General features: G+C 37.1%; 7 protein-coding genes across 13 annotated transcripts in view; 5 read left to right on the top strand and 2 right to left on the bottom strand.

The window, feature by feature from the left end:
* The first annotated feature begins 4,069 nt into the window (after window positions 1-4,069).
* LOC130472239 (uncharacterized) lies at window positions 4,070-5,827 on the top strand. Its single transcript, XM_056842756.1, has 3 exons — window positions 4,070-4,602; window positions 4,754-4,901; window positions 5,204-5,827. The coding sequence occupies exons 1-3, from the start codon at window positions 4,070-4,072 to the stop codon at window positions 5,825-5,827; spliced, it is 1,305 nt and encodes a 434-aa protein (XP_056698734.1).
* An 18,330-nt stretch (window positions 5,828-24,157) lies between these two features.
* On the top strand, window positions 24,158-28,423 carry LOC110781832 (IAA-amino acid hydrolase ILR1-like 4). Its single transcript, XM_021985876.2, has 5 exons — window positions 24,158-24,725; window positions 25,119-25,244; window positions 25,930-26,244; window positions 26,761-26,889; window positions 27,870-28,423. The coding sequence occupies exons 1-5, from the start codon at window positions 24,366-24,368 to the stop codon at window positions 28,272-28,274; spliced, it is 1,335 nt and encodes a 444-aa protein (XP_021841568.1). The 5' UTR covers window positions 24,158-24,365; the 3' UTR covers window positions 28,275-28,423.
* Window positions 28,400-31,245, bottom strand: LOC110781833 (glycosyltransferase BC10). The gene is made up of 2 exons (XM_021985877.2): window positions 30,006-31,245; window positions 28,400-29,308 (listed from the first exon to the last, which is right to left on the bottom strand). Exons 1-2 carry the CDS (start codon window positions 30,522-30,524, stop codon window positions 28,670-28,672), a joined length of 1,158 nt encoding a protein of 385 aa, XP_021841569.1. The 5' UTR covers window positions 30,525-31,245; the 3' UTR covers window positions 28,400-28,669.
* Window positions 31,246-35,616: 4,371 nt separating this feature from the next.
* Window positions 35,617-48,665, top strand: LOC110781834 (uncharacterized). 2 transcript variants are annotated; one of them, XR_008932536.1, is made up of 12 exons: window positions 35,617-36,089; window positions 41,415-41,657; window positions 42,093-42,254; window positions 42,546-42,655; window positions 43,055-43,163; window positions 46,441-46,596; window positions 46,716-46,831; window positions 46,906-47,072; window positions 47,735-47,865; window positions 47,955-48,095; window positions 48,202-48,380; window positions 48,528-48,665. XR_008932536.1 is itself a non-coding variant. In XM_021985878.2 (11 exons), exons 1-10 carry the CDS (start codon window positions 35,685-35,687, stop codon window positions 48,063-48,065), a joined length of 1,710 nt encoding a protein of 569 aa, XP_021841570.1. In that variant the 5' UTR covers window positions 35,617-35,684; the 3' UTR covers window positions 48,066-48,095; window positions 48,202-48,665. The 2 variants fall into 2 exon arrangements, 1 of the variants encoding a protein (XP_021841570.1); XM_021985878.2 differs by having other exon boundaries at window positions 48,202-48,665.
* Window positions 48,666-55,758: 7,093 nt separating this feature from the next.
* Window positions 55,759-59,199, top strand: LOC110781835 (putative F-box/LRR-repeat protein At4g15060). The gene is made up of 4 exons (XM_021985879.2): window positions 55,759-56,029; window positions 56,149-57,381; window positions 57,506-57,703; window positions 58,736-59,199. Exons 2-4 carry the CDS (start codon window positions 56,161-56,163, stop codon window positions 58,964-58,966), a joined length of 1,650 nt encoding a protein of 549 aa, XP_021841571.1. The 5' UTR covers window positions 55,759-56,029; window positions 56,149-56,160; the 3' UTR covers window positions 58,967-59,199.
* Window positions 59,200-60,805: 1,606 nt separating this feature from the next.
* Window positions 60,806-65,110, top strand: LOC110781837 (putative F-box protein At1g49610). Of its 3 annotated transcripts, none has more exons than XR_008932535.1 (5): window positions 60,806-61,034; window positions 61,246-62,505; window positions 62,671-62,868; window positions 64,333-64,476; window positions 64,627-64,763. XR_008932535.1 is itself a non-coding variant. In XM_056843125.1 (5 exons), exons 2-5 carry the CDS (start codon window positions 61,252-61,254, stop codon window positions 64,837-64,839), a joined length of 1,542 nt encoding a protein of 513 aa, XP_056699103.1. In that variant the 5' UTR covers window positions 60,821-61,034; window positions 61,246-61,251; the 3' UTR covers window positions 64,840-65,110. The 3 variants fall into 3 exon arrangements, 2 of the variants coding, with proteins under 2 accessions (XP_056699103.1, XP_021841574.1); XM_056843125.1 differs by lacking the exon at window positions 64,333-64,476 and having other exon boundaries at window positions 60,821-61,034; window positions 61,246-62,053; window positions 62,177-62,505; window positions 64,627-65,110; XM_021985882.2 differs by lacking the exon at window positions 64,333-64,476 and having other exon boundaries at window positions 60,825-61,034; window positions 64,627-65,110.
* A 1,052-nt stretch (window positions 65,111-66,162) lies between these two features.
* Window positions 66,163-69,992, bottom strand: part of LOC110781838 (protein CLP1 homolog) — a 15,608-nt gene continuing 11,778 nt past the window's right edge. For 3 of the 4 annotated variants that reach the window (XM_056843126.1, XM_056843128.1, XM_056843127.1), the window contains 7 exons: window positions 68,931-69,172; window positions 68,680-68,818; window positions 68,512-68,586; window positions 68,092-68,226; window positions 66,977-67,212; window positions 66,706-66,750; window positions 66,163-66,624 (listed from right to left, as the gene is read on the bottom strand). In XM_056843126.1, coding sequence (XP_056699104.1) covers window positions 66,537-66,624; window positions 66,706-66,750; window positions 66,977-67,212; window positions 68,092-68,226; window positions 68,512-68,586; window positions 68,680-68,818; window positions 68,931-69,172 — 960 coding nt within the window. In that variant the 3' untranslated portion in view covers window positions 66,163-66,536. The remainder of the gene's footprint in view (window positions 66,625-66,705; window positions 66,751-66,976; window positions 67,213-68,091; window positions 68,227-68,511; window positions 68,587-68,679; window positions 68,819-68,930; window positions 69,173-69,992) is intronic. The other variant, XM_021985884.2, reaches the window with a different exon arrangement.

Genomic DNA, 69,992 nt, shown 5'->3' with positions numbered 1-69,992 from the left:
ATGTCCAAGGGTCAGACATCCAATACAAGGGAGCAATCAAATACAACCCTGCCACCAAAGGCTAAAGATGCTCCAGCCTCTTCGTCAGCACTGGATGCGGGTCAGACATCCGATATAGAGGAGCAATTAAATTCAACCCTGCCACCAAAGGCCAAAAATGCTTCAGCCTCCACGTCAACTCTGGATGTTAGTGGAGAGTATGGTGACGAAACTGAGTCAGATGAGGACTGGCCTATTCATATGGCAGTGGGAAATAGGACGAGGGTTGATCCTACACAAAAGAAGTTTTCCGATATTATTCATGAGAGGATGAAATTTGGTGACCAAATTCTTTTCATAAAAGAACCGGTGTATCTTAGTCGGGATATGCTTTACAACTCATTCAAGATAAAAGGAGAGGTTTCAATGGAGGTAACAAAATTCATTTTCAATTTTTTTTGGGTGAAGTGCAAATAAATACATCTCTAACTTGCCTCCGTCCTTTCTATTAGGTGATGACTGCTTGGTGTGGTTGTTTGAACAACGACCTCCTTGAATTGTCGTTGAACGTTCATGTTCTCCCACCGGAAGTCATAGTGAGCATTCATTTTTTGATTTTCCACGGTTTTGGCTAAAATTTCCACTAGTATTTGTTCACTAATATATTTTTTCATATTAGTCCGAAATATCAAGGGATGATATTTTCATAGAACAAGAGACGGTCTACATTGAAAAGATAGCCACCTATTTCAATACTGAAATAGAGAAGGGTGTTGAATTTGGTAAAATGAAACAGGTGATTATTTATTGTATTTGAATGTGTCATTTACACCTATGGTATTAAAGCTTTAAGCATCATTATTTCCCTATTATATTTGCAGCTATTCATACCAATTTATCGAGAGGGTCGTTGGATTCAGGGCCGTCTTAAACATTGAGGAGGCCCTGTTCTAATCTTGTACTAATCTTAAAAATGGGGCCCTAATACAAACGAATGTACGATAATCAAACTATGGAGTATTACTTCACGAGCATTACGATTTTGTTCCTACAAATTGAAGCATAGAATCTCAACAATTTATTAAATTTCAAATAACATCCCAATAAAAACTCAAGCAATGCTTCAATTAGCCTCAATCAAAAATAATATGCTACAATTAGCCAGTTGAATTAGTTAAAAAAGGTAATTAATTAATTAAAAAAATCAAAACGTGTGACAATTCTTTCCATTGATTGCTATTAGTTCAATTTTAAATAAGTAAACAAAAGAGGGCGACTCAAATACACAAATTGGACGAAATAAGATTTTGATCTGTAAATCTCATTCTCCATAAACATTATTCAACTTCTAAAACAAAAAAAAGAGGGAAAAAAATACACGAAGATTAGTATATATAATTACGTTGATCAAGCCAATAAACGCAACCTTCATCACACCAATTCAATCACCATACCCAAACACAAAGCACTGACTGAAGCATTCAATTTTGAGTACATCATCATCTGATTCATCAAGATCATCCTCTACATTATGAGCGGCATCGTCAAAGACAAAATTGCATCACTAATTAAACCCAAAACGATTCAGAAATTACATCACTAATTTCATCATAAGTCAGACCTCCAGTCATACTAATCGACTAACAAGTCTGCTTCAACCAAATCCAAAAGTTGTACTTCAAAATTACAACAATAAAATTCCAACATTACATCATTAATTCAATCAAAAAACGAAAATAAGAACAAAAATTGTAATCCATGAATGCAAAATTACCTCATCGAGTTTGTTGATTGATTTTTCTTCAACACATCCCCAAATTTCACTCCTTCTCAATTCCCACAAAATAGAGCATACCAATTAAAAATTAGAAATAGTTTTGAATTGAAGAGAGAAAATCCTCAATCTGATTTTCTTTCTTGAAATGAATTTGATGAATTAGTAGAGAAGAAGGGAAAAATATGTACTGGGTAATCTATTTGGTAGAAGAATAGATGATTGGTTGAGAAAAAATCGGAGAAATTCTTCACAAAAAGTGCCATTGTTATAATTGATGAAAATTGAAGAGTTTTGAAAAGGTTTGATTAGAAATTTAGAATAGGGAATGAACGAAGATTGTGGGAATTGAGATAAATATTGGAAACAAGGAATGATTATTAATCGGTGAAGAAAAAGAGGAGAGGAGTTGATTACTCGATTTACACTGCGTTATGGGGGAGATGAATCACGCTTGATCTCTGGCAAAAAATACAGCAGTTTTTTTCGAAGACCAGGTATTGGGCTCCGAAATTGGGCCCTCAAATTTTCGGAGGCCCTGTGCTATTGACTAGGATGCACAGGGCCTCCACCGGGCCTGGTTGGATTGTCCTTATGATCACTAAGGTAAAAGATGTACGCACAATAGAGTTGCTTATTTATGACCCAGGCGCTAAGACTCCCATTCACAAGAAGAATGATGAGTCTTTATCCAATATGGTGGTGAATCTGGTAAAAATCGAAACTTGGTAATGGATGATTAATCTTGTACTATGATATTGATTTTAATGTTTTAATAATCTTTTTTCTCCTTCATATTGTTTAAGACCCTACCCTAAGTGCATTTGGTAAAAGATTTGGATCAGGAAACCGATTGTTTTTTTTACAGAAGATGGAGAATACAAGCTTATTAAAAAAATACAAGCTAATAACATTAAAAATAATCCAATTATAATTATATGATAAGCCTAGATTCTTGAAAATTCCGAGTCCATAAGTTCTTAAAAATTATGTGAAGTATATCCGAGTATAACATATCATGAAAAGGTAAGAAACTATGATTGATCGGTCAATAAGACACGTGTAGTAACACATGATCCCTAATGAATAAGATTGAAGTACGTATTGAACTATCGACGTACAAATATCAAGAGAAACTATTATTGGTCGATTAATAAATTAAGGCCCGTATAATAAAGTGTGATCCCTGATCCCGAATGAGATAAACTATAATTGGACGATCAATAAAGATTTGTATAGTAAAGTGTGATCCCTAACGAGTAAGATTGAAGTATTGAAATGCGAAGTATGTATCATAAGAAACTATGATCGGCCTATCAATAAAGACCCGTATAGTAAAGTACTAAAGTGTAATCCCTAATGAGTAAGATTGAACTATTGAGCTACCGAAGTATACATCATAATAAATTATGATGGACCGATCAGTGAAAACCTATATAGTAAAGTATGATCCCTAATGAGTAAGATTGAACTATTGAGCTACCGAAGTATACATCATGAGAAACTATGATAGGCCGATCAATGAAAACTTATATATTAAAGTATGATCCCTAATGAGTAAGATTGAACTATTGAGCTACCGAAGTATACATCATAAGAAACTATGATCGGGCGATCAGTGAAAACCTATATAGTAAAGTATGATCCCTAATGAGTAAGATTGAATTATTGAGCTACTGAAGTATACATCATGAGAAACTATGATCGGCCGATCTATAAATATCCGTATAGTAAAGTGTAATCCCTAATGAGTAAGATTGAAATACTAATCTTTATATAATAAAGTGTCATCCATAATGAGTAAGATTGAAGTATTTAAAAATTGAAATACTTAAATATTATGAGAAAATGTCGTTGAACGATTAATAAAAACCCGTATAGTAAAGTATGATCCCATAAATAAGATTGACAAAATAAAATACACTACTATAATTAATTAAGTAATAAACAATGTAACATAGACTAGCATGTCACACTATTAGTGGGTATGTAACATTTTTTTTAAAGGCTAGGGGTAGCTTTGACTTTTCTTTGTAAAAAAAGGCCAAAGATGCTCTAATTTTTTTTTACAATACTCCTTCTCCTCGAAAGCTCCATATTGGAAAAATACATCAAGATTATCAGTTCTCGTCAATTCCCAAGATCCATCTTCTCTATTTGCTCTGGAAAATTTTCTCCTCTTCATCTTCTACGACTCATCCAATTCCAGACAGAAGAAAATGGGTATAAATAATGTTTATTTGTTCTTAATTGAATCAGTTCTAATTTCAGTATTTCACAAACACGAATTCAAACACAAATTCAAACACAATTTCAATGGAGGACAACAATGAAAGGGAAGATGGGCGCCGTCCTGTTAATATAACCACTACTCCATTGTGGAAGTATGTAACAATTACACGGGATAGTGTTGACGGTGGTGGAAACAAAGTTTGGAAGTGCAACTTTTGCAGCAAGAAAGTAATTGGCTCATATTATAAGGTGAAGGGCCATTTGCTGCATTTTTCGGGTAGAGGAACCACTACTTTTACAAAGGTCAACAATGAGCTTAAGGAAGAATTTAATTGCGAAGAGAAAGGAGCCGTACTCAACAAGTTGACTTCAAAGGTAGATGAACAACAAAGGTTAGAATATCTTTCCCTTCCTCTAGGATTTGATTTGAAACAACCTAAGAAAAGAAAAGGTATTGCTGGATCTTCTATTGAAAAGGTTTTCAAAGCAAAAGATAGGGAAGATCTTGATAAACAACGTGCTAGGATGTTTATTTTTGCTGCTCTCCCATTTAATTTTGCAAGAAACCCCTACTTCAGGAGTTATTGTACGAATTTAGCCAACAGTGGTCTTGATGGGTATGTTCCACCCACTTATAATCGACTTAGAACAACCTTTCTTTCCCAAGAGAAAACACATATTAGTAGATTGTTGCAGTCTATAAGGGATACTTGGGGTAAAAAATGGGGTTTCTATATTCTCTGATGGTTGGTTGGATGTGGTTAGTAGGCCTATAATAAACATTATGGGTGCATCTAGTACATCAGCTGTGTTTATTGATTCTGTTGATGCATCTGGAAAGCGCAAGGATGCTGCTTTTGTATCCGAGGTCTTCATTAAGGCCATTGAAGAAGTGGGAGCAGAGAATATTGTCCAGGTTGTTACTGATAATGGACCTAATTTCAAAGCAACATGTATAGTTTTCCGTCTTTTCTGTTTTCCATTTTGTCTTTCCATTTATCTTATTGTATCCGTTGGTTTTCCCTGTTCTTATTTGTTTCCACATAGTCATCCTCTAAGAAATTCCCAGCCTTAATTATGTGTTCCCCATCTTTGCTAGGTTCCATTGTTGAAGCTAAATAACCTCGTATATTTTGGACACCGTGTGTGGTGCATTGTGTCAATCTGGACTTCAAAAGTATTTGTGAGCCTCCTGAGAAATCTGACCATTTTAATCAGTGTATATGGCTGAAGAACCTATGTACAGATGTAAAGCAAATTCAGAAATTCGTGACTACACATGACATGGTAAAGATTATATTCACCAAGCATACTAAGTTACAACTCTTGTCGGTGGCCGAGACAAGGTTTGCAAGCCATTACGTTGTTGCAGAACGCATGAAGGAAGTCAAGGAAGGTCTCGAAAAAATGGTTATGGATTCAGACTTTAGGGTTCTGTTTAAAACTACCAAGAATTCGATTCATATTAAAGCTCGTGAGTTCAAAGAAAATATTTTGAATGACAGTTGGTGGGACAATCTTGACTACTTCTTAAAGTTTATTGAACCTATATATGAGATAATTCGTGTGGGTGACAAAGATGCGCCTGTCTTGCATCTTGTGTACGACATGTGGGATACAATGATCGAAACAACCAAGGTTCACATTTTCGACCACGAAGGGAAAGATATTTTAACTGACACATCTGATTTTTTTGATGCCATTCATAAAGTGTTAGAAAGTAGGTGGAACAAAAGTTCTACCCCTTTGCATTGTTTGGCACATTCACTTGTGTCAAGATTCTATAGCACCCGATGGCTTAAGGGTAGCACATCGGGATTTTCAAGGGTTTCCCCCCAATGAAGATGAAGAGGTTTCCAACAACAAAAATGACTGTTTTAGGCGCCTCTTTCCAAATTCATATGATTTCAAACATGTTAGATTGGAGTACGGGGTGTTTTCTAGCGAAACACCTCCTTTCAATCAAGCTCATATAATTGCTTCCCGGGATGATGAAGAACCGATTGTCTGGTGGGAAAATTACGGTTCATCACTTCCCCACCTTCAATCTTTGGCCTTTAAATTATTGTCACAACCAGCATCATCTTCATGTTGCGAACGCAATTCGAGCCATTATGGCAATATTCAAACAGTCAAGATAGGCTCACATTTGAAAGGGCGAAAGACTTGGTTTATTGCCATAACAACCTTCGGGTAATGGCAAGGAAGGAAGAGAGATACAATTCCGGTCCTAGCCGTTATTGGGACGTAGGTAATTTTTAAATTTCTAACCCTTTTTTATGCTAATCTTAACAAATTAGTAAGTGAATTACTCATGTTTTTTTTAATCAGGTGGAGATACATTTGATGTGGATGTTGATGTTTGCGAGATTGATCAACTCTCCCTCAATGAACTGGGGTTGGAACGAGCTATTGTTGGTGTTGGAAGTGCAATAGAAGACTAGTAGTTGCTATGTTATGAGATTTTGAATTTCTGAGTAGTTTTTAAGTTTTTATGTTTGAGAAGTTCTCCAGACAATCTATCGTTGGTGTTGGAAGTGCAACAGGAGAAGTTTCTCCAGACAATCTATTTTATGTTTAAGTGGTAAAATTTTTGCATTTGGATATTTTGAGTAATTTTTATATTTTAATTATTATTTTTTATTTAAACTATTTATGTATTTTATAAAAAAAAGTGTATTTTATAAAAAAGTGTATTTTTTACAATCCGACACTATGTATGGGAGCCGTGTATAAAAAAAAGTCAAGACACTCCTTTGACCGTGTCAGAGTGTCTGCAAATATTTGGATTGGAGTGTCCGACACCCCCACACCCGTGTCGGACACGACACCAACACCCGTGTCTGAGTAACATAGCTTGTGAGGTTTGTTTTCGTGCTAAGCATCCTAGAGACAAATTTCCTATTAGTGATAAGAAGGCTAGTCGTATCGTTGAAAAAATCCATTGTGATTTGTGGGGGCCTTATAGGCATGCATCTTCTTGTGGAGCTCGTTATTTTTTTACTATATTGGACGATTTTTCTCGAGCTGTGTAGGTCTATTTGTTAGATGATAAAACTGAGGTCTTTCGTATGTTCATGAATTTTATTTCTACGGTAGATCGTCAATTCTCTCAAAAAATTAATATTGTGCAAAGTGATAATGGCACAGAATTTAATTGCTTGCGTGATTATTTCTCCGCTACCGGAATTCTATTATTTTCTTCGTGTGTTGGTACTCCACAACAAAATGGGCGGGTTTAGAGAAAACATAAACACATTTTAAATGTTGCACGGGCTTTGAGATTTCAAGCTAAATTACCTATTTATTGTTGGGGAAAGTGTGTTCTTGCATCCGCAAATTTAATTAATTGTATTCCATCCCCTTTATTAGATAACAAAACACCATTTGAAATATTATTTGTTTTTCCGCCTTCCTATGGTGCTATACTTACTTTTGGTTGCTTGTGTTATGCTCATAATCAAAAAACAAAGGGGGATAAATTTGAGAGTAAGAGTCGAAAGTGGGTTTTCTTAGGGTACCCATTTGGCAAGAAGGGATGGTCTGCTTTAGATCTTAATAAGAAAGAGTTCCTAATGTCTCGGGATGTGATATTTTTTGAGGATATATTCCCATTTGTCCGGAGGATGTGAACATTGAACCCCAAACAATCGTGCCATTGTTTAGTGAAGAGGAGGTAGATTTGGATTTTTCCTTGCATACGAACTCAGACCATATTCCAATTCATAACTCTGAATTGTCTTACCAACTGAGCCCATAATTGATCATGTGCCAACCCATGAGCTAATAATAACTCCACTCACAAAATCTTCACTCAGCAATAATAATTCTAAATTGCAAGCTGATCCACCAAATCAGTCACCCGTGGCCCATGATCCCGCAAAACACACAAATTAACCTGCCTCTCCCACATCAAATGCTCCGCGTGTAGAACCCGTTGACCACGATGAGGCCCACACGTTATCTGCCCCAGTTCCGCCTCCTACTACTCAGCCCATCAATGATCAGCCACGACCAACTACAACAGCTAATGAGGCCCACACGACTGAATTAGGACGTGGCCTTAGAGACAAGGCTCCACCTTCTTGGTTATGAGATTATGTTACTCACACAGTGATTGCTGAAAGTCCATCTTCTTCTACCCCGTCTCCACATCGCTCCTCAGGTCCTCCTTATCCTATAGCATATTATATTAATTGTGATAATTTTTCTGTAAATTATTGTAAGTTTATAGCAGCTATTATTTCTGGCAAGGATCCAAAATCTTTTAAGGAGGCTATGACATATGATGGGTGGAAGAAGTTAATGCAAGAAGAAATCCGAGCCTTGGAGGATAACGGGACATGGACTCTAGAGGAACTTCCTCCAGGAAAATGAGCTCTGGGAAGTCATTGGGTCTACAGGATCAAATTTTACTCCAGCGGTGATATTGAACGCCTAAAGTCTAGATTGGTTGTTTTGGGTAATCATCAAAAGGAAGGTATTGATTATAATGAAACTTTTGCTCCGGTTGCTAAAATGACCATTGTTCGGGCTTTTCTTGCCATAGCTGCTTCCAAAAATTGGGAGCTCCATTAGATGGATGTCCATAATGCATTTCTCCATGGTGATCTTGAGGAAGAGGTATACATGAAATTACCCCCCGGGTTTGAGTGCTCAAATCCAAAATTGGTTTGTCGCCTTCAAAAATCCTTGTATGGGCTAAAACAAGCTCCGAGATGTTGGTTTGAAAAGTTAGTTCGTGCTCTCAAAGACTTTTGCTTTCTCCAGTCCTACTCAGACTACTCTTTATTCACTTACACCAAAGGCTTCGTTCAACTAAATGTTTTGGTATATGTTGATGATCTTATTATTTATGGGAATGATTCCGTTGCGATTATTACTTTTAAGTCATACTTGAGTGACTGCTTCAAAATGAAAGATTTAGGCTCGTTGAAGTATTTTCTCGGCATTGAGGTGGCCCGTAGTGCTTCAGCTTTGTTCTTGTGCCAACGCAAGTATACTCTTGACATTATTACTGAAGTTGGATTATCCGGTTCTAATCCCTGTGGATTCCCGATTGAACAAAATCACCGCCTAAGTCTTGTTAACGGTTCTCTTCTCACAGAGGCCTATCTGCGCCTCATTGGTCGACTTGTTTACTTGGCGGTTACACGCCCTGATCTAGCATATTCAGTTCATGTTTTGTCTCAATTTTTACAAGCACCCCAGGTCGCTCATTGGGATGATGCATTGCATGTTGTTCGTTATCTCAAAGGTACTCCAGGTCAGGGTATTTTGCTACGCGCCGACAGTGAAGTGACTCTTCAAGGTTGGTGTAGACACCTACTTTTGTCCCCATTCCCGAAAGGGAAGGTTCGATGATGAGAACATAAATCTCCACTTGGCAACGCATCTCCTATAAAATAACGAATCTCAATTTCCCTTTTCATTTCACTCGAAACCTGCTATTTATGGAAACCTGCTAAAAATAGTAACTGCCGTAATGGGTAGTTGTTAAAAGTGGCAAGTCATAAAAGATAGAAACCTGTCGGAATTAGGTGTTGCACTCCAACATAAATCCTAAATGAGATAGAAATTGCGAGAGAATCCTATTCCTAATACGATTCAAAAATAAGAGTTACGTATTAATTAAAATCCTAACGAGCCTAGAGTTCATAACGGGCCCAGACGCATTCCGTCATAAATTAATACGCACTAAAAGACTCGATTAAGTCTCATACACTCCGGATTCTAAGAGTCCGAATCTGACAAAGAAAACAGCCCATACCCTATTTTCAACGCCTGGCTCTGGGCGCTGAAATTACCTGGGACGTGTTCTTTCCTAATTCTTCGTGGATTAGAGTTCTACAATTCTGTATTTCCACGAACTCTTTTCTATAAATATAGCCCCAAGTTCGACGTGAAAACAGACACACAATTCATATTCTGAGTATTGACTCCAACCCCTAAGCCTAAGCCTCACGCTGCGAAATTAATCACGCGTTCTGTCGCAATCGATCCAAAAATCGAACAGAACGTATCCTGTCCCGTAACTTGAGATTCGTTAAACAAAAGGAGAAATAGCAAAGTCAAAGTGGTTAGTTTTTTGAGAACCGTGACGCACCTCTCAAGGGTGCGTCGTAATGTGTCCCTTCGCATGATTTAATTGCTTTCCTCGCCCTTTTATAAACTGTTAAACTAATTAAATCTGATTGGTCTATCACGCCTAATAAAGATAATATTTTGGGAAATTGGATTATCATGCTAGGTCCCTTAAAACAATCTAAATCAGATAATCGCGATCGATCTAGTATTATATGTTGCATATTGTTAAAATCAACTCAGATTAGTTTAATAGTTAACGCATGTCCCTTCAATTATTTATGCTGAGCTAGTAAGGATATCCTGCCTCTGGATTTATCGACGAGCGAGTACTCCTCTCGGTAGTTACAGTCCCCCGAACCCTCAATCTCTACCTTGCGGGTGTATGTTGAGAGATCCCCACACCAGGGATCAAAAGAGAACCTACGGCCGTCGTGGTCAAACATAATTGCACTCCCTTTATGTCACGATAACCGGATTTTGTCAGTTTTTCTCATTGTCGTTAAAAACTGAATGGCGACTCCTATATTACTAGTCAATTGGGTGTAAACTCATAGGAAATCCAATTACACTTGATTTGACAAAAGAAGCGTCACACCCACGAGGGACGAGGTCACGCATTAGCCTCGTGCTTTTTCGACCCCCTCACAGTGGCGACTCCACTGGGGACAGTGAAGGAAATACTCGTGCTTGTAGGTAATCAAAATAGCCGAAGGGTGAAACGATCCTACCCCGCGTTTATTTCCCCATCAAGTTGGGACGACCTGAAAATCAACATATTAATGTGAACGGGCAGAAACGCATAACGAATCTTGGCTCCCTCAGGGAGTTTGGACTAAGGACACCCATCGCCAACCGGGGGGTGCATACGCTTCGAATGTTGTCCACTCGGGACTTTCGCTAGTAGTACACCCGTCCCAAACCCAATCGCTCGCCCATTAGGTCCCTCTCATCGGTGCATGCCCCCTTGGCTTACATCGTGATTGGCCTCTTGGGCGAAATTCGTCTGTTGAAGGCACTACCTCGACCTGGGCATGTGTTGGATCTGCGATAGAAGCGGTACCAAGCCAGGCGCAAATACTACCCATAGAAGCCTATCATAAAACTACATGACGTAGTATTATTGCCTCATGATGTAATGTTAGTTATGTGTAGCGAAATGTATGATTGTGTGTGACAAACAATGTTAGAAAACCAACGACCTTAAAAATTGCCCAAACATTCATAAGCCAATTGGCCAAAGAGTTATACCAAAATACGTGTTCCGCAAACCCGAACGATCGCCACAAAAATAAGCGACGCTCGGGATGGCCTGTAACGAATCCCACAAACGCTGCACAACGCGTAAAGGACGTTATAAGGTAAGCACGCAAAATTAAAGTCGCAAAAACAAAAGTATACGCAAACAGAAAACGAGAACCAGCCAGGGACGCATTTTCAACGCCCCTGGCTGGGTCCCAAAATTTCCAATGCCCTACGCTGGGCGCTGAAGTTGCTGCCTGGCCTTTTGGTCAGGCACATTAGCCTCGGTGCCCGCGCAAAAAACACATAGCAAAAAAAAACCATTCGTAAAAAAATTGCTGCAAGGGCGTAAGAAAAGCACTCGATTCTAAAAGCGGCTAAAACAAAAATAAATAACTCTTTGTGTCGTTGTTGGGCCTCCTACGACGACAATGCTCGGCACCAAAACCGAACATGCTAATAACTATGAATGTCACACGGGCTAGTGTTTCGAAAATCCAAAGAATGACCAAAAGAAAAACCAAAAAGTGTACCAACAAAAGAAAGAGCGAAAAAACCAATAGAGAGAGTCAAAGTCTAGACTAAGTAATGCTTGAAACTTTGGGGCCTAAACTTTAGCTTATCTTATGCATAGGACTGGTCCTGCCACTTGGTGCCGATCTGGAAATCAAAGGTTAGTGCGTCTCAAAGATACATCGCCAACACCGGGTTTAGTGACTCCCAGCTCCGTCCGTCATCCCTCATTTCAAGGATCTCCGCTTCCCCAACCTCGATTTGCACCCTCAAACATGTCCATCGAAGAATTGCGAGACCAGATGGTCCAAATGACCCAACTTATGAGCCAACTGAAAATGGAAAACGAAGCCTTAGCGGCTGCGCAAGCCAAAAATGACCTCGATAACGAGAAGAGGATTGAAAAAATGGTCCTACAGCAAACCATGGGGAGCAAGTACTTCTCCCTCGATCCTGAACCTTTTCCTAGCAAACTACCAGAAAAGTTTAGTTCATCTGACTTACCAAAGTTTAAAGCCACGGACAATCCCCGTGATCATCGATTGAGCTTTGTGAATGCCATGAACTTGAAAGGCGTGGACAAGTCCATGTATTTACCTGCCTTTCCTTTGTCCTTGGAACCTGTGTCGCTCAAATGGTACTACCACCAGGACCCTAAGCTCTTCCCCACTTGGGAAGACTTTGTCAATGTCTTCATCAAGCAATACTCGTCGAACATGGATTTTCAAGTCACCATGCGCGAGCTGGAAGTTCTCTTCCAAAAGAAAAATGAAGGTTTCACAACCTACTTTGCTAGATGGAGAGACCAGGCGGCCCAACTAATCAATAGGCCTCCCGAAACAGAATTGGTCCAAAAATTCATTGACAACCTGGACTCGGCTTACAAACAACACCTTAGGTACCTGGGACTTGACACTTTCAAAAGAGTTTATGATGTGGGAATAAAGATCGAGGATGACCTCGCAAAAACAATACAAAGTAAGCCCGCATAAAAAAGCAACGCCTACAACAGGGGCAACACATCCCAAGCCCAAGAAGTCCATGCCGTAGAAGAGACTCCCACCCGAAGAAGCCCTGGAAGATGGGTCCGAGATTGAAAGTTTGCCCCACTCTGGTCAACTTTGGTACAAGCTCTTGAAAGACTAACCAATCAAGGAAAGTTGAGGCCTATAGGCCCCACCTGTGACCCTCCTGTCAAGAGCAAATATTGGGTCGAAGGTACTTACTGCAAATTCCATCAAGGAAATGGGCATGACACTGAAAACTGCTGGAATCTAAAAAACACGATCCAGGACATGATAGAGGATGAAGTGATACCTCTCCCTAACGTTGGCAAACCCAACAACAACAAGAGCCCACTCGGCTCTTGTCACATCTCTCTCGACCAACCAGAAAATGAGAACTTCGACCCTACGGTGTACATTACACCCCTAGGAGCACCACTCGTTGTGGTCCCTATGGATCGAATCGAGAGAGAAGTGTGCGGTGTGTGGGATGATGATGCTGAAGATATCTACCTATCTCAAGTATCGGGCCAAGACCTCTTTACTGAAACTTGGCCCGGGTATGTTCTCATTGACACCACCCCTCGGGAACCCGAAGTCGACAATCTCACCCGATCCGGAAGGATATACCAACCGGATATTCGCCCACCTCCTACGGACGATATCTCAGTCAGACAAACTCCTGAGAATGGACGGCACACCACCGTCGCAGAAGTCATTGAAAATCCTCTCCTGAAGCAACTAAAAATAACCAAGGCCGAGATTACCATCTGGGATCTCATGTGTACTTCAAAGGAACATCGCGAAAAACTTATTCGCTCACTTGACCTCATCTCGGTGCCTACGGATATCACACCTGACTCATTGGTTAACCACGTCACGAGAGATGCTGGAGAAAAGGCCATAGTTTTCACTGACAAAGACTTGCCCAAAGAGGGGGGTGCTCACAATAAAGCCCTCTATCTAGTGGTTGGATGCAAAGGACAAAACATCCCCCTAGCGCTCGTAGATAACGGTTCGGCAGTTAACGTTTGCCCATTGCGAACCGCCCATTGCTTGGGGCTAGGAAACGATGACTTCCAAACCTCCACGCAAGGGGTACGAGCTTATGATAACTCTCGAAGGCCTGTGTTGGGAAAAATCAACCTTACAATACAAACCGGGCCTGTGGCACGCACCACGGAGTTTCAAATAATCGACATCAAGCCCACTTTCAACCTCCTCTTGGGGCGACCTTGGCTCCATGACTTAGGAGGTGTGGCTTCTACCCTGCATCAAATGGTTAAACTTAACCATAACGGAGTGATTCTGGAAATCCGCTCCCCTCCTCTCGACATCAGTTGTACTATGGTGGGAACGGCCGAAACTGCAGATGACCTTTATGGGTCTCAAATGGAGGAAGCAATCCAGTTCATCGAAGACTATGATCCAGCATTCCTAGACCCGCACGCATCCCGAGTCATCCCTAGAATGCTGTTAGCTCAAGGTTATTTCCCAGGAACCCCATTGGGCATAAGAAAGAAGGAATGCACGTTCCATCCTTTACCCAACAAATCTACCCCCTTTGGCCCTAGGCTATGAACCAACGGAGGAAGATATTGTTGACCGCTTGTCTAGGCTACGCCTTAACAAGGCCAAACAAACCACCCTCCTTCCCCCGTATCAAAGAACCCTTAACGGAATGTTCATTCGGGAAGGAGAAGAACACCCATCATGTGATTTTCCTGAACCCTTCGTTCAGGATGGCTTGCTAAAACCCGGATTTGAAATTCTCCATGACTGCCACACCTTGGATGAGGCACCCCACCTCACCAAGACCAAAACAGCTGAAATATTGGACAACCAAGCTCTATGGACATTGTTCAACGAATCGAGGCCTACGGGGGACGAGACTGTGATGACTACCCTAGCTTTACAAGATGAAGGTTTCGATCCAACCCGGTTAATCTCTCCTGCATCAACACTAGAAGAGATCGAGAACGGATGGGTGAAGACATGTCAGTGGGTCAACGCGAAAGGAATAGAATTCAAGATGAGTACCGGTGAATGACCAAAGTTTTACGAGACTAAACCCAAGGCTTGAGCCATATAGAGCACCTTAGTAAAAAACGCCTAGTAGTTCTTTAGGTTGATAAAAAAAAAAAAAAGCTTTAGATGGTCCTAAGACCCCTTAGAAAATAGGTTAATTTTGTTTCAGTGTGTTTTCCTTACTTTCCAAATTAATAAAGGCGTAAGATCTCTCCTAAAAACTTTTATTCTAACACTAAATAAGCACTAATCATACTTGCAAAAAAAAAAAAAAAAACAACACAGGCCACTCTAGGCCCAATAAACAAAGCCCACTCGGTCTTGAATCGTGACATCGAAATTCATCAAACCCCAAAATGAACCACATTATCATATTACCAAGGGTCTAACCCATGCAACCCAAAGAAAGCAAAAGAAACCATGCAAATGTTGCTCAAGAAAAAAAACTCATAAAAATAAACACCGCCCCCGGCATCAACACGCACCTCAGCCCACTCAAAAGCCTACACAAAGATCTTCATATCTTCCAGACACTAACCCCATTTTCAAAACCGTTTCGAGTCACGAATAGAAAAAATTAATCCGGACAAAAATACGTCTCACGCTAACAGTCAAAAAAGCCTCCGAAATAGCCTCAAAATTGATTTTAATACAAGTAAAAAGCAAAGCACAAAACGAAGAAAAAAAGAAATAAATGCAAGAACATGTGAAGCAAAGCGTCAAATACGACTGCCCAGAAATCATTTTCAGCGCCCAGGTTTGGGCGCCGAAATCTTTGACGCCTCAGCCTGGGCGTTGAAACTCTCTGCCTGCCTAAATTTTTTCCAGAAGTGCTCGTCATTTTATCCGCACATAACGGAAAAATAACGAACACTTGGGGGGTACAACGTGTAATCAGATATGCGTACCAAAAAAAAAAAATATAGCCGTACAAAAAACACATGGAATTTCATATTTATACGCGGCTTACGGCAAAAACAGCAGACTAAAATAATGATAATACTTCACCCGTTTTACCGATTAAATAATATGTTTCCACCTCAGGGCATATCTATTAAAATCCGGCACCCTAGAATTTATTCTAGCTAGAACTACGCGCGACCTGATTCTAACAAAGATACGTAGGCAATCCTATTTATGGATTCGGTCCAATCAAACAAAATCAAAATATATACATTGTGCAAAAGTGTTAGACATATATAAAATATAAAAAGAAAGAGGAGAAGCAAAAATGAAAGTAAAAATAAAAAAACGCCTTTATTAAAAAAAAATGATAAGAAGGAAAACAAAAGTGCTAAGAAGGAAAAAACAAACACAACTGAAATAAATAAAGGGCACCTACACCCTAGCAAGAACTACACTACTCTAGTTCTTCCGGATCATCAAATAAAGTCTTGTAGAGGGAAATGTTCGCAGGGTCCACCCCCACAGTTTTCTGCGCCGCCCCTATATCAATCTCCATAAGAACTGGCTCCTGGACACTAACTTCCAAAGATGTCAAGGCTTCAGAAACATTCTCAGTTTGAACAGCTATAGCCCGCTCAGCCTCAAGGGCACAGACAATGGTGGGGGAAGGATTATCGACATCAACTGGATTAGTCACTGTTTCTACTGGCGGCTGAGCCTTCCTAACCCATACATTGTTCCGGCGACGATCTCCGCGAGAGCCTGCATTTCTTTTAGCAACGGCAGGCCCCTTCATGTTAGGCATCTTCTTAGGCCTAGAACTGGAACGGGGAGGAACTTCCTTTCGCTTTCGATCAGGACGAGCTTTCACAGTCTTAATACCATGGGTGCGAGGATTGGCAGAATCACGGCCCTCGTATCTAACCCGAATACGAGGTATTAAAAGCTCAGCCGGCTCCCCATTTCGAGCCTCGGTCCTCACAACTTTATCATAGGAGCTCATCTACAACTTGTAGTTTTCAGAAAGACCCACAAACCATTTGTAGCTACGGCCCAACGCGGGAGACCATCATAATACTTATCCCATGCTTGAACCCGTGCTTGTGAAAAGGCCGCTACTTTAGGTGGTACCGTATCAGAAAAGGGGATAGTCTGCCTTAAGCCTTATTGACGCATGACTCGGTAAGGAAAGACATAAATGGGCCGGGATAGCCCCAACAAAGAGACATAAACCGATACATCAGAACCCCCCGTCATAGTAGTCAAACCCCACCACGGTACCACCCACTTAATAGAACAAATACCATGAGTAAAAAAGGAGGCCCACTCGGCCTCGTCCTGGCCTCGGTGCAAATACTCCCGGTTACCCAAGGCTATAGGGCGATAATGTTTAGGATCGGCAGGAGTTTCTAAGAGCCTAAGTCGTTCCATGAGCCAAATCTGCAAAAAACAGGTACGATAAAAAAAAAATTAAAAAACGGAACCTAGGGCGCAGTTTCAACGCCCAGGACCAAGCGCGGAAAATTCTAACGCCCAGCCCTGGGCGCTGAAACTCAACTCCAGGCAGGACGATAAAAAATATTCAAAAAAACATATATGTGCGCAAAGAAAAGATCGATTACCTGCAGCAATAGGGGGCCGGCTTCCCTTAAAATATTCAGATTTGGCATCCTTCTTCAGCTCATCCGCACTCAGTAAAGTCTCGGCAACAACCAACGGTATAATAGAATAGCAACTTTCCAGCTGGCTAATCAAGGGGATCAACCTTATGTCACCGAAGTCACCATTGTTATTCGACAGCAAATAATGATTCAACAAGCAAAATACAAGGGCTCGAATGTTCAATTTCTGTTCGGTCATATTTTTACTAGGCCTAAAGTGATGTTTTACAAGCTTTGCCAAATTAACCTCATCACCTACACCAATCTCAGCAAGCATGTTAGCATCTAGTCCTAGGAAAGCCCCTATGGTTGTTTTACTTTCTTCAATGGTGCCAGGGGTGGCAGGAGTAGCATTAGTAGGATAACCAAGGATCGCAGCAAATTCATCTGGCAAAGGACATATTTCGTTGCCCCGAAAGACAAAAACATGATGATCGGAATCCCAAAAGCTTAGGGCTGCATGCAGAAAGTTATAATCAATATTAATTTGTTGTAAGCCTAAAAGTGCCTATAAGTGGTATTCTTTCAACAAAGCCTTTTCTGTAGGAGTAAGGGCTCGTAGCCAGCGCCTAACAGCTCGTTGGAGTGAGAAAGGAGGAATCGACATGACAAAAGCAAGGAGGAATTAAGGCTAAGCAACTACAAGAGAAGAAAATTAAGAGTAATGGAAAATAAGGACGTATCTAGCCCCTATATATAGCTGAAGACATCAAGTGACATCCTGATCCCATTCGGAAACGCGTTAAGAAATCCGAAAACCAAAAAATCGCCAGGAAAAGACCTTCAGCGCCCACGGCTGGGCGCCGAAATAATTAACGCCTAGCCTTGGGCGCTGAAAATGCAGCCCAAGGCCCAGATTTCACAAAACGCGGAACAGGAAAGGACTTAAAACCATGTTGCTAGAAACGAGGCCCTATTGCAATCAAGATCAAGCCCAAAAGCACCTTTAGCACCCAAATAGCAAAAATGAATGTTAAAACTTGGTCGAAACTTAGACTCGTCTCAAGGAATATATGTGTACACTTTTTAAAACAAATATGAGCAAAATAAATATCAAGGTCATTCTTCGAAACACCAAAAAAATATTGTTAAGTCGTTGGTTTCTCAAAATGAAAAATGTTTGTCTGTCAAAAGATTAAATCCGGGCCAAGCTAAACCGGATATTATTGGAAAATAAACTTTGTCGCCCGGAAACTGAAGTCGCACTCCACGACTTCGCTAAAATAGCACACCACTATAAAGGTCACTCGCACATACGAGCACGACCCCAAACATGATTAAAAGACGTTATAAAATACGTACCTCTCTTGGCGAAAAATGACCGACAAGCCCAAGTGCCTGGGGGCTCGCGGGAAAAAAAAATATACTCCAACAAAGAGTGTGCGGAGTCAAAATCATATTCCCGGACTACGCTATACGCAGTCCCATGTTTGGATAAACTCAAAAGAACGGGTTTCGACCTCAGAGAAAGGTCGCCGTTGACACTTGTACATGGTCCTTTGATCAAAGACCAAGTGGTGGCAAAAATCGAGCCGTAAAGACTAGCTCAAAACCACAAAAGAAGACGGTCACAAGACAAAGGTCCGTCTAAACCCGTTGTCAACCCACATTCAGGTTACAACTAAGTCCGAGCACCCCTCGAAAGAATTCTCCCTTGCAAGAATGAATAAAAGAAATTCTCAAAAGAAATCACGATGAAAAAAATAGGAACTTGCCCACCTCAGTTGGCAAGATCGCGTCACGAACCACGCGAGTTCCAAATCGAAAAAAAACGAATTCAGGGGCGTCCACCCTTAGCGGACAGGGCTCGCCCACCCTCAGCGGGCGGGGTCTGCGCCACTAGCCGCGCAGGTCCTCAGTTTTCGAAAAAAGAATCTTCAAAAAAGCAAAATGAAACAGGCTCGCCATCTTCAGCCGGCGGGGTCTACGTCGCAAACCACGTAGGTCCTTATTTTCAAAAAGCACAAACAAATTTCAAAATAAATTCATCCACTTCTATCGGACGGGGTGTCCACCCTTAGCGGACAGGTTCTCCATCTTAAGCCGGCGGGGTCTACGTCACAAACCGCGTAGGTCCTTATTTTCAAATTTCAAAAACAGATTCGTCCACTTCTATCGGACGGGGTGTCCACCCTTAGCGGACAGGCTCGTCATCTTTAGCCGGCGGGGTCTGCGTCACTAACCGCGCAGGTCCTTAGTCGCTGCAGCGATAACTTTTTCTGGTTTTCCGTTTTTTCCAAATAAGAACGATGTGAGTAGTTTTCCTTTTTTCCAAAAATTAAAGGATTGGTTTTCCGTTTTTCCAAAAAAGAACGATGTGCTGGATTTTCCTTCGTTTTACGTCCCATAAAAACAAGGGGGTTTTCTCGTTTAGCTAACCCTGAAAATGAGATTCTTTAAAAACATTTTTACCTCGTGATTGGGCTTGGCCAGGCCCAATTACACTTTATAGCTTTGATTTCGAAAACATCTGTAGCTACTCCCAATGACAAAGTGAGGGAGTTTCTACGCCTCTTTAGATACTTCCAATGACAAAGTGAGGGAGTTTCTATACTATCCGTTGACAAATCCCAATGACACGTGAGGGATATGTCGACACTTCAAGTGATGACCCTTAAGTCAAATGTTATCACTCGGGGGCTCGTGAGACCCTCGCAAAAACAGGTCACCATGACTTGTGTGACGCACTCCGTCTAGTACTTTGACCATCGTCTTACTCCAAGACTCAGTCAAAGTGGGGGCTAACTGTAGACACCTACTTTTGTCCCCATTCCCGAAAGGGAAGGTTCGATGATGAGAACATAAATCTCCACTTGGCAACGCATCTCCTATAAAATAACGAATCTCAATTTCCCTTTTCATTTCACTCGAAACCTACTATTTATAGAAACCTGCTAAAAATAGTAACTACCGTAATGGGTAGTTGTTAAAAGTGGCAAGTCATAAAAGATAGAAACCTGTCGGAATTAGGTGTTGCACTCCAACATAAATCCTAAATGAGATAGAAATTGCGAGAGAATCCTATTCCTAATACGATTCGAAAATAAGAGTTACGTATTAATTAAAATCCTAACGAGCCTAGAGTTCATAACGGGCCCAGACGCATTCCGTCATAAATTAATACGCACTAAAAGACTCGATTAAGTCTCATACACTCCGGATTCTAAGAGTCCGAATCTGACAAAGAAAACAGCCCATACCCTATTTTCAACGCCTGGCTCTGGGCGCTGAAATTACCTGGGGCGTGTGCTTTCCTAAATCTTCGTGAATTAGAGTTCTACAATTCTATCTTTCCACAAACTCTTTTCTATAAATATAGCCCCAAGTTCAACGTGAAAACAGACACACAATTCATATTCTGAGTATTGACTCCAACCCCTAAGCCTAAGCCTCACGCTGCGAAATTGATCACGCGTTCTGTCGCAATCGATCCAAAAATCGAACAGAACGTATCCTGTCCCGTAACTTGAGATTCGTTAAACAAAAGGAGAAATAGCAAAGTCAAAGTGGTTAGTTTTCTGAGAACCGTGACGCACCTCTCAAGGGTGCGTCGTAATGTGTCCCTTCGCATGATTTAATTGCTTTCCTCGCCCTTTTATAAACTGTTAAACTAATTAAATCTGATTGGTCTATCACGCCTAATAAAGATAATATTTTGGGAAATTGGATTATCATGCTAGGTCCCTTAAAACAATCTAAATCAGATAATCGCGATCGATCTAGTATTATATGTTGCATATTGTTAAAATCAACTCAGATTAGTTTAATAGTTAACGCATGTCCCTTCAATTATTTATGCTGAGCTAGTAAGGATATCCTGCCTCTGGAGTTATCGACGAGCGAGTACTCCTCTCGGTAGTTACAGTCCCCTGAACCCCCTCAATCTCTACCTTGCGGGTGTATGTTGAGAGATCCCCACACCAGGGATCACAAGGGAACCTACGGCCGTCGTGGTCAAACATAATTGCACTCCCTTTATGTCACGATAACCGGGTTTTGTCAGTTTTTCTCATTGTCGTTAAAAACTGAATGGCGACTCCTATATTACTAGTCAATTGGGTGTAAACTCACAGGAAATCCAATTACACTTGATTTGACAAAAGAAGCGTCACACCCACGAGGGACGAGGTCACGCATTAGCCTCGTGCTTTTTCGACCCCCTCAAAGTTGGTGTGACTCGGATTGGGCGGCTTGCCCTATTACTCGACGCTCACTTACAGGTTGACTTTTTTTTTTGGGACAATCTCCTATTTCATGGAAAACAAAAAAGAAACATACATTTTCTCGTTCATCGGCAGAGGCCGAATATCGCTCTATGGCAGCAACCACATGTGAATTAAAGTGGTTGAAAGGATTATTGTTGAGTCTAGGAGTTCATCATCCTAAGGCGATTCCCCTCTTTTGTGACAGTCAGTCTGCTTACACATGACTAAGAATCCAGTGTTTCATGAGCGTACCAAACATATTGAAATCAATTGTCACTTTGTTCGTGATGCAGTTACATAAGGGATTATTGCACCATCATATATAGCTACAACATCTCAACTGGCCGACATATTCACCAAAGCTGGCAGGAGTCAGTTTGATTACTTGTTGTCCAAGTTGGACATTCTTGATCCTCACCGTGTTCCAACTTGAGGGATGGTGTTACGGAAGTTAATCTCAAATAGGACTTTATGTCCAATAGTTTTAGAGTTAAGGAGATATTTTAATTCCTAGTATTAGTGTTTAGATAAATTATAGCTATTAGTTTCCTACGCATACAAGGAGTAGGCATACGCATATGCTTTGGTACTATATATGTATATATATTTGCTTATCAATAATATAAAGGGAGCTTTAAGCCTCTCACATATATCTCTATTACATAAGGGAAGAGGGGAGGGGCAATAACGTAATCCCACTTTTGGTGTCCCCCTAGGAATAGACGATAATACCCTCACACCTTCACAATTCAATTCAATTAAAAAAAGCTGATTGTTTAGTAAATTTAAAAAACTTATTGTAATAACAAATTAGGAAAACCATATAATTCAGACATACATAAATCATGCATGAAATTAAATTGTGATTCTTTACTAATTTAAAAAACTGATGATTTGCTTCAATCTCTCAAATTAGGATACCCAAGTAATTATCATTCATAAAATCAGGCAATGTGACGGTAAAAAGTCAACAAGAATTGAATTGTTTCTCCACAAAACATAAAAGCAGTGAGAATTGAAAGTCAAAAATTGTGGAAATCGGTCATATAATATCTCAATTTCTTTCCTGGAAACAATAAAATAAAAGTCAAATAAGACAAATAAAAATAAAAATACGGAGTACAAATTACTTACAATTATCAAAATCTCTATTATTTATATGGAAAACCAAATTTTCATTAAAGAGTACATCAAAAAAACGAGTTCAACCAAAATCTCCTGCCACCGTTTCTCTTTGAAGTCGCAAATATATGTTTTTCTCCCGAATTCATGCATAAGTTAACAAAATAAAAACAGAATTTGTGTTAGTAAATTGAACAATTCATGATGCTGTATCCGATGGTAATGCACAAATTAACAAACTAAAAACAATTTTTTTTTTACTGAGATTTACAAATTGAACATTTCAGGATCACATGGCCAATGGTAAGAAAAGTAGTGGGGATATACCTAATTCGTTGTTTATAGTACAACTCCACCACCATCATTTTCAACCGTTTGACAACGTAGCACCTGATACACGTAAGTAATTCTTTGCACATTAACATTTAAACATTGAATTTTTTTTATTTTTCACTTTGAAACTTTTTACATGATAACGGAGTTACATTATCCACCTTTTATGCATTTGTTTTTAAAGGGGTACATCGATATGATGTACGAATTCTATTGATTCGTAACTACGATATGTTCAATTACTTTGGTACTACTACGTACAATTTAAAACTTTCGCCATTAAAGAATACGTAGTATGTATTCAATTCGTGGACTATGGACCGTGGTGCACATAGAGCTACGTGCACCAAAAGAACATGTGTGCATAAGTAAAAGAACACGACACTACGGCAAAAGAACATGCGATATAATATTTCAATTTTTTATTATAAAAATAATTTATTATTTTACTATTTATTAAAACCTAAATAAAAAAAATACCCATGTTCTTTTCTCGTAACCAGATGTTCTTTCAATTATATACTGTGTTCTTTTGGTGCACGTAGCTCTATGTGCACCATGTTCCACCTTCTAAATTGCGAGTATGTATTACATTGTTTCATTATTTGGTCTTTTTTGTTTTTTTTAATATGAACTTTGTGAACAACTTTATCTTGCTTACTATTTGTGGTGATTAGTTGAATTGACAAACAAAATTAGTTTTTATAGTACATGTTTCACACGCATCGCGTGCATACAATACTAGTTTATCATATTACAAGTGAGTAGATTTTAGAAAAATGGAAATAACAGTTACTTTGATGCAATAATTGTGCCCACTTAAAAATTTAATTTGAAATCAATATCGATCAAACAAAGTGATTTGGTTTGAAAATAATATCACGGAATATGAGTTGTTGGAATCTTTGGATTTTTCGGACTAAGTTTCGATCCAAAGTGATGTTGTGTTCAATTTGTTGTTTGGAAAATATCTCAACAACAAATAAAAAATTCATATTAAACACGTGACAGATAATGCCACAGTATAAGCAAAATCAAGTAACAACCAACTACTGACAAAACCCACTTGAATCAATTTCATTATTTCCAACCATAAATTTTTATTTTTCAGGCTATAAATTTCATCAGCTACTGTTCAAAGTGCGCCAAACTCCAGAGAATCTGGTCCCCAATTCCACCCACAACACCTTTTTTTTTTTAATCTTTTTATTTTGTTTGCATGTTTATAACTTTATATATATTGATCAAACATTGAACATCTGCAAAATCCCAGATCAAAATCATGGGGTTTTCTAAATGGGTATTTAGTTTCTTGATTTTTCAATGTATTGTTGTGAATTTCTTACAATCTGAGTCAACTTTTACCTCAAATGAGGTTGAAGAAATCCCAAAATACTTCTTAAATCAAACCCAAAAGGCAGAGGTTTTTTATTGGATGGTGGGAATTAGGAGGAAGTTGCATGAAAATCCTGAACTGGGGTTTGAGGAATTTGAGACAAGTAGGGTAATTAGAGAGGAATTGGATAAATTGGGTGTAAAATACAAGTACCCACTTGCTGTTACTGGTGTTCTTGGGTTTATTGGAACTGGGGAACCTCCATTTGTGGCTTTGAGGGCTGATATGGATGCTCTTCCTATTGAGGTACTGTTTTATTGTATTTTTCAATTGAAATTTTGTGAAAATTCTTGAAACTGTTTTTTATATAAGTGCTCATTGTTTACTGGTAATGGGAATTGTTAATTGTACTATGGTTAATGGATGTACACTAAATTAGTTGGTTAGTCGTGGGGGTGATACCCTGAGATCTAATGCCATCTACATTATTGTGAAAAATGACTCTCATACACCTATAAAGAAAAGGCTTTGATGATTAGGCAGTTGGGTGGTGTGTTCAATTTGAACATGTGATTTGTATTGATAATTTAGTACTCTATTTGATTTTATTGTTTAGTCTGATTGATTGAGCAGTGTTTGTCTGATTGATTTAGGGTAATCATCAATGATTGAATCTTATTATGCTCATGAATTTTGCAGGAAATGGTTGAGTGGGAACACAAGAGTAAAGTACCTGGAAAAATGCATGCATGTGGGCATGATGCTCATGTTGCCATGTTGCTTGGTGCAGCAAGGATCCTCCAAGAGCATAGACACAAGTTACAGGTGTGTTTCTGTTGAGTTTGCTTTCATGATTCGGGGTTTCTTCTGTTTTAGTGAGTAGCTTGATTCTCTGCGGATATATGGACTTTGTTGAATTATATAGCTTAAAATATGTTGATAAAATCTGAAGATATATCTATCTCAACTATGAGGTCTAATTGTGTGCAGAGAACTGCAGTAGCTCCTAATTGAAGCTAAGCATTTATAGGAAAATCTGTCAATTTCTGGGCAGAATGACAGCTGCTTCTAAAAGTACTTCCTTGAAAGCAACATGGTACATTTGTGAATAAATAGCTGTTCTGTCCTTAGGTTGATGCATGGTTGAGAATTTATAACATGTTGCACACGCTGCAATATGTTACTCAAGTACACAGTCCAATTTGATAAGCACTCGTCTAATTGAATTGAGTAATTAGATAGGCATGAGAAATTGAATTACTTGACTAATTGTTTGGAAGTATTTTTGGTCGCTTGGATAGATAACTTTTGAGAATCTTCTTGTAAAAAGAAGCTTTCGCTATCTTCTGTTCGAAATTGACTGTAAGATCATCAAATTTTCTGCTTATATGCTTTCTGGATATGCTGGATAAAGTTGGGGCAGCAATTGACCAATCTATATTGAAAAGTACCAATTACTGAAAATTCTATATTAAGGTCTTATGCTTTTTCCTCTTTCTGATATCCACAGGGAACGGTTGTTCTGCTTTTCCAACCAGGGGAGGAAGGATATGGAGGCGCCAAAAGAATGATTGAGGCTGGAGCACTTGAGAATGTGGAAGCCATATTTGCTTTGCATGTTAATTCTGGCTTACCCGTTGGTCAAGTTTCTTCCAGGCCTGGCCCACTCTTGGCTGGAAGTGGATTCTTTGAAGCTGTAATTAATGGAAAAGGTGGTCATGCTGCTATTCCTCATCACTCGGTAGACCCTATATTGGCAGCTTCAAATGTGATTGTTAGTTTACAACACATTGTTTCTCGTGAAGCTGATCCCCTCGATTCACAAGTAATCTGTTTCTTTAACTTCACGCTTTTTATCAATTGTTTGATTGAGTATTTTTGCCAAATAGGCTTATCTGAACTGAAAAAGTTTGTTAAATGAAGATGATTTTCATGTAAATGAACCTGTTTTTTCTGCATGAATGATAGGTTTTCCTAAATGGTAATGATCTTTGAACTGTAGATGGTGAGAATCTGCTCATTTCTAGTTGAAAGAGTTATATCCTTTTTTTTAGCAGCTCTACCAGCGTGTGTGAGAATAAATGAGATTAAAAGGCATAATTAAGTACTATATATTGGCCAGTGGTGCGGGCTGTTAGATTCATAGTCACTAGCCTCAACTAAGAGCATCAGAATCTCAAATTGTTCTTCCTTTTCCCCTCCCCCCCTTTTCTTGATGTAAATATATTCTACCTGAAAGTTATACAGTATCTGGTTCTGCTGCCATATTCGTTGTGAAGGTACATATTCTATTGCTTTACTGTTCTTCCCATATATTTACAGATTAGTTTCTTCCTTTCAGGTCGTCACAGTAGGGAAGTTCCAAGGAGGTGGAGCCTTTAATGTAATACCAGATTCTGTCACTATTGGTGGTACATTCAGAGCCTTGTTAAAGGAAAGTCTTAGTCGTCTCAAACAGAGAATTGGAGAGGTAAAATACTCTTTTCGACATGTTAATTTGTGGTAATTATGATGGTCTTGGGATCATTATCTTGTTTTGACTTACAAATTCAGTTCACTGAGAACTTTGAGCACTTCCATGTTCAAACTCATTCAACAGAAAATAGTGACCTATACAAATAATGTTGCAAACTTATTAATAAGAATGCTTTATTATGTGCTGCTCATATAAAGGGCTAAAGCAGACAACGAGGGTCATAATAACAGATAATATTCGTTAAAAAAAATGATGCTATCTTTAAGGTGAAACTATTATATTTTATTTCTAGCATCCGAAAAACTTGCTGTTCTGAAATTACGTTTAGTTAGTGCCAATTTCCTGCCTGTTGGTGTTGGTTACTACTTACTACTATTGGGGTTTGTGGAGAGTTCAATGCAATCAATGGAGACATAAGGATGGTGTACTTGGAATTAAGCATGGAAATCCTTGGGGGCATGGTGAAGGTGGGAGTGCGACCACGCTCTCTTGATTATGCATGTCTGTGTGAGGAGTCGAGATTATTGAGGGTCAAAGGCAGAGTGTTTTGGGTATCCGCGCTAGGCCCTGGGAGCTGATCAGTGTGTCCCCCCTATAGGGTATTTGCCCAAATTTTGTGACAGACGTCTCGTTTTTTGTCCATTGATTGTTTATTGATAAATATCCTTTGGGCCATCGTTTGTATGGGATTCACACATTTCTATGTATTAAAAGAGAGGTTTGAGTGGAAGCATTGAAGAGAGATCTTAGAGTGCTTGTAATTGAAGCATTACTCCCAAATGCTATTTGGTGGATTTCATAGTATACCCGGTGTCATTTATTGTGTTCCATATTTGTGGTTGCTTTGATAGCTTCTTCTTCCAAATTAATTGTTGACAACCTCTTATTATTCTTCAATTTCCTGATTTTGTAATGTATTAGAAATTAGCATCCAAGACCTTTGCCTTAGTTATTATGTTAAATAATATTTACAGGTTATCACAAGCCAAGCAGCTGTACAAAGGTGCACTGCAACTGTTGATTTCTTTGATGGTGAAAACTTTTACCCACCAACCATAAATGACGAAAACTTGCATGAGCTCTTCAGCAAAGTTGCTACAGATATGCTTGGGTCGCGTAATGTGAAAGAAGCCAAACCCCTGACTGGATCCGAGGATTTTGCATTTTATCAAGAAGTGATCCCAGGGTACTTGTTCTTTGTTGGTCTGAAAAATGAAACGCGTGGTAATACAGGATCAGAGCATAACCCCAAGTTTATGGTTAATGAAGATGTTCTTCCTTATGGTGCATCTCTTCATGCCTCACTGGCTGTTAGATACCTTATCGAAATGGGAGTTAAAAACCTAGAACAAGATAGAACACATCATGATGAATTGTAAGCACCTCTTTTTTTGTTTACTATTCTTCTGCGCTCATGAAATGTGGTCCAATGCGGGTACTGATTCTGCTGTACATTCAGTATTGTAAGTCAATTTTCGTTTAACATCCAATTGTAGCTATCCAGTTTAAGGAAAAAAATTGAATGACATATTATAAACCATTTCATTAAGCTTTGAAACAAACAAAACCTTAAACTAAATTTAGGCAGCAAATGTTCTAACTTAGATGTAACCATCCTGTTAATTAAAATGTGTGATCTCGAGTTCTGCTACGTATTCACTTTTTCCCAGAAAGGGTTAAACCAGGACTAGTATAACATGGCTAGTCCAGAAGTATGTTAATGTAAAACTATCTCTGTATCAGCATTCAGCAGTTTAATGGTTTTCCTTTGTTTTTAATATCCAAAAACTTCAGATGACAAACTCAAGAGGGGTTCTAAAGCACTGGGTGCAAACTTTCGTGCAAATAGTTGGCATAGAAAGACTAGGCGATGATTGTAGAAGCACATCCGCCTTCCTAAAATCTTGTCAAAGAAGTCCTTTGAAACATCTTTCTTGCCATATGTAGCCGGGTGGGGCCCACCCCTCGACCAATCTGTATACGTAAGACTCCGGTTAGCTAGCAAATGAGGAACTAGGATGGTAAGCATTGTGGGGAAGTAGTGCTCATCCACATAACAAGCAGGCTTGCAGAATTCCTTGAACTTTGGGTAGTAAACTTTGTCCTCTACAATCCGGACAGCAAGTTCACGGTTAACCTCAAACCATTGGGAACCTTTTCTCCATTGCTCAAGGGTGACCTCCGGTTCCATGCGTCTGTCATACCTTCCCCTTCCATAGGGTCCCCGATCATCATAGGAGCCTAGGAAGTTGTAGTGAGACTTTGAAATGTAGCGGTATACAATAGTGAAGTTACGGGTAGGAATGCAGGCCTCTGAAAGAAGAACAAAGTATTCATTGGACAAATCAAGCATCGCATTTGCCAAAAGTCTTCTCTCAGCATCACACATGCTCATCTTCCCCCATTCCGTTACCTGAAAATACCAAAACTAAACAATCAGGACACTCCTATACAATGTCGTGAAACTTTCTTCACAGCATGCACTTCTAGTAACTTCTGTCCGTTTGTATCTCTTGTAAAACACAAAATATGAATCATATTAGCGCACACAGTTAATTGGACACTACAAACAGTCCTGAATTAGCTCAAAGTAATAGCAGAACAGAGGTCTGTTTTCTGTAACTTCAAAGATTGCAGTCCTGAAACTTTTTTCTGCACTATGAATTCTACCAAGATTGTCATTCCCAACTGTGCCATAAGCTGGAAACCAACTACCCTATAGACTCTAAGGTCATTCCCAAGTGTGCCATAAGCTAGAAAGTAGAAACTATTACATTCAAACTTAAAACTAATGTTTCTGTTGGACTAATATTATCCCTGTCTAGGAACAATCTTTCGCATTGGAAATTTCCTGACTGCAGAAATTTTGCTTTCAAGAGGTACTCAGGTTCAGGCAAACGAAATGCTAATATAGAAACAACTGACAGATAATGCATCTTTGGTTCAAGAAGCTATTTAAGGCGGTGAGGTAAGACAGGTACATTGATGCCTTGAGATAAACCAAACAAAACATACTGAGCTACTTACATCAGATAAACAGAGAATAGATACTAAAAATAAGATGTCAGAAGCAGCTAGAACATTCAACAATCAACATAAAAGCCCTGTACCTGGCTAGGAATCTGTCTGCCGTAAAAAACAGAAGAAGTGGAATAATTAGCTCGATAGGTTGGCAGTGCATGAACATAGATGGAGTAAAGTCCTTGATTGCCTTGAAAAAACCTTTCCCAAAGAGGTGAAAGAGGCAAAGGTCCCCTTGTCAGAAACATGAATGCCAGCTTAGGAACCCTCTTGTAAGGATACTCTTGTATTCGAGGAGCAAATGTGGCTCTCCAAAATAGCTCAGTATCATTCATGTTATGCATAAGGTTAGAAGGTGGTTTTATCCAGCATTCCAGAGTATTTGAGGCATCATGGCAAGGTTCTAACCTAGATGATTCTCTTAACACCATATTTCGCAGCCCAAGATACCTGATCATATTCATACTTAATATGCACACTCCAAGGCCAAGAACCAAGAATATCAAGATAATATAAAGGATCTTAAACGACCAAGATTTGTTCGGCCCTGTTCTTGTACAGCTCACACTGTCCTTCCCATTCTCGCCATTCATTATCCTTGCCTGCATTTTAATCAACAGAATGAACCAGAATTTACTGGATCCTTACCTCAAAAATAGGGACTCATACCAGGAAATGCCCTTTCTGTAACGGTACTGTAACAAAACACCAAAAATTGAGATTTTGGCACCTGGGTGTTTGATCATAAACTGATTGTTCTTGTAAGAGTGATCAAAACCTGAACCTGATCCATAAAAGCCTCAGAAAACCTAAAAGCCGGTGATCCTTTCCTGTAAATGAACAATATGATCACACTAACTAAACAAAACCCAAAATCCCACCAGAAGGAGCAAACTCTCTAATCTAATGATTCTAATCTAATCTAATCTAATCTAATCTAATCAAACACGAGCTCGAATGGACAAAATCAAGTATAGGGTAGTGAAACAAAGAAAAGAGGTAAACAAGATGAGAAAAACAAGGGTATTGTTGTGATCATTCAATCTGTGATAATAAGTTGGTAAAAGAGATAGATATAAGTAGGACAACAAAACTACAAAGAGATTAACAAAAACGTTTGTATATTAACTAACACAAACGTTTTTGTTTTTGATTAAACAGTTGTAGAAGTTTTTGAAGTTATTGGGTGTTTTTGAAACCAAATTGTACGTTTTTTTGAAACTGAAAACATAGAAGACAATGGAATTGGGAATAGTGAAAAGAACTGTCCGAAACTTTGGGAAGAGAGAAGGAAAATGATGACCACTTGACAACATGTGTTTGGGGGAATATTACTTTGCCAAGTGTATGTTTATATTCATGAGTACTTTTGACAAAAAAAAAAGAGTAAGGTAAATTAATTATATTCATGAGTATTTTTGAATTTGGTGGGTCAATGAACGGGTAATTATATAGTGGTTGTTAAGCGGTCTTTTAAAGTGCTAATTTTGTTGAGAGATTGTGATTTCAGTGGGTTGAAAGTTGAAAAAATATATAAATTAGATGATGGATTAATATCGAGTGTTAAGGAGGGAGATGGGGTGAAAGAAGTTATATGAATTAAATGGCGAATTGATTTTGAATGAAGAAGATGGATTGTGGTGTTAAAGGTATAAAATAATTTGTGAAACAAACAACAAAAGGAAAAAAATTAAAAAATTAAATGGAATGGGATGACACATGTCATCTAATAAACCATGGTCTTCCTAGGTATTGATATATAGAGCAGGGTTATCTAGCGCATAGCTCAGTTGGTAAAGAGTAAGGAGTCAAGTTAAGAAATGTATAGCGTGTAAGTTTGAGATTCAAATCTTGTGAGAAACACAACCCCACTAACTTATTGAGGCACATGTTGTCAAGATGGTTTTTGTGATTTTGGAAGCTTAGGGAGAAATAGATGATAAGGGCGATATACATTTAGAGTGTGTTCTATTTAACTTATCTTAACTTATTGGATATGAACTTACTACCTCCGTTCCTTAATGTTCTTTACACTTTGAAATATGTGTCCAAAGTATAAAAACTTTGACTGTGGATTCACACTGTTATATACATCAAAATGTTATCATATAAGATCTTGTTAGATTGGTCTCGTTATATATTTTCAAAATACCAAATTTTTATAATTTTTTCACATAAGGAAATGGATATATAAGTCGTTAAATATTGCATTGGAGTCCGTGTAAATAGTAAGTGTAAAGAACATTAAGGAACGGAGGTAGTATATGAACTTATCTGAACTTGATAATGATAATAATAATAATAATAACAATAATAATAATAACAATAATGTACTCCGTAGTAATAAATAATAATGAAAATAAATAATAATATTAATACTAATAAATAATAAATAATAATAATAATGATAATACTAATAAATAATAATAATACTAATACTAATAAATAATAAAATAAAATAATAATAAAATAAAATAAAATAATAATAAATAATAAATAATAAATAATAAATAAAATAATAATAAAAATAATAAAAAATAATACTAATAAATATAATAAAAAATAATACTAATAAATATAATAATAATAGAAATAATAAATAATAAATTATTATTATATAATTAAATAAATAATAATTATTAAATAATTATCAAAAAAAAAATATTGAAACTAGTTTGGGTTGAAACGGGTCCGAGTTTATACGGGTCCAGGTTAAAACGGAACCGAGTTTAAATGTGTTCGGGTTGAAACAGGTCAAGGTTGAAACGTGTTCAGGTTTATACTATCCAGGTTGAAATGGGTTCGGTTAAATGAGTTCGAGTTAAAACGAATTCGGATACTTAACTCCCAGGATCATATCGATTCGGGGTGGGTCATGTCGGATCGGGAATCATATCGGGTCATGTTCATATCGGATCGGGTTAATCGGATAGCGGAATGAAATGCGTCGATTTTCGTCGGGTTTGGGTTCTTATCGTGTCGGGTTATTTGTAATTATAATAGTAATAAAATTTATTGTTACTAATAATAATATTCTCTCCATCCCTTAATACTCGTCATTCCTTATAACGCTGTCTCTTTATATTCGCTCTGTTTCTATAAATGACATACTTGTACTAATATTATATCATTTCTCTCACTTAATCAAAGACCCACTTATATTCCTACTTTCTTTAAAAATATTAAAAAATTAAACCCCCCACACATCCCTTAAAAAGTTTGACACATTTTCCACCAACTATATTAAAAAAGTACCTCCACTATCAACTACCACCTAAGAGCATCTCCAACAGCAAGCTAATTTCTAAATTAGCTTGGCATGCCACATATATTTCAAGCTACTTCCATTTCTAGCTAGTTAGTACCCTAGTGGTTAGCTACTAGCTAGCTTGATATTTAATGTAGTCATATTTGTCAATCAATATTTAAATTTAATTTAATTTAATTTAATATTATTCCGTTGGCCAGGTTTCTTCAAGCAAATTAGCTTAGATAAGCTAATTTGATTGGCCAAGCTAATTTATCATTTCAACTCCAATGGTCAAGCTAGTAGCTTTGGATTATCTAAAAAATGCAATCAAGTCCCTAGCTACAACCATTGGAGGTGCTCTAAATTGTCTAAAACTTTGTGCCAATCAAACCGGGGCGAGTATTAAGGGGCGGGGTAATAATAATAAATATTTATTTATTATTATTATTATTATTATTATTATTATTATTATTATTGAAACTTGTCTGAACTTGTCTGAATTTATCTGAACCTTTCTGGACTTATTGTAACTTATCTGAACTTATTGGACCTAAAACTAGCTTATTTTTAAAAGGTGAACAAAACACCCATTAATGGTATATAATGGAAAAAATTGATGCAAAAAAGTAATGTTTTTTCAATGATAAAATAACATAATTTCCCACTCCTTACTGATTGAAATATATATCAAAGTATGGATTAAATCTTAATACAAATTGGATAAATTTGTAATAATCTTCTCAAATAAGGAAACTTTCATTTTTTTTTCTTTTGTTTTAAAGAAATCCTATTGGCCAAGTTCAATAAAATTTGATTTATTTTGTAATATTATGTTACGGAGTATCAAATTTAATTTAATTTTAATTGTGTAATACTATATTATTTTAATATAACATCTTTGATATGAAAGTATTTGCGAAAAAGGTTTAAAAAGAACAAGAGAAGTTAAAAAAAAAAGAGGACGGATATGGAGAAAAAAACATTGATATATTTAAGGGAAAACAAACATACACGAAAAACATGGCATGTTTAACGAACGATTTCCCTACAAGTAGCTAAATCGAAATCTAATTTCCAATTTGCATTGGTTGAAAAACTAATTCCCATGGTACCGTCCACGTAGGATTGGGTAAGCGCTTCGTATAATTTTATTTTTTAAAATTCAACCTAAAACCGCTAAAGGTATTAGCGGTTCATATATTAGAACCGCTAACACCAGTAGCGGTTTTTACTAAAGAACATAAAGAACCGCTACCACTGTTAGTGGTTCTTTAGAATAAACCGCTACCATTGTTAGTGGTTCTTTAGAATAAACCGCTACCACTGTTAGTGGTTCTAATATATGAACCGCTAATACCGTTAGCGGTTTTATGTTGAATTCTTTTAAAAAATATGTATACGAAGCTCTTACCCGATCCTACTTGGACGGTACCATGGGAATTAGTTTTTAAACCAATGCAATTTGGAAATTAGTTTTCGATCTAGCTATTTCTAGGGAAATCGCTCCATGTTTAACCCCTGACAAAAAAATCATATGTCAACAAAGAAAAGAAAATGTAGTAACTAGCTAGGATGTAAACCCACAAACTCCCTGGAAGATGTAAATAACTTGTGCACAAAAACTACTACACTGTCATCAGCTGTTTACAACTATGTACTTATTTATTTGATACTTCAAGTACAATTAGAAAATTTTGATAAGAGCCCGTTAGGAGAAATTGAATCAAAATTCAATTAGATAAATTCTATAAGAGCCCGTTAGGAGAAATTGAATCAAAATTCAATTAGATAAATTCTATAAGGATAATGGAGAACAACAAACCATCTTTGTTTTCTTATTTATCCAAATCTAAAAGAAATTCGTTCTCATATTTGTATTAGTATAATGTGACTATGTGGCTACGTACTTTTTAGAGGAAAGAACAACGACCTAGTACTTGTTCAATAAGATATACACATAAAAGATCTTAGCTCAGAAGAGTTGCATAGTAGTCATATAACACTTGTTTGATTATTTTTGAAAACGGATTTTTTGTGCGTTATCGATTCATATCATGTATTCCGTATTAAGTGTTAAAATAGACCAGTTACTGTTGAGTTCAAAAATGTAAAGAATTTTTCATACCGTCTAACTCTTTCAATGGAGCGTTTATCTATCAGTCAATCAATTCAATTACTTTACTTCTTTTGGGTTGACAATGATAGCAAAAGATTACTAATTTTTTTTCTTCTTAATAGTAATCATATGGGCACGGACATATTTACAACAAATAAATTCGAATAAAAGTCAATGTGCAGACCACATACTAGTTTATTATTTATATTCAGTTAAGTTCAGTTCATTCTAATTCAGTAATATTTAACAAGTTAATTTAAATTCAGTTCATGAGGATTCAATTCATTTTAATTAAGTTAATTTCAATTCAGTTCAACTTTAAAAGCAGAAACTACAAAGTGCAAACAGAAGTACTTGTATATCTTTTTCCAAAGTGAAGCAGCAAGCTCAACAAACTCTACAATGGCAGGCGCCATAACCATACCCACAACTCACACCCTCCGACTCATAAACCCACGCTCACATTCATGGCTCCTCAATCTCCGCCACATCTCACCGCCGTCATTTTCTCTCTCCACCGCCACCTCCGCCGCATCTCTCTCTCCTGCCCCCTCCACTGCAGAAGAAGAAGATTCCGACCACCACAATTCAACCCCATCAGACACTCCTCCAAAACCCAGCAATAAAAGCGCACCGTTTTACCCCAAAAGAGGGCAGACCCTTGAGTTAGTATGCGACACATTGGCGTTTAAAGGGAAAGGTGTTTGCAAAGTTCCTGAAACTGGGTTTGTTCTTATGTGTGACCGTGCTCTTCCGGGTGAACGCTTCTTGGGCCGGGTTACCCGTAAAAGGGGTAGTTATGCGGAGGTAATAGGTTTAACGTAGCTTAATTTGGTAGATGTTAATTCATTTATTGGGTTTATTATGCTATAATGTTAGGAACAATGGGTTTAATTGATAAGGAATAGGTGGAAATGTTGTGTTTTATTTGTCTCCTGAAGTATTTTATGGGATATGAATAGTCGAAAAGGAATTTTCGAATTCTTTTCAAAGATGGTATTATGGGAAATGGATGTTTGGAACAATGGATTCAATTGATGGGGAGTAATTGGGAATGTTGTGTTTATTTGTTATACTTCATTTGAAGTAATTGATGGAAATGAATGGATAAGGAATAGGCGAATTCTAGTAAAGTACAGTCTGATTGATTATATTTCATCTAACCATGAAGGGAATTGAGTACAAAGTTGGGGGAAATATTCTAATTTTGTTGACACCTTTGTAGGAGGTATGGCTACTTACATTATACCCTCAATTTTCCTTGTGTGTTATGATTGGTGAGATAGGTTTGAATTTGGTCATATTTTCTGTAGTGTTTGTGAAATAATTTAGGAGCATTTGTTAGATTTGAGTATTTTAAGACAAAGGTTTGAATTTGGAGTAGATTGAATCAATTTTATTTTCTGTCCCCTTCCAATCAAGTGGGTAATGAAAATACCTCCTTGCAGTTGCAGACGTAAGGCTGCTTACAATTCTAGCTTCTTCATGGCCAGAGTGTTAGGCGTCCGGGTGATGTTATCATGTGATACAGTTTTCCTTTCGTTCTGTACTATACAGAAAGGTAGATCAAGGATTACAGCGTGTTTGGTTAGAATTTTAACAATCACCATAATGGAATGGAAAGAACATTATTGTTTCTTGAGTTTGTTTTGTTAACTTTGTTTTCATTCACTTACTTGGCCTAATCCCTATCTCCCAAAATGATTCCCTTCCTCCTCCAGCGATAACAGTTCTGTAACTTCTGTTACCAAGGAATCATAAAAAGACAAGTGCTGCAGCTTAGAGCCTTAGACGGACTGCAGTGAGAAAGATGACGCGATAGGGATATTGCACTGTTGGAGAGGGTGGTTATTGGCTTGTAAGGAGGGAGCCCTGGAAGTTTGATTGAAAAGTGACAGTATTTTGTTGGAACTAAACCAAACAACCTTAGAGAAGTTATGGAATGGGTTAACCTTAGACAACTGGTAGCTTTTCTTTTGTAGGGCCTACCAAACGTGCTCTTAGTGTGCAAGAGTGGGATAATGGATTTCTGGCGTGTCACCCATTTGAGGATATGTCCAATAGTTTGTAATTTGCATAGGTGTGGGGTTGTTAAGGCCTGGTCATTTTTCTCAAAAAATAAGGCTGGCTTGAAGTGTTATTGTGTTAGTATATGGTTTATATTTGGCAAAATTTCTGCTATGGTCTGTTCAGTGTCTGCTTGTGTTGCTTAGATAATTGTCTTTCCTTGTTTCAACATAATTGTAGGAGTGAAGTCCTTGTGTGAACTCATATATGGGAACTGAATTACTGATTGGGTATATACTCAAAGAATTTGGATCTGTATGTTAGTTTTCTGTGATGCTGGTAGTTTTAAAAGAAATCACTATCCTACTCCGACAAGACAGAACTGGGTTAAAACTTTACGTTAGTATTGAACTATGGTGAGAATGGATGCAATTCTTGTGAATTTGTGATGTCAGACATTTCATGATGTGTCAGTGCAAATGTCAGTGATGCCTTTTCCTTCTGTTTTGTTCCAGAAACGAGACAATTGGCGCCTTGGTGGTATAAATTAGGGAATGAAGCTAGAATGCCAAACCCATGTGATAAAAGACACTTGAATTGTTTTTCTGCTTATCTGTCTTGTGGGTTTTGGCATTCTTTTCCCTTCTTTTTCACGGGGGTTGGGTAGTGGGGTTAAAAGGGTTGACAATGGTGCGGGTGCGGTTGTGGTTTCATACCCCATACCTACCCAAATTTTCTATACTCACTATGCCACCACCTAAGCATACCAAATTTTCTATACCCACTAGGCCACGACCTAACCATTACCCATAGCGAGTAGCCAGGTATCCATTCCATACTTGTGATGGCGGTTACATTCTAAAACCGCACTTTCCTAACAGCCATTTGGATGGACATTACCCGCTTAAGTCCGCTTATACCTGCTTACCACCCATCTTGAACATTCATATCCACCTGTATCCACCTCCAAAAACCAAATAAATAAATAAAAAGACGGAATCAAGAACGAGGTCTCTAAAAGGAAAATTGCTGGTTACTTTTGGAATATTGTGTGGTGGGGTTGGCAGGTATGTCTATATTATCTCAAATCACACTCGCTTCCACACCTCCACCACCCATGGTGGATATAACTTTTAGGTTCACAACTTTTGGCAAGAGTGCAGGCGTGCAGCTATGAAATTCAGTTTTGGGTTCGGCTGAGATTAGGGGCTTGGCTGAGTTAGTTAACGTCTTGGCTACAATGAACCTTGCTATTATTTGATTAAATTGTTGTGTTTAACTTCAGGGTTAAACTTATATCTTGCTTAGTGTGTGTACAGCTATGAGATTTCAGTTTTTGGGATTTATAAGGTTTAAAACTTGAGAAGGCATTTTTACTCGTACAATTTCTGGCACTAGGTTAGGGGGCTTGCAAGTTTTATAGTGTTATTTAAACTTGGCTGCAACAAATTGAATGGCTTTAGGTGTGGAGGAGTAGGCCAGGGAACTTAAAGCTATATATGCTAACCACTTAACCAGCTGGTAATCAACAGTATGTATGAAAAACCAGCTCTAATGCATCATTCAGTATGATGGTTTTTAAATAGACATTATTAGTTACTCTCTACTTATCTCTCTTTCCACTTCTACCTCTATTTTACTCGTTCTGATATTTGTTATGTTTTTAGGCAAACTGATTGGGGTTCAGAAATTGAAATTTACCAAACTAGTAGGATCGATATCAGGATGTTCAGTCATCAAGGTGCTTAGACTTTGTACTTTAGCTACATGCTTCTTGTCTCTATGTTCATAAATAAGGCTGATGACATGTTTGTCATTACATGAAGCTATATGTGGACTTCTAAAATATTAAGATCCTTTTCTTTTATTTAATTGTGTATGAAGTTCAAACAGTCATGGTTTAATGTTGTGGACACTGGATAACATGCTTCTTCTACATGCTTGGAAAGCGGGGAATAACACATTATCACTGCATGAGGGCCAGTTTTAGGCTAGATGGACTTCTAAGAGATAACAATTACGAGTATTTTCTTTCGCTCAGTTGTATATTATGTTGACACAAGTCATGACTTATGGTTTCAGGAAATTGTTCTGGAAGTGGATTGTCAAGATAGGTTATAAGTGTTACTCTAGATGATGTTTACTCAAGGAACCTAGGTTGCACAGAGATGTGCAAGAGGATATGTACGAGTACGGGGGCAAGGATGAGATACGGAAAATTTCAAAAATTTAGGGTGTACGGCATGGATACGACAGAAAAAAAAAAATATTAAAAAAAAGAAAAAATGCGTACTAAAAATTAGAATTTAAAGGCCCAAATATAAGTAAAAATAATAAGTAAATAAGATGTTTTAAAATAATCCGAAAGAGAGGATACCACATGACTACTTAAAGGATAACAAAAAATCACGTGCCTGTCAGATTTCTCTCTCCGAATTTTGTTGAAGGAAGAACTGAAGAAGGAAGGTACAAGTACAACAATGGTGAGGCATGGAATTTGGGTAGATATGGTACAACAACGTTCCAGATTTAGATCCCGTCTTCTCTGTCCGAACCCCACCTTCCCCAAAAATTTAAGACGCCCCCAAGCCGTCCCCATGACTTCCCCGTACCTTACCCGTCCCTGACCCCGGCACAAGAAATGGCAGTGGCTGGCTGTCCCCGTGCAACATGAACCCTATCCTGTTCACCCTATCCTGTTCTTTCATGGTATCCGGGGTTGCTGCACTAACAATACTTTATAAGCCTGGTTCAGATAAAAATAACTGTTACGTAGGACTGCTTCTTACGGATCAGAGATGATTAGAGGAAAACAAGTCAGTGATGGACTTTCTCTATGCAAGTATGATGATAAACTCGTTTTTTTTTTCCATTTTTTTTGGACTAGCGACATTTCTGTTCGGCTCTAATATCCTGTTTAGCTTTTCACTGACAAGTAAGAGTCATTAGCAAAGAGGAAAGCTGATTAGAAATTGTTAGGCACCTGTTCCTTTTGGCTTAACTTCAGTTTCAGGACTTATTTCTCAGTTTAGTTCAGTTTAATTCAATTTAACTCAACTTATTATTATTATTATTATTATTATTATTATTATTATTATTATTATTATTATTATTTTTATTATTATTGTTATTGTTTACATTATTATTTTTATTATTTATTATTATTTATATTATTTATTATTATTATTATACTACCTCCGTTCCTGAATGTTCTTTACGCTTACTATTTGCACGGACTCCAATGCAATATTTAACCACTTATATATCCATTTCCGTATGTGAAAAAATTATAAAATTTGATATTTTGAAAATACATAACGAGACCAATCTAACAAGATCTTACATGATAACATTTTGATGTATATAACAATAAGAGTTCACGGTCAAAGTTTTCATACTTTGGACACATATTTCAAAGCGTAAAGAACATTAAGGAACGGAGGTAGTATATAACTAATTATTTACTATTAATTTAATATTAATTACTATAATTTATTATGTATCATTTATTATTATTTTTTAGTAATTAAATTATTTATTATTAATTTATTTTTTTATTTTTTTATTTTTATTTCAGTAATATTTAGTTAAGTTAAGTTCAGTTCAAGAGCATTCACTTCAGTTCAGTTCAGTTAGTTAGTTTTAGTGCAGTTCAGTTCAGTTCAGCTCTAAAGGACAGGACAGGGCCTTAGCACTGCTTCTATTTTATTATTTTAGCAGTATGTATTTGAAATATAATGGAAATGTTGTCATTGAGGATACTCAGCATTGTGTCTTTCGCATTAGAAAGGATGGCTGATCTTTGAAGAGACTGCATTTCATCCTAGCGGTTTTAGAGTTGGTTGATAGTTCTTGAATGGCGGTTTGTTTTGAGTTCCTACCTTTTGTGTGTGAGTTTTTACAACTTCCTAGGAAAAGGAAGTTTGTTTTAATTCAACCTCCGGCCACTCACTTTGGAATACTATGCTGTACAGTCATGCTGTCGTGAACTTAAGAAGTTTGTTCGAGTCATCCTCGTTGTTTTTATGTGATGATAATATGATATGCTGCATTTAGAAACTGAATTAAATTGATAGTTTATTGACTACTTTTACTTACTCTGTCAATTTGAATTGTTTCTTTTAGGTGGCAAAATTAAAAACATTATCGCCCCACCAGGATGCCGTGGATGCTCCTTGTGAATATGCTTCATATTGTGGAGGCTGTAAGACTCAGAGTCTGTCGTACGAAGCCCAAATAAAATATAAAGAACAACAAGTTCGGGAGTTGATGATACATGTTGGGAAGTTTTCTGATGAACAACCTGATTGTCTCAGCATTATGAAGCCCATTGTTCCTTGTGCAAATCAGTTTCATTATAGAAACAAGGTTAGAGCATCCCATCTCTTTTACACAACGATAACAACAGCAGCAGTGTTCATAGAATAATATTGTATGCTCAAAGAAAAGCTAAAATAAATGGAAAGTGAATGGATAGCCATTACGAAAATCAGTTGTCCGGTGGAGCATCTTCCTTTCTGTGTTTGTCTGTATATAAGACATCTATACTCAAGGAAGAGTATGTTTGCTGGTAAAGATGAGACATTATTGTCAGATGGTCTTGTCTTGCTAGTAGAGTGTACGTTCATATTGTTTATTTTGTTGTATATCCTTAACACTTCGACTTTCCAAAGTTATCAAGTTGCTTCATGGTTTAATGTCAAGTTAATCAGTTAATGCTTCTGTTTTGTTTTTATTTATATTGATATCTGATATTTATGTAACTTAATGTGAAACATAATGGGTTATGTTGCTCTTCTACAGATGGAGTTCTCATTTAGCAATAGAAGATGGATACCTCAAGAACTTTGGGAAGAAGAGCAAGGTAGTGGGAACGAGTATGCCCTTGGACTTCATGCTCCTGGATTTTTTGACAAGGTTCTCAATGTTGACAAGTGCCTGTTACAAAGCGAACCTGGCAATGCGGTATGTTAAATTTTATGTACGTCGCTTAGAGATAGATGGACATTTAGCCCTTTTATTTTTGTGGTCTGTTCTGGGTAAGAAATTATATCAGCTATTACTTTTATGTCAAAACACTACTTTCTTAACTCTCTGGAATCTGGATGCAAAGATCAATTCTTGTTTACATCCTTGTCATATCTGATTGTATTTACGCTGACGTTTATGTGCCATCTTGTCATTGCCATTATCATGTTAGACACAGAGAAGTGTGGTTAATGATCTATTTCAGTTAATTTGTATTTCTGATAATAGGTTCTCTTGGCAGTTCAAGATTGCTGGAGAGATGAGAGCTTAGGCCTTTCTCCTTACAATGTTCACTCCCATGCTGGATTTCTCAAGCATCTAGTGATAAGAACTGGCAGGTAATCTGGTTTTTTAATCCCACAAGTACCATAAATGTATTCTTGATTGGGTTCAAGATAGTACTGTATGTCGCGTACATGTGAATATTCAATTTATATCTTATGAAAACAAATAAAATATCACTGTATGAATTGTGTTATAAAGGGTCTTATAGAATCTGATGAAGTATATGCCTTCTCCATGGAGACAAGTCAATATAAAAAGTACAAAGGATCTCTGGTTATCCATGACTTTACATTTGATTGCGCCTCTGAAACCCGTTTCTTTTCTTATACTGTGACTTTCATGTTAGAATAAAGTAAGGTTATCCTTTTGTCAATGCTTAATTTGGTTGGAGTTTGTTAGATACTTGGATTATTAATTCTAAAATTAATGGTGGATGGTAATTAATTTTGCAGGGATGTCCAAACTGGTAAGCCTGAAATTATGGTCAATTTTGTTACTTCTGCGTACAAGCCGGAGCTATTACAGACTCTAGTTGAGAAAGTTTCAGCCATCACTGAAGTGGTTAGTCGCATTTATATTCTAATAGTTACTGTTATTGACATTATTACCATGTTCTGAAAAGTAATCATCACTTTTTCTTTTTAAGGCGGTGAGCCTTTATAGGTGCACTGCTCATTGGGTAAAAAGAATTAAGCACTAGAAAGAAATTATATGGTGGGGAGAGTGTGGGATTATCGAAGCTCTCATGTTTAGTGTGTGATTTCTTTGCTGATGATGAAACATGAAATAAATATTTGTTTCTTCCTTTTTGTCCTCTCAGTTCTATAATAGTTAGTTTATAGTAATATTTTAGTTAGGAAAATTGGTCAGTTTATTGTCCTTGTTTATTTTTCTTTTGGACTTTAGTCTAGTACATCCACTTTCGTCACCCTGACTCGGTACATTTTCTGGATGGATGACTATATGCATTTATTCGTTGTAACATTGCTTTTAGCCTTGGACATACCCATTAAGTGGAAGCCTCTGTCCATAATAAAAGCCCAACTGTCCAAGTTCCAGGCTTGCACCATCATCCTTAACGGGGAGTGTTCCAGTTTGGCCTTGCATCACCCAGAAAGAAAGAATGGAAGAGGAGAAGGAAAGGGGTATGTGAGGCAAGAAGAACATCAACCTTGCTCATGAATAAAATCCAAATGACCAAACTTCGCTGAAAATTGACTTAGAAACAGCTTGGCTTCAACATTCTTCGGTAACTTACTGCTTGAGTAGTTCCCTTCCTATAGAGTTTTAAAAGGTCTCCCATATTTGGCAGGACATGAAAAATGGTTGGGAGGTTTTTGATAAATACTCCATGGTGCCTGGGAGATGGGAAATATACCGTTTTTTGAATGGATGATTGGATAGGTATGGTTCCAGGTAATCTCATTCAGGCCCCTTTCAATGGGTGAGGAGAGTTGATGTCTCGACTCTCTCCTTATTTACTTGTCAGAATCTGTTCTCCCCATCCCTTTTCCTGGATCTGGTAGGGTATCTGCTGCCTATGTGATTGGAATGTTCTAACTCATAAAGGGCAATGATGTTAAAAAGAAGGATAGCGATGATGTTAATTGGGGTTCCATCTGGAGCGCTACTTGCCGTCCTAAAATCGAATACTTTCTGTGCTTGACTCCTGTTCTTTTTATCCACGAACAGAGTGAGATCGGAGATCACATCCTTTATGAAATTTGAAAACATACCTTAAATTATAAAACTTGGATCTACACTAATACTCCCTCCGTTTCGAAAAAATGGGGACACTTACGCATTTCACAACAACCAAGATAAATGATTGGAAAGTAAGAAATTAGTATGGGAAAAATGGAATGTTGTAAGAAAAGCATAATAAAAAGTTAGGTTGAGTGGAAAGTTATGAGTAAAAAGAGAATACAAAAATAGATTGAGTGGGATGTTGTAACTAAAGTGGGAAAAAGAATGCATTAAATATGGTGAATCATCTACCAAAAATAGAATAAAGCACACTGTCCCTATTATTTTGAAACACCCATTTAAGGAAACTGTCCCCATTATTTCGAAACAGAGGGAGTATGTCTCAAACCTCTTTTATTAATAGCAGACCTTGACAACCTTCATTCTACCTTTTACCAGAGACTTATCCTTGGAAGAAACCAATGGATTCTCAGTACAGTTTCTCAGTCCGTCCCCAATGGCGGAAGAGAACCTGTTGGGCTTAATCATTCAATTTCTTATTTAACTTCCAAAAAGAGGGCTGTGATATTAATCAAACAACTCATAATTCCCGAATGTTTTAGTTGCATTTAGTTTATTACGAAGTTCGAGATTATAAAATTAGTATTATTCAAGTATGAATTTCAAGTCAATTTGGTTTCCAATTAATATGGCTCGGGAAATATAAGGTTTGGATCAATTCAGTTAGTGATAACAACCAGATTTCAGGTATATAAATATAGATAGGATATATATTGGGCTATTATACTTTCAGTAACACAAAGATATTAGGGTTGGTGAGTGGTGACATGGTGGTGTTTTGACCTTTTAAGGTTGGGTCTGTTTCTTCAAGTCACATCATGTTTGCTAGGTCTATAATTGATTTTGCTGGCCATGGAAACATCAGGGGAAAGATGCTTGGAGTTACATATTGAAAAAGTGATAGAACTTGTTCCTGATAATTTGTAAAACGGAGCACTGTGAAGAATGTTTCAATAAAGAATATAGTTGGGGATGCTGATGTGAAAATGGTGTCTGTTAGTAGGTGAATCGAAGCATTATGATGTACCGGAATCGGTTTCAGAGATTATTTTAACTTTGAAAGGGGTTTTATATGGCCTAGTAACAGTATGCCGATGATAGTAATGAGCTCAAAACTTAAGGAGGTTACTTCTCTAAACGCATCGCAGTTAAGTCAGTATGCTCCAATTGAAATGATGACAATTCCATTTTTTTTTTATTTTTTTGGTAAATCAACAAAATCTATATCATCAAAACTTCAAACCTTTTACAACCTGCCTCCTGCTTAAGAACAAACAACCTGCTAGGTAGGACCCTGAGATAAGATGCTTAGGGGGAGGAAAAAGGGAAGACAAAACAGGCTTTAACAAGGCCAAAGGAAACAATACAACTAATTACAAGTTGTAAATCAATTACTGTCCCTTCTGCTTACTTGTTGTCCTACATTTCCTATTAGCTTACTAATAGTTTTGTATAAAATGAAACAGCAGGCTATGGTCTTACTTCCCCTTTAGCAAAGTCAAATACATGGATAATCCTAACAACAGCAATGTTTGAAGTTATGATGTCCGCTTCATATAGATGCTGGATGTATCCTCATATATTTCGGATGGCATTGCACATGTGTTATATTTTAGCTGGTAGTTTGATGAGCAACTATTTGATAAGACTGGGACTCTGGGAGATGATTCTTTCATTGAGAGGTTTTGTTAACTGAGAGGTTCCGATGCTGGGAGATGATCCTTTCATTGAGAGATGAAATGAGTGGTAAGCATGGCTGCAAAATTTGGGGAATGCAGAAGCTAACTGATAGAAAATAGGATTACCTTTTGGATCGGTTGTTGTTACTTGGCAAAGAACAGAGTTTTCAACTAGTAAGGGCCTCAATTCTGAAAGTTGATGCGACGTCTATCTTTTGTGTATATTTATATTTTCTCTTCGTATTTCTCGTTTTCTCCTTCTTTAGTTAAATAACCGAGAGGTTCATTTTAGTCTTTGGAGGAGGAAGTCCTAGCTTTCTACTGTTTCTTTTCACTGTTACACTTGGCATGAAATCATACTGGTTTTTAAGTTTCCTTCTTCTGATAATTAGGCCAGCATTGTGAACAACATAAATACCTCAGTTGGGAGCACTTCAATTGGGGAGGAGGAACATGTATTGTATGGGAAACCTATTATTGCAGAAGTATTGAGAGGGCTGACGTTTCAGATTTCAGCCAACTCATTCTTCCAGACAAATACACAGCAGGTATATTCATGTTAATAGTCTTTGTATGACCTGATTCTATAATCTGGAGTCCTGCTGATCTTAGTGTTTTAAATATTAACAACTTCCCTGGTTTAATGCCAAATTTCATACTTCTTCAGGCGGAAGTTCTCTATGAATTAATTGAAGATGCTGCTAGTCTCAAAGGAGACGGCTCAGAGATTGTGCTGGATTTGTTTTGCGGAACAGGCACCATTGGTCTCACACTTGCCAGAAGGTTGGGATTGTAGCATTTGGTACACGGTGATATAGACTATACAGTATTACTCATTACTTGTCTTATAATCTCAGAGCCAAGCATGTGTATGGCTATGAAGTAGTTGCTCAATCCATCGCAGATGCTCACCAAAATGCTGACCTGAATGGCATCTGTAATGCTACGTTTGTCCAAGGAGATCTTAATAAAATTGATGAGAACTTTGGAAAGAATTTCCCGAGGCCTGATGTAGTGATATCAGGTAAAATATCTTACTCTACAGTCCCACTCCTGTTCCTACCTGGGAGCAATTTCTCCTTCTAAGTTCTAATTATACTTTTGGCATTTCTTTATTTGTTATTTCAAGCGAATGAATTCCTGATTGTAATTTGATTTCCCTTTATTCTGAGGCTGGAAATATGTAATCCGTCCACCCCAAGTTAATTGTGATGCTTCTGGTTTTAGGATGTTTCATTGGACTGTCACAGTTTTTTTACCATCTTCCTGTATATCTATGTCACTATTCCGCTGAAGCGAATAGTTATTGGTTCTCATCACCTTTTCTTAGTGTACAGGTTTTGTCAATTCAATCTGGAACGTAGGGAGTTACTTTCGGCATATTTCCTCATTTGCCTTATGTCATTTTGCGGCCATTTGTTTTACGCAGAGTAGTAATCGTGTCATTTTGCGGCCGTTTGTTTTATGCAGAGTAGTAATCACTAGGATGGCAAACTACTAGATTTTGTTTATATGGTTGTCACTTATTCTTACGGTCTTGCATAGATGTCTCTAGTAATTGTATTTAGAATTATATTTAGGTTCTGATCAATACAAATATTTGTATTGAGCATGCTAGTTTCTAATTTTTTAATTGATGTTTCATATTTTTGGTTAGCATAGCTTATTAATTCATCAACATTTCAGATCCAAACCGTCCGGGAATGCACATGAAGTTGATCAAGTTTCTTTTAAAGTTGAAAGCCCCTCGAATTGTCTATGTTTCCTGCAATCCTGCCACATGCGCTCGTGACCTTGACTACCTGTGTCATGGCTCGGTATATAGCTTAATCTTCTATTGTTAGCTTCTGGTTTCTGGTGTTGGTTTCCCGTTGGCTGAATTACCAGGTATATGGTGTCTTTGCAGGTGGAGCAAAATATAAAAGGATGCTACCAATTAAAGAGCATCCAACCTGTAGACATGTTCCCTCACACGCCACACATTGAGTGTGTTTGCTTGCTGGATCTCATTGACTAATTGTTCAGACTTCAGACTATTTGCATTAAGGTTTAAAATCTCTTTTAGATCCCAAAACTTTCTTCAGAACTCGTGTATTTAATTTTTTTTGACATGTTTGTTCTTTTCTACTATTTGTAAAATTACTTTTTTGCAGGGTCATTTCTCATATGAATGAAAGGCCAAAATATCCTTGTTCAATCTGTTGCTGTTTCTAAGAACTCAACAACGTCTGGAGGTCCAATGCTTGTACAGCTACAAGCAGAAGGTTGTCCTCAACTGCGTCGCAGAAAATATTTTATTTTACAGAGGAATGAATTACTGATGTTTCCACCGGTTAGTAGTCGTTCATTACTTTTTTGCTGCCAATATTACAGTCATATAACGCACCAGCACAGAAAATATTACCAATTCATGTATATTGATGGATCTGGATACGGGTTCTTACAGAAATTATATTTTGCTTTTGAAATTGTCCTGAAGGTTTCATGCTACCTTGGCAATTTGGACTTGCAATTTTTGAAGTAGTTTCTTCCAGGGTAGAAGAGTAATCAGATTGTATACAAGTACTAGTATGTTTATCAATGAAATAATACAACTTGTGATTATTTTGACATTCAATGTTGTACTCGTAACCACTGCACTGAAGGACATTGAAATTCAGGCGCACTCCTAATCTTTTGGAGTTTCCATTGTGAATATAATATTGGTAATAACTAATAAGGTTGATGATTGTATGTAAAATAAAGGTTTTGAGTTATGTGCGATTCGACTCGATAATCCTGAGTTGAATGGGATTTCTTAAGAAATTTTCTGCCCTTGAAGACTTGTCGATGTAGCACTGTCTTCTTTTGGTGTGCTGTTGTCTTTGTTTCTTGAGTCCTGTAAGGAGGGAGTTGAAACTGGTTTAAGCTTAATTGATACACCAAAGCTAGAAGTCTTGTTATACTTGCTTTGTGGGATATTGGTGTTTTCAAATCAGTTGCATAGCACAAGACAGAGCTACAACAACGACAACTTCAATGGGAAATTGTTATAGTCTGCATTCCACTTACGATCGAGCTTCAATGCTGAAGATTGATCAACAAACATGAAAGGGATTATTGTTACGTAATGGCGTTTAGTAGTATTCCTTATTTCCTTTTTTGTTTTTTATAAATTTCCTTTTATATTATCACATATATGCTTTAAGGTTATGTTTGAAAACACGGAATTTATTTCAAATCACGGAATTCAATTTCTGGAATTGAAATGTTGGAATCCAATTCTTTCAATTCTTAAATTTGTGTTTGAGAAATTTGAGAATCTCAACTCCAGGATTTCAAAAGTTAAATTGTCAGTTTGGGAATCAAAGGAATTCTAGTTGATATCTAGAATTTTAGTTCCACAGCTCTGCTCGCTAAATACACTAATTATTTCATGAAATTAGAACATCCAAAAAGTACTCTGCGAATCTTATTTTATTAATGATCCTACCATGTTAGTTAATTAAAGAAGATAAATTTATTGTTGCGTAATCTTTTCCCAGCTTGTTATCTTTTCTTTTTTTTCACTGTTCTATAATTTAATTGCTCTAATCCTAATCAGATCAAACCCACATGATTTGAATTAAAATTCAATTTTTTTTGTTAGTTCAACAACAATTAGACAGGCTAGTTTATTTTATTAATCAATAAGGAAAATCAAAATCATATTTTTAACAAGATTCAAATTTGGGGAAAATAAACCCTAATTCTTTTAATAATCTTGTTACGTTCATGCATCTCATTACGGCTTTACATGAATAATCTCGAGGTGCACATAAGTATCAAGCTGGATATCTTGAAGCAGTAGTCGGTGGCGACGGCAACGGCAACGGCAACGCGCAGCACGATGGCGGGCGTCAAAGGAGTTGTGAAGCAACAAAGACATTGGGAAGGAAGGCGGATAGAAATCAAGGTACATGTGAAGGAGAGAGAACTGAGGATGAAGAGACCAGAGAATTTAAGGATAGGATGATGAGAGGTTGTTGGTTGGTTACTGTTTACCAGGAGAGAGGAAGGGGAGAGAAAAATAGAATATCAAGTGACGTACTTTCTCCGTTTTTTAATACTCGCAACGTTTGGATTTTATATATTATTCACGTATTCTACTTTGACTATGGTTGGTGATTTCATAGTCATGTAAGATCATGTTAGATTTGTCCCAATGCGTATTTTCAAAAAATCAAATTTTTATAATATTTTCTTAATGGAATTTAAATATATTAATGATCAAAGTTGAGTTGGTATGAGTGAAAATGACAAACATTGTAAGTAAAACGAACGGAGTAAGTATATTTTTTTGTAATTTCAAATGATTTATTTTGGTCTTATTTTTGAAAGGCTTGAATTTGGGCCAAATGCAAATCCAAATTCTTGGACTAGCCAAACAAGTTATTTGGCCCAATTCCAGAATTTCAAATGAAATTCAAGATACCAAACAGACCATAATATTCTATTAAAATTTGTGTCAGATGATAATCTTTCCTATTTTCCCAATTCAGTTTTTTGATAAAAGTGAAAAGATTATAAATAACATAATTATCTTTTTAAACAAAAAAACATAAAAGAATATCAATGCACATTAATTAGTCGTTAAATCGCGCGCATGATACTAAACGTAAAGAACAAAAAGGGACAGAGGGAGTATATGTTTGTTGTATCCCTTGTATGTGGGTGGTTACTTGGTCAACGTACATGACTAATTCTCATTTCATTATGTCACATTATTGAAATAAGTAGCAATGAAGCCTTGACATAGTGATTAAGACCGACGACTTATGTACAATAGGTCACAACAAGTTTGAATAATTGAATTCATATATACCCCCTCATTTCAAATTTGTATTTTCTTTGTGGCTCATCTACATAAAAATAATAAATGTTTTTACTGAAAACACTACATTTCATAGTTTTAACAGTAAATAACTACAGTTCATGCATGGTTCTCAGTTATTTGTATTGATACCCGTGACGTTTCCAAAAAGACTGTGTTTTTTCTTTTTTTAGGAAAATCCAAAAAAGAGGGTTAACTTTTATAACCTTGTTTTGATTTACTACTAATTGCATTCATTATCCTCCTCCCTTTCAGAAGAATTTCGTGGTGAATTACTTCCTCCTTTCTTGTTTACATGACATAATGAATTTGATACGTATAGTAACTAGTAAGAACTAAGAAGAGGTTAAAGAGAAAGTTAAAGGACAAAAGTGTCCCTTAACTATAACAACCAACTTTCACCTCTTTAAAAATGAAGGCAAAGATGAAAATTCACCATATAAAACTTTCACATAATAAAATTGCGTCAACTAATAAAGAAATTTCCCTAAAAGAAAATTGTGTCATATAAATAAGAACAGAAAAAGTATAAAAGACGAGACTCAACTGGTCATTATAGTCGATTCTACGTTCTCCGTGTTAAAACTTCTACCAAAGAGAATTTAATGCCAAATAGTAAAATAGTGCTCTAGTTAATATTTAACACAAAATTAAGGAGCATTGTAACACCAAAAAAATTAACCTCCCAAATTTTAATATGTTTGAAACCACAAAATAAATTGCATTAAATTGATTTAACCATTCAAACGAAACATTATAGTTTCAATCAAGGAGTACGTTAACACTCTCTTAATTAACGTACCCTCACCACCACCAAAACTAGCTAGTACCACTATATAAATTCACACAACCACCTTCACAAATTACACAAACACATAGAAAACTAAAACAACCATGGCAATAATATATTCTTCCAAGTCTTTGATGTTCAAACACTTGATTCTTGTTTCATGCATAGCTCTCTTATTTCAAATTGGATGTGCTAGTAGATCCTTTCCACGAGGCACTCAAGAGTGCATTCAATCTGTTACGAGTATAGGGGTGTGCTTCACTGACTTTTGGACTAATCATGGGAAGTTAAGTGAACCATGTTGCAAAGCGTTAGAAGGGATTGATGATGCTTGTTCCCCTACGTTGTTCCCTCAAAGCCCGTTACTAATCCCTTTTTTTAAGAATTTGTGTTCGGGTGGTAGCAGTGGGGGCGGTGACAGTAAATTTCCACCTTTAATGCCTTTTCCCATTCCCTTTCCACCTATTGGTGGAGGAGGTAGCAGTGGCGGGGGTGTTATTCCATTTCCACCTATCGTTGGTGGTGGTGGAGGGGGTGTTATTCCATTCCCACCTTTCTTACCTCCTCCTGGGATAGGTGGGGGTGCTAGTGCTCCCTCACCTCCTTTAGAGGAATGATTTACCAGCGATCTATCCATTCTTTGTTTATCATCTATAAATTATTTGTTCCTAGTAATTAGTAGATTAAGTATCAAATAATGTCGTATGTAATGCAAGTCAAATTGGTTCATCAGGAGACATATATAATAAATATATTCACAACAATGTTTCTCTTGCATATAAGTATTTTTTATCCGTTTCACAATGATGTTTCACTTTAGAATTTTGATATGACAATTGAATAATATATTCTAAATCATTTCTAATACATAAGAAAAAAAAACATACGAAACATTCATTTGGGGTATCAAAATTTTATAATATTTGATAATGTATAATTAGAGATGTAAATGATACAAAATGTACATTGGCAAACATGAAATATATATTGGAACATCATTGTGGAACAGATGGAGTATGTGATATCGTTTGGTTAATTTATTGTTCAACTAGTCTTATATGCACGCGATGCGTGCGAATATAAGAAATAGATTTGTGTTATTACATTTAAATCCGAAATAACAAGAAAAAATATAATAAAAATGCGATACGTGCGAATATAATAAACATATAAGTTAGATAAAGTCGAACGCATATAAACATATTGTTTAAAATGGTAAGAATTTATTAAAGGGGCTACATTGATTAAAATGCTTCTTTGGGCTTTTCCTATTGGGTAGGTTGTCAATCTTGTTAGATAATAAATAATCTAACATTACCGACTAGAAGTTAATTCTAGAAGTGAAAAAAAAAAATCAAAACAGAACTATAAATTTTGGGACTTTTTTTTGGCAGTTTCGTAAACAATTGAACAAAATAAACCCTAAATATTATTGGTACTTTTGAGTAATAATTAACAAATTTGCAAAACAAAATTAGTGATAATTAACAAAATTGTAGAAATAACCTAGCGGTGTCAAGCGGGAGGGGTGCAAGAAACGACGACGGTGTCCAACAGGAGGGGAGCCAACAACGGCGGCGATGTGCAGCAGTAGGAGAAACCACTTCCAGAAATGCAGGAGATGCGCGTACGTAGGGGAGGAGAAACGTGGGTGGGGGATACTGCAACCACGACGTGATGGTGCTTTTGGGGACAACAAGAAAAAGGGAGCAAGCAGCGGCAACAAGAAGAAGGAAGCAAGAAGCAGCAACGAGGGGTCTACGTGCAAAAGGCGGGGAATGATTTTTTTTTTTTTTTTTGGTATGGGAGGGAATGTTTTCATTTAAAAATTGAAATTAACCTAGGTGAAAAGGTAGTAAAAGACAGGTCTAAGTGCTTGGGGTGAATAGTAAACCCCATGCACTTGTAAAATTTACAATCTTGTGCTTGGGTGAATAGAAAACCCCAAGCACTTACTCATTTGTTTAGGTTCAATCAAGTGCTTGTGGTTTTAAGCACTTGAGGTTTTTTCTACTATTGTTCTTCTGCAGCCTTCTGGGCATCCTTCTGATCGCTTCACACTCAATTGTGTGATCCTCCCTTGCCATCCAAACTTTGGCAGTCTCCTTCCAGTTGAGCTCAGACAGATTATGAGAAAATATGTGACAAGCCCCGAGGATGCATTCCCAATACTGGCTCTTGCACTGCTCCTCGGTGTAAAGACCGACCCTCTCCCGAAGCAGGTCCTCGCATTGCTCAGTCTTCGACTTCAAATTGGCCTTGAGAACTGGCACTCTATCAGCCTTTGCCCTGGAGCTTACTCTGCCTCTCAGCGATTCGATGCAAGCGAGCATCCTACTTCTCCTTCGCCTTTGTGAGGTTCACAAGCTTGAGGGCTAAATCCACTTTCTCCTCTTTGAGCACGCGGATTGCTTCGGCATCGACCTCGCGTTGAGCAGCGAATCAAATTAAAGTCAACCTCAGCCTCGACCTTCATCACGCCAAAGACAGAACGCCAACCATCCATTTCTTCCCGAGCCTTCTGGAGCTCGAAAATGGAAAACTCAGCCTTCTGGTCGAGGTTCGAGATGTATAGCAGCATAAAGCTTGTCATACTTCTTAACCAGCTCTTCCTCCCAGTAACTATATTCAAAAGAGAATGTAGACCAGTAGGTGGCCCGAAAGATAGAAACGGTAAGCAAAACCTTCGGAAAAGATAAAATGTGTACATTGAATAAGCAAGGACGTTGTAAACTCCTACCTCTCCCAAGTGGTATTGGGCCATCTGAGCAGAGTGTCTTTTGTATTCCCCAAGAACCTTGTACCTTGGAACACAACTCTTAGTAAAAGTCTAAAAGCCTAAAGTCGGACTTGACCGATCTGATCACAACTCTTAGTAAAATATTTGATTTTTGTCATGTTCTTAACCAATTAACAACCCCTAATATATGTTCCATTATCCCTTGCTTTCGAGTTATTCTTATTGATTGGAAAAAAAAAAATCCCAATCAAATTAATGACAATTTTGTAAATAAATTATCATTTTATTAAATGTGCGCCCAAAGTATAAACATGCGTCATTAATGTTGGTCTCATGTACAATCAACATTGCATTTTCGTAATACATCAACACCTAAGTAATGTACAGTCAACGAATAATATTATACTATCAACACTTATTAATATACAATAAATAACTATAAATACACAATCAACGACTTTCGAATAAACAATAATGCATTTTAGTAATACATTAGCAGCCGTAAAATGTATTGTCAACAGGTAATATTATACAATTAACCCTTATAATATACAGTTAATAATATAAACTAGTGTGTGGCCCATGCGTTACACCGGGTTTTACTTTTAGTAGGGTTTACTTTTTGAAAATATGTGTCCATATAGGTGGTGTCTTTAACGGATTGCCGTGGTGACGCAAAATAAGCGGCCGATAGATCAACAACCTCCCAATCTAAGCCTCATATACGAAAATAAAAACGAAGTTGATTTCTCTTCTTCGCGATTATTTGATTATTATACTTGGGTTACTGTATCTCTCTTATATACTCATAATTATACTCCATTTCCCAAGTATTTTAAGCTTAAGATGGAAAATTAAGAATTGTACATTTATAAGTTTAGTAATGTATTCCCTTTTGTTTTTTGCGTTCATTTTTCTTTAATTTATTACTATTCATTTAAAATGATTATATTTTGTATTTACATGGAAATATATAATATACCTTGCAAGCTAAAATGGTAGGAACTGTAACTTTTAATTCATGAAGTACGGTGTTCGATGCTTAGAACAGGTGCAGGTGCACGGTGCGCAAATTACCCATGGGCATAGGTGCACGATGCACCTGTGTGCATCTAATGATATCCATTTGATCTTTGCTACGTCTTTTAATGTATTACTCCGTATATATTATTAGTATAAATATACAATCAACAAATAGAATTATACCACCTATAATTTTCCAGCCGAATATTTACAAAAGTGCCCTTTAACTGAAATTTTTTCCCCAACCACGATTAACCCGGAATTTCTCCTTATTTCCCCTTAAATTGAAACGACCCCCACCCACACCACGGCACAGGCACACGACCCACACCACCCCATCTAACAAATTGGATCATGGAAACGAGTACAAAACTATACAAACAGTGAGTCAGTGACAACTCCCACAGTCCCACTCTTTCCATCATGTCCGGAAGTTGGCGGGGGTTGTAAATACTTAGATCCAGCAATCTACCATTTTGTCGCTGGTTCAACTTCCTGTCTCTGCGCGCGAAATCACACTTGACAGTTCCACTGCTTAGGGTTTTGCTTTTGCATCCAATTGCCTCAACTTCCCAGGTTAAAACCCTAAATTATCTTCATTTCCCACTTCATAATCTTCTTTGCAATCAAACAACTAAGATTTTTATTTCACTATTGCTTTTTTATTGACATTTTCGCTTTAATTTCTGCATTAGATCAACTTGGGCATGGAGAAGAAGGTTCATTTGGAGACTAATTTAGATAGATTATCTGATTTACCAGAACCAATTAGAAAACATATACTGTCATTTTTGTCAACTAGAAATGCTGTTAGATCTAGCGTTTTGTCGAGCAATTGGCGGGGGTTGTGGACCGAACTTCCCAATTTGGAATTGAGTCGATCTGCGGTGAGCAGCCGACTGAGGGAAGAAAAATTGCCTGATGACGGTGTGAAGAGAGCGGCAATTATTAGGGAAAGGGAGGCGTTTTATGGATTTCTTGATCGAGCCCTTGAGTCAGTTTTGGAGTTGAAGAAGCTTGATCTCTATGTTCCTGGGTACGATGTGGAATTGAAGTCTCGGTTAGATGGTTGGCTTGATTGTGCCGTTGGGCGTTGTGTCAAAGAACTTGTATTGGACATTGGTTCTTGGAAAGTTCCTGGATATAGTTTGCCAAAGACTGTACTTGGTGGTAATTCAATTACAAAAATGAACTTGCAAAGATGTGAGTTGAGTTCGTCTTCTTTAATGGATGCTCGGTTACCTTCCTTACGGGAGCTAAATCTTGATTATGTCTATTTGGATGATGAAGTTATAGAAACTCTAGCTGGTAATATCCCTAATCTTGAGGCTTTAGATTTCAGAAGTTGCCACGGGTTTACAAGACTTGAAGTGTCTGGTCTCGATAAACTTATCAAGGTTAATATTGAGACGGTCTTTGATGAACCAATTGAATCAATTGAGATTAAGGCCCCCAATCTGTTGGAGTTTACTTATATGAATGAATGTGATATGGATTCTGAAACATGTGCAATTGAGGTGTTGGCTTGTCCAAATATGAGGCGTATGAGATTGTATGGGGCTCAATTGGATGACTATGATTTTAAACTTCTCCTTGAAAATCTTCCTGCTCTTGAAAAATTGGAACTATGTCACTGCAATCGCATACAACATGTCAGTATTTCAAGTCAACACCTTGTACATTTGGAGTTTTTCCACTGTATGGATTTGGGAAAGGTTGACATTAATACTCCTAATTTAAAGTCCTTTCATTATCGGGATGATGAGCTTATGTTCTTTAAATCCAAGGGTTCGGCTCTCAAGTTAACCGAAGCAAGCATTTACATAAAACCGAATATCAGAGGTGACAAGTGGTATGTTGGATTAGTAAAGTTCCTTGCAAATCTTTGTCACTGTGAAACTTTAACACTTCATGTTGGTTCTGAAGAGGTAAAGGAATATTTTCTGTTTTCCTTTTAATCTTTTATTGGATGCATGATAGACATTTTGTTTTCTATCCTGCTATATGTCTGCTGATGATAATTTTTTTCTTTTGTCATGATAACAAATAAAGGAACTTCTAATCCCGGAAACAGTGAGGCTGAAATCTCGCCCTCCCCTACACGGAGTCAAAAAATTGGTGGTGGAGCTTCGTGTGTCATTACTAAAGCATACTCAACTCAAACTTGTTCAGGCTCTTCTTTGGCTTGCACCTTGTCTAGAGTCTCTATCTATTCATAACGCATATATTCCTGTCGCCAAGTTTTTCGAGGTATTTCTATCTTGGCAAATACTTGATCATTCAGTTTTTTTGTTGATTATAGGTGATTTGTCCCTGATGGATGGATAAACATCATAACACTATGTTTTGGCATAACTAGGTATTCCTATGTAAAATGAAACCTAAATTTAATGCTTGGGCTCTTCTTTGGCTTGCACCTTGTCTAGAGTCTCTGAACATATTTCAGAAGGTATATATTTGTTCTGTTAAGTGTTTTTATTTTAGGGGATTTGTCATGATAGCCTTTTTTCTCTTGGCCTAAATGGGAAATTAAGTGTACAAACTAGTGCGTAGATCAATAAATGTCTGTAGTAGAAATACTGCAGAAAAAGAGAAATCGGACAAACCATAGCAACTAGTGTAGGTAGAACTTGTAGACTGTCCTGCATTCGCCACTGATTTGAGATTTGTTGCTGCGTTGGTAGACATTGATTAAGGGGAGAACATAATTTTTCTTGCTACTAGATGGCCTTACCTAAGTTACCTTTTTCTTTACTCAAGGTCTATAATGTTATTGTTGTACATCAACGGATCAACCTAGAGCAGTCATCCACATGTTCAGCTGCGCATATTATCATTGAGTTATGAAGTAACATAGAACAATGACGGAGAAAAACAAGCTTTCTTTTGTCCATATAAAACTGGAAACACTTTTTGCTCAAGTATGGGGATAATAGGGAAGAAAAGCTAGATATCTCTACTTGCATATCACTTGCTTGGTATTTGGAAATTTATTAACTGAAAAACGCTACCATACAGTACCTTAACGGCTGTAAGATCACTTACTTGGTATTTGGAATTTTTTTTGAAGGTATGGTATTTGGAAATTTATTTGTTCTGTTAAGTGTTTTTATTTTAGTGTTACTTGTTAAATAAAATGCTACTGTTGAACCAGAAATTGTTAGTGCGTTTTTGCTGAGTACACCTGGTATGTAGGAAGTACTCCGTACTTATTTATTCAGATTGTTGGCTAAGACAGCATCGTTTGAATGAGATGATAATGTTGGTCTTATCTTTTTGTAGTTTACGTACGAGAAGCCGTTGAAAGGGCAGAAGAAATGTGGTTGCTGGAATTCGCTGGCTATCAATTGTTGGCAGCATGCACTTACTGAAGTATCCCTTGAGAATCGGAGAGGAGATGAAGACGATACAAAACTAGCAGCTTTCTTTTCGGAGGCAAGGTTTGATGGGAAAATGGTATGTTTTGTCAAGAATGCGTGCCCTACAAGTAAACGATGGTCATTTTGGCCTTAATTATCCCCCTTGGTTTCCCCCATGTTCAAATTGGGAAGATATTTTAGTATAGCTGAATGTGTCTTGATCCAAAGCTGCAGCTTTGTTTTTTTGCTTCTTTGGCTTTATCAACTTTCCTCGTGGCTGGTGCAATGTTTTTTTCTCTTAAAACGATTGGAGAGCCAGTTCCATTGTGATTTGAAATTAGGGGTTTATGAAAGATTTGGTTATTTATAGTCATGAATTTGATATCATATTAGACTAGTCATGATTTGCACGCATATAAATATCCAAATTGTGTTATTACGGGCTATCTTCTAAAAATCACTGCGGGAAGCCGAGAAAGTTCCGGACCATTCACAACCTGGTCTAGAATGAGTGAAATGAAAATGAAACTTTATTAAAGAAGGATTAATGTAACATTAATTTACAAAGTTAACACTTAGATAGTTTCAAGGAATCCCTATTTTTCGTGCCTCATTATCCTTACCCTATTTTCTTTCTTTTTTGCGTGTTTACTCTTTTTCACGTAACTATATTTTTCTCACTTTATGTTCCGCAGATGGTTACTTAGGACGGCTTATGTTAGCCGATCCTCAATCATTTTGGCGCTAAAGCTTAGTTGTTCTTGTTGTTGAGATACTGTAGTTACAAGGAACTGATAAATGACCAATACTAAAATTAACATAACATTGTGAAAACCTATTAATTTACTCATAGTACGCGCTACAAAATCGAAAATGGATATTGCAGGATCCAAACTCTTAACTACAACCTCAAAACACACAAAGAATGGGAGAGGGTTTTGAATTTTTTTTTGTCTTGCCATGTCGAGAATGTTTTTGTTGCCTAATAATACATACTTCCTCTGTTCTTTTTTATATGACATAATTATTTAAGCACGCTTGCCAATGCATGATTTCGAACACTAATATCTTCAATTATGGATACGAAAAAATTATAAAAAGTTGATATTTAAAAAATATTTATTGAGACGAATCTAATAAGACCCACAAGACTATGATTTTTCTTAAGTATAAATCACAAAACGAAGTCAAAGGAGCATTTGTGAATAGTGTGCAAAACTCAATTGTGTCATATAAATAAGAACGCAGGAAGTATTAGATGATTAAATGAGCATATTTAAAATTTATCTCTATTATACAAGGAAACACCTGAGGTCAATTTAGTAATTGTACTTTTTGTGTTCCCTTATGGAATATACTTAAATACCTCTCTACTATTTTATTACTATTTAATTGAATTACAAACCTAATTATTTATCGCGTACAGTAACAAATCAATAAACGCATAAAATAAACGCCTAAAATAAACTAGGTAACTGACAGTCATATAATCTTTGATTGAGAATAAACCAATTTTGATTGAGAATCATTAACTCAGGAAAGAAGTGAAAATTAGGGAAAGCCACCTATAATCTTACATTTCTGACAATCAAACTATTAAAAAGAAAATCAAATCATATACAAAATTATTATAATTCCCAAAATTCTACTGTAAAAGATTGTTATTTCTATCATGTAATTTCACACCAAAAAAATTCCAATTCCAATTGCAATTGCTGATCATCAGAGAAAGAAGGGGAAAAAAAAGTCAAAAATATATCCCAATAAAATATAAATTGACGGTAAAATCTCACAAAATAAGGAGATAGCACGGGAAAATCAAAAGAATACTAAAACTATAGTCCAATAATAATTACATAAATTTACCAAAATTCGGAAGAACTAATTATAGAATGCCCCAAAATTTGTAGAATCAATCACAAAAATAACAAAATAAAAATGAAAAGTGCTAATGCATGAAAGAGGAAATTACGTAATTAATTTTTTATAAAAAGTGTTAATGCTTAAAAGAGAAAATTATAAAAAAGAACGGAGGAAGTACTCGTTATAGATTAGGTATTGATATCTAAACCCAAATTGATTAAAATGATAAGGATTTGGAACTACGTTATTATTCATATACTCCGTAACTTCTTAAATCCCAACTCCCAAGCCCTCCCCATTTGGCTGCAAGGATCTTCAGGCTCCCTAGGGTTTTGCTTCCAACTACATCAATTTCTCAGGTACTTTAAACTTTAAACCCTAATATAAGTATGTTCTTTACTGCAATTAATTCCATTTTTCCATTTCTATATTGCTCTATACTCGAATCAAAATTTTGAATTTTATTTATTAATTCCACTTTCCCGTTTTCCCATTTTGCTTATTGTATTCTTTATACGGAGTATATTTTTTTTGGAGGGGCTTTATACCAAGTTTATTATTCTGTGCTAGATTATCATGAACATGGAGAAGAAGACTCGTTCTGATACAAATTTAGATAGAATATCTGATTTACCAGAAGCAATTAGAAAACATATACTTTCTTTTTTACCAACTAGGGATGCAGTTCGAGCTAGCATTCTATCGAGCAGTTGGCGGGCATTATGGATTGAGCTCCCTAATTTGGATTTTGGTCGATTTGAACTTAGGGGATTTTTACCAGTGGGATATTTTCCTATTAGTATTAATGATGATGATGCTGCTAGAGAGAGGAGGGATTCTATTGTTAAGAAAAGCGAAGAGTTATATGAATTTCTTGATCGAACTCTTGGATTGATTTCAAAGTTGGAAAAGCTTAGTCTCTATCTGCCTCATTATGGGGTGGAGTTGAAATCTCGATTCGATCATTGGCTTGACTGTGTTGTTAGTTGCGATGTCAAAGAATTGAATTTAGAGATTGGTGGGAATCATGATATTCGATACAGTTTGCCTAAGAGTGTACTTGGTGTCAATTCGATCACGAAACTGAAACTGAAAGGATGTGAGTTGAGTTCGGCTTCTTTGGTGAATACCAAATTGCCTTCCTTGCAGAATCTGAGCCTTCAATATGTTTACTTAGATGAGGGAGCTATGGATAGCTTAGCAGCTACTTTTCCTAATCTGGAGGTTTTCACCTTCAAATATTGCTATGGGTTAACAAGACTTGAGGTCTCTGGTCTAACTAAACTTGTGAAGGTTGATGTTGAGCATAATGCTGAACACTATGAAGCGGTTGAGATTGATGCACCCAATCTTTTGGAGTTCACTTATATGCATGAAGGTGAATGGTTGGATAGTTTCTCTCATCCCTGTGAAATTGAGGTTGCAACATGTAAAAGTATGAAACGTCTGAAATTAGTTGGCGTTCTGTTTGATGATTTTGATTTGAATATGCTTCTTGAAGGTCTTCCAGTCCTTGAACAACTGTTCTTATATGAATGCGATAATTTACGAGATGTTTGTATTTCAAGCCCACACCTGGTCGAGTTGGAGTTTGAACGCTGCAGATATCTGTTAACGGCTGCAATACATTCACCCAACTTAAAAATATTTCATTATGCAGATGATGATCCTATATCTTTTAAATCCAAGTGTCCTGCTCTCAAGTTGACAGAGGCTAGCATTTACCTTAAGCCCGACATGAAGGGTGACAAGTGGTATGTTGGATTAGTTAAGTTTCTTTCAAAGCTATGCCACTCTGAACGCTTGACAATTTGTGTTGGTTCAGAAGAGGTAACCAAAGAATGGTTCTTTCTCTCTAGCTCTTCATTTTTCTTTTTGCATGACCGAGTAGACAATTTTCCTTCCATCATGTTGCATTCATGTAGATTAGACCGACTAATGATTTTTATTTTATGGTGCCATGGTGGTGTACGTGTTTGTCATGGTTCAATAAAGGATCTTATAGTGCCAGAAAAAGTGAGGACAAAGTCCCGGCCTCCCCTCCGTGGCGTCAAGCATTTGATGGTGGAGCTTCGCGCATCATTTATGAAGCACACTCCTATCAAATTTATCGACGCTCTTCTGTGGCTTGCACCTTGTCCAGAATCTTTATCTATATATAATGGCTTTATACCAGTTTGCAAATCACTCAAGGTACGTCTATCTTGTGAAATTCATGTTTTCCTTGGTTTCCATTTGGTTCCTGGTAATTTGCGTCTCATATCAACATATCATGTCAATGCTGATTGCTGTCACCAAAAGTGAGTAATTTCTAGGTAAATATAGCTCATCTTTAAAGAAAAAATTATAGCAGAGCCAATTGTAAAGAAGACAAAAGAAACAGACATTACGTGGTTTCTTACATTCATTGCTGCATTAGAAGTTTGTCGGCTTGTTGCTGTGTGTATTTTCCAAAAACAAGACATATATTGAGGTACTTATGTATATTTTTATACTAGATGACCTTACATACTTTCATTTACTCGAGCTTTGTAAAGTTTAACCCAACCTAGAACTGTCAATCTGTCATCATATGTATCGCAACTTAAATCAAGAATGAACTGAGAAGATACGAAGAGGTATGAGTGAAAAATCTCGATTTCTTTTATCTTTTTCACAAAAATGGTAACACATGTGTGACATGCCCTGCAAGTTGTCTTTGGTTGGAGTTTCATAATTGCTTAGAGCTTCAGAGTAATATATTTATACTTGTCCGGAGTAATTTACCTTAGGGAAGTTTATTTAATTTGTATTAACATCACTGGGTGTAAAATTCTTGCATGATTTTTTCTGGTTAACTTTTTCCGGCGAGGATAGACTTTGGAGTGGTGACATAATTGGGGTTTTTGTTGGGTGTTATGTTAAGCTGCGGTCTTGCAATTTTATGGATTCTGTTCTTGGTTCCAGACGTCGAGGTTGTCAAAAAATGCATCTAGATCTGGCCTTGGGTTAATCCATGGGAAAGTTATACTATGTATTTAAATGTTAGTTACTAGGACATACAATACAACATAGTTAGCACATCTACGGAGGGGCAAGTCTCATATGAGAAGTCTCACAACTTATTTTGAGCACCTGTGTGGCTTTTTCTACTTCCTGGATGACTTGTTATATTCTAGGTAGATGACTTTTAGTTTCTGTAAATAAGTTAGTGTGAGACGGTCTCGCCCAAGACGTCCTCTTATATTGGATGCATGTGTTTTTCTCGATCAAAACACAATTACTCCGTATATGGTACCATACAACTGTCCCAACAACTCTAACGAGGATCCCCAGTAGCTAGCTATCTAGCACAGGGTTTTGGTGGGTGGAGGAGAAAGTGGAGGGGTAAGACGTAGGTAGTATTCACTAGACTTTATTTTAAAACGTATTGCCATTGTTTATGAATTTTGTTTTATATTGATTGTTGTTTTCAGATCTTGTTGGCTGGAGCAAACACTGAAAGCCTGAACTCACAGATAAAAAAAAATTTAGCCGTTGCAATATTCCTTCTGTTTGACTCTTTGGCTTAAATTGTTCTCTAAGTGCACTAAAGATTTGATGGCATTCATATTTGCAATTTCTGATGTGAATTGGCTCAGTTCCCAGACTCCCAATCTTATAGTAACTTTTTTTTAGGGGTGGTTGGTTTTGGAAAATACGGGAAACTCGAGGAGTTAGGGAAAAGAAACCTCATTGTGCTATCATCTTCTTCATGTTCATGTAGGAGCAGAGTTGAACAATGTCATGTGCTCATGTAAAACCTCGTAGAATCTTAATTATGTGAGTGGCTACTGCTTAGTTCCTGACTTCCTGGGATGCATTTTGTACATTTATTTTCCGCTTTTATCATGATTAGAACATGTTTATCCTTGAGAAGTAAGGGGATTACCTGAAAGATTAAGAGAGTGTAATTTGGTTTTGGTTTTTCAGTTCATGTATGAGAAACCATTGAAAGGGCAGAAAAAATGTGGTTGCTGGAAGTCTCCCCTCATCATTTGTTGGCGGCACTCCCTTGAGAAAGTATTGCTTGAGAACAAAAAAGGAGATGAAGATGATACGAGACTAGCTAATTTCTTTTCTAAGGGAAGGCTTGATGGGAAGATGGTGTGTTTTGTCAAAAACACAAGGCCTAAAAAGAAGTAGATCAAGTTGATTATGTTGTTTTGGTGGCTCCTTTTTGTTCGTGGATGTTTCCTTATTACTTGGATGGAAAACTTCCTTGATATTTGCAAATCTTAACCTGTAATTTGATCAGTAGCTTGCAGGTTGCTCGTACGATTGTTCTGATAGTCAAAAACCGGATAGAGTACTATTTATGAGATGACAATGTTCTGAATTTAGTGTAGGAACTAGGAAGAGTTTTTGTTTTTTAACATTTGACAATATGACCTTATTCCTCAATGGAAATTATTCATCTCAAACTCTGATAAACATCGGAAAAAATGTCAGCTCATAAAACCAGAAGTGTGCCTATAGCCTAGTTGAGGAAGATTTCCCCGGTGTGGAGTCTTCAGCTATGTTAAATGATGTTGTTTTAAAATGTAACCAAATAATTTTAATTTTAATTTTAATGATTAGACAGTAAATTTCACTATTTCCATATGTACCTGGTGGTTGAAAACTGAAGGTTGAAGATGTAGGTTGGGATGAATGATAAACGTTGTTTGTAAATGATTAATGAAGTTTTGTTATATTCAAATTTGTTTAGGTACTTAAAAAGTTATATAACATCATTTAACAGAGGTTAAATGAAAATAAACACTTCACCCATTTTTTTACCCTATTAGCAAGAGACAAACGTATCCATTTAATTTGGATGGCTTAGATTTAGTTTATCACATCAACAACTAAGATCTATTAATATTACGGTAGTCGAACATAGTCTCCAACGGGTTGAAAACTATTTTCATATTATGTTGGTTTGAAATTCAATTCAATAATAGAAGTTCAGTTGGAAATGTTTTGATTTGAACCAAACACAGCTATGCCATTGAGTAGATATGAAGCTCAATTGAGCTCAAACGCAAGTAAGTGTGTGAGTTCCGAAAGTAATTGAATAAACCTTATGATCAATACAAGGTGTTTCACGGTGTTGTGTGTTGATGTTGTTGCGTTGGTGGAGCTGGAGATTGCCTTGTGCAGTGCTATGTGGTGGAGGGGTGGCTGGTTGTTGTGTTTGGCGAGGAGGCAGGGGCTGCAATGGAGAGGTTGCTGTAGAAGATACTTTGGATGTTGATGGTGCAGCAATTGGTAAGATGAAGTTCGGTGGAAAGCATCATGACTGCTGTTGATGGAGGAGAGCAGGCCAAGTGGCTATGGTGAAGGGAACAAGTGGTGTGTGCAACGGCTGTTGGTTGAAAGGAGATGATGGTTGGAGTAGCGATAGAAGGTGGAGAAATATATGCAGCGCAGGGGTGTGCTTGCTGCTAGTGAGATTTTGTGCTAGGTCCAAAGTACAACCAAATATGACACTTCAAACTTTAAAGTCTATTGCAATTAGTTTGGTCAAAACACAATTACAAAAATACTTATATCAACTATATTTTGGAACTACTCTGCACAGCCCAACAAAGGCCTCCAGCATAGAAAACTCAAGTACTCAACTACATAAACAAAACACCGATAATATATCACCGGTGAAGTAGAACGGCATTAAGATTCTCTCCGTTTCTTTACATCTACTCATGTTTCCGTACTTCGTATTTCCTATCTTAAGATGATGATATCTAAGCTGGTTGGAGGGAATATGGCATACATTTTCACCCATAGCAGTCAGCAGTTCCAACCTTACTCAGTTACTTGTGAGTTGTGAAATTAAGGACGCACCTCAAAAATTGAATTCAAGTCTCTACCCAAGCCAAAGTCCCCAATATCAAAATTTTGCTTGGCAATTCTCCTGCTGATGGTGCAAGGTAAGTTAATTTTCTCCTGCAAAAATTGAAATTAACATATACATAAGATCAGGTACAGTATTTTTAACGTAAAAGAATACTCATCGAAAGAACCAACCTTTGGACATCAACATCAGTAACATAAATAAACCCAGCAACATTACTGCAGACATGATAAGAAAAAGTATTTTATTAGTATACAACATAGATTTAAATTAAAACCATATAGAAAGGAAGCTGATGATTAAAGAAACATCAAACATCCTTCAGTAATTCAAAAATCAATCCTGCAGTAATTCAAAAATCAATACTTCAGTAGTTCAAAAATCAATTAAACAGAATGCAAGATTTTTTTTTTTTTTTAATGCATCTGCGTTCCTCAAAATTACCTAGAAATAATGTCTTCCGGGTCCTTGGCAAATGAAACAGCAAGCACGCCATGAAGCAAGTCCTGGCTGATGTTAACAGGAACTACCCTAGTAGGGTCTGCAGCAGGCTCTGCACCAATCGGCAGAGCTGAACGTGGTGCTTGAGGTCCACCACCAATTCGGTAAACAGACAAGTCATTGAAATTAGCAATGTTGGAATGAGGTGAGAGATCATTTGCCAGGCCATAGAAATATTCCTGAGTTAAGTATCAGCATCAGTAAGTTTAACACGACTAGGTAATTTGGAAGAAAAGCTGAATGTATTCGCTATTTCAACTTAGCAGACTGCATACTGGAAATATGATTCCCTATTTTTGATCTTTTCAAGGATAATTTAGAAGTTCCAATGTTCAGCTCTAAAACAAGTGCTGAAGAAATCTACCAAATATAAATTTCCCTGATAATTGCAAATCAATCTCACTTCTATATGTTATTTATATTTCAGAATAAATTAAAGAAAACAGAAAGAAAAGAAAGTTGCAAAAATGACTTGTCATGGAAAGACTGCACAGAACTAATTTAGAATGGGCAACACTATATAGTGAAAAATTATTTCGGGGCTGAGGCTGCATGACTGAAGATAGAAACAGCAGTTGAATAAACCTACTTAGGTTAAGCACAAACTTATTATTTTAGCAGACAATTAGTTGAAGTAGTTTGTTGGTATATGCATGATGCGTAAAGTAGAAAAAAAAACTTGTACCAGAACAATAGTCCTCATTACTTTTACCAAGCACAATGATGAAGCATATTCTAAATATACTACCTCTATTTCAAAATAATTGAATTTTTACAATATTCATCTACTACTTTGACCACATGTTTTTATAAATATCTAAAAAGAAATTTCACGTTTATAAAATTTTACTAATTAAAGAACTAGAGATATTAATTGTGCATTGGCAAATATGACTATGTGAATCAAAATGGTGCAATTATTTTGAAACGGAGGTATTATAATGCAGAAGATATTACTGCAAAAACACCACAATTCACAAATGAAATAGTCAACAAAAATTCATTTTGTCGCGCGAAAAAAGATGTAGAAAAAGAAGAATATATTTCTCAGTATTTACCCTTATCCTGTAGCCCCTAGATTTCTGACGGTATTTTTGTGTTCGGGAGACAACACCACCGGACTTTTGTAGTTTAACTACATCAACCTTGGTCTTGCTCTTCAGCACATCTTTAAGCATACTACAAAGCTTTTCCTGCACAGTTACATAACCAAGTAAATATCTTGTGTTATGCACTAGTCATGTGAATGTAAACAGCAAACCAAGTACTTTAATAATACTGTACTGGATCATTAAAACTACATCTCATTATACAAATACAGAGCTGCAAGATCAGTTCAGTAAAACTATTAAAGCAGTGAAATGCAATTTCAAAAATAAAACAGAATTTACACAAAAGGGAATCCCATCCCTGGTAGTGTATTACAACGGGAAGTACAAATGAATTGTTGTAAACACATGAGTTACATTAACTCGTACCTGGCCCAAAACCAATACAACATCTGCATTAAACATATCAATAGCCTGGAGAAGCAGCTGCAAGGAAAAAGGATTCTGGGGGCATTTAGAGAAACATACAAAAACTCAAGTAGCAGTGAATGGGTTGTCAACAAGAATTAACGATTCCAGATGTATTAGAAATCACACCTCATAGCCTACTCCTTCTATCCAACCCATTGTATTGATCACCATGCCAGCAGCTCGTGATTCACTATTACCAGAAAATTGTTTTTCAAGTGTTTGGGCAAGTTCTTTCACAGCTAATTTATACAAATCTACATTAGCACTGCAAAACCAGTCAAAACAGAGGTTATGGAAAATACAACATTACTGAAAAGTCGTTAAAATATTGGACGAAGTCACAAAACATTCAATACTAGAAGCCCAAACACTATTACGTAGGAGTTGTGTGTCCATAGAAGTAAACCAAAGGCATTTCAAGAGGAATTCCTTCAACTGGATCAATGGGCATCTCAATTGGAGTAGCTGCAATGGACCCAGGTACTGTTATACTTCCCTGGCCTATATCCAAGTCCACAAAAGTAGGCTTCCAACCCTGTTTGGCTGCCCAACTAAGAAGCATCCTTGACAAAGCACTCTTTCCACAATCAGTGGGACCCACCACAATAACCCTGGGACCCTGAACAAACATCATCAGTTAAAGGAAATAAGAAAACCAGGCAAGGATACAGAACCTGTACACGAAAGTCATTGTTTTTTTTTTATTTCTGTTTGAGTAGGAAAGAACTAAGGAGACATAGAACAATATGAAAGATGTAACAGTTCCTACTACAGCTAGAAAAGCTGAACCTAATCTGAAAGTGGGCACCTGATGTTAACCCGGACAAAAATTGACCCAACCGGAACTGAGACAACCAGAAAATTAATGACTAAATTTTTTATATTCCATCATAAATTTACAATAGCTCTAATATGACCTGGGAAGATTTTGACCTAATTCAAACCAAACTGAATCACCCATCAACTAAACAACCCAAATCAAACGGCTTGCTCATCACCTCTCTCTCTCTCACCTAAAAGACAAATGTTTTGTTCAGCCAGCACAACAGATGTCTTGTAAGATTCCACATACTACATTAGAGAAGGGGAGCAGGTTCTTATCCTCTCAATTTCATCCCAACCCCCAAAACGGACAGAAAGTAGCACTCCCACCCCTTAAACCAACAAAAGTGGTCCTCGGATGTCAGAGTACCACCTTCCCCAATTTACTCCTAACATCATCAAACAAATCACTATCTCAGGGCATGGCTGTAACTCCCTCTTTGTCCCTCAAACCAGATACGACATGGTGATTCCTTATATTCCACCCAAAAGTCTCTTGTCCCTTTCCCCTTTTTAGTTTTTACCACTCCTTTATCTCCTCTAACTCCCACCAAGGTAAATCAAAGATTGCACAAAAGGACAGGAAAGGAGCACACACTTGTAACAATATGTCATCC

Source organism: Spinacia oleracea, chromosome 4 (genome assembly GCF_020520425.1).
Source record: "Spinacia oleracea cultivar Varoflay chromosome 4, BTI_SOV_V1, whole genome shotgun sequence".
NCBI classification, from domain to species: domain Eukaryota; kingdom Viridiplantae; phylum Streptophyta; class Magnoliopsida; order Caryophyllales; family Amaranthaceae; genus Spinacia; species Spinacia oleracea.
The sequence above is the reverse complement of the archived record's forward strand: the minus strand, read 5'-3'. Positions and strand labels throughout refer to the sequence as shown.

What these genes read in the sequence shown, in the direction of transcription:
- LOC130472239 (XM_056842756.1), top strand. Translation starts at nt 4,070, where the DNA reads ATGGAGGACAACAATGAAAGGGAAGATGGGCGCCGTCCTGTTAATATA. An exon ending in GCCAACAGTGGTCTTGATGG is followed by an intron (nt 4,603 to 4,753) that starts GTATGTTCCACC and finishes TGTGGTTAGTAG; the next exon opens with GCCTATAATAAACATTATGG. An exon ending in GAGCAGAGAATATTGTCCAG is followed by an intron (nt 4,902 to 5,203) that starts GTTGTTACTGAT and finishes CATTTTAATCAG; the next exon opens with TGTATATGGCTGAAGAACCT.
- LOC110781832 (XM_021985876.2), top strand. Translation starts at nt 24,366, where the DNA reads ATGGGGTTTTCTAAATGGGTATTTAGTTTCTTGATTTTTCAATGTATT. An exon ending in AGCATAGACACAAGTTACAG is followed by an intron (nt 25,245 to 25,929) that starts GTGTGTTTCTGT and finishes TGATATCCACAG; the next exon opens with GGAACGGTTGTTCTGCTTTT. An exon ending in CTGATCCCCTCGATTCACAA is followed by an intron (nt 26,245 to 26,760) that starts GTAATCTGTTTC and finishes TCTTCCTTTCAG; the next exon opens with GTCGTCACAGTAGGGAAGTT.
- LOC110781833 (XM_021985877.2), bottom strand. Translation starts at nt 30,524, where the DNA reads ATGCAGGCAAGGATAATGAATGGCGAGAATGGGAAGGACAGTGTGAGC. An exon ending in GCAGACAGATTCCTAGCCAG is followed by an intron (nt 29,309 to 30,005) that starts GTACAGGGCTTT and finishes TGGTATTTTCAG; the next exon opens with GTAACGGAATGGGGGAAGAT.
- LOC110781834 (XM_021985878.2), top strand. Translation starts at nt 35,685, where the DNA reads ATGGCAGGCGCCATAACCATACCCACAACTCACACCCTCCGACTCATA. An exon ending in AAAGCGAACCTGGCAATGCG is followed by an intron (nt 42,255 to 42,545) that starts GTATGTTAAATT and finishes TTCTGATAATAG; the next exon opens with GTTCTCTTGGCAGTTCAAGA. An exon ending in CTAGTGATAAGAACTGGCAG is followed by an intron (nt 42,656 to 43,054) that starts GTAATCTGGTTT and finishes TTAATTTTGCAG; the next exon opens with GGATGTCCAAACTGGTAAGC.
- LOC110781835 (XM_021985879.2), top strand. Translation starts at nt 56,161, where the DNA reads ATGGAGAAGAAGGTTCATTTGGAGACTAATTTAGATAGATTATCTGAT. An exon ending in TTCATGTTGGTTCTGAAGAG is followed by an intron (nt 57,382 to 57,505) that starts GTAAAGGAATAT and finishes TAACAAATAAAG; the next exon opens with GAACTTCTAATCCCGGAAAC. An exon ending in CTGTCGCCAAGTTTTTCGAG is followed by an intron (nt 57,704 to 58,735) that starts GTATTTCTATCT and finishes ATCTTTTTGTAG; the next exon opens with TTTACGTACGAGAAGCCGTT.
- LOC110781837 (XM_021985882.2), top strand. Translation starts at nt 61,252, where the DNA reads ATGAACATGGAGAAGAAGACTCGTTCTGATACAAATTTAGATAGAATA. An exon ending in TTTGTGTTGGTTCAGAAGAG is followed by an intron (nt 62,506 to 62,670) that starts GTAACCAAAGAA and finishes GGTTCAATAAAG; the next exon opens with GATCTTATAGTGCCAGAAAA. An exon ending in CAGTTTGCAAATCACTCAAG is followed by an intron (nt 62,869 to 64,626) that starts GTACGTCTATCT and finishes TTGGTTTTTCAG; the next exon opens with TTCATGTATGAGAAACCATT.